Genomic DNA, 51,270 nt, shown 5'->3' with positions numbered 1-51,270 from the left:
AAAATTTCACAAATGGCGTTCCGTTACGACTGCAAACAATTATTAAAAAATAAAAGTTTGAGATAAAACTGTGAAATAATTCAGGAGTATTATTTACAGCTGGGACAATCGTATAAAAAATTATGATCGAAATGAAAAACGGTGAGGGGCAATAATTCGTCGAGTTGGCGTGGAATACTTCAAATGTATATATAGTAAAACTGTACGTACGTACATAAGATTATCAAAAACGCCAAAATCTATATTACAGTATTCCAAAGTATACAGGATGGTCAATGTTTATCCTTTTTTTGCACGATATTCTCCTTAACTCCGACTTCCCGTACTTTGAGATTCCATGAAACTGACATACGCGTCTTGAAAATTTCCATTCTCCGGCCTTAGTAGATTTTTTTGCGAACCTCCGTCGGCGAGGGGGGAGGGAGGACGTCGCGTGAACGAGTCCCATTGAGAATATTATCGCCTATGAAAAGACGGCGAAGAGGAGGATGCGAGATAAATGTAATAGGCACACGGCGTGCATCGAGGTCTTCTGCTCTCGGCGGCGGGTTGCGGAGAAGGGGGAATCCCGAGCCGGCTCGCCGAGTCGAGTCTCCCAAGTCGAATTCAGTTCCCAGAGAGACGCGAACCGAGTAGCTCGACGGAGCGTCGATCAGTCGCTGCAGTGTACACGCTTATAGGCAGCAGAGGGTGAGCGAGACGCGGTGACAAAAAGCGCTGGAATATATATCCGCAGGAATAAATTTTGAGCGAATATTGTCACTCGCCGGTGGTTAACGGTCGACGAGATAAGTGTCGTAGAATTTTTATCGCAAGGGCGGAACTATGGGAGAATACATCGTTGCGAGTGCGACGATTCGGACGATAATTGGAGAATATTTGTATCCGGGTAATTGAATAATAATCCGTTAGTCTCGTCTTCGGAGCGAGAAACTAAGCCCACTCTTAACGCAAGAGGGAAATAGAGACAGAAAAAGAGAGTTTAGTGATTCCGTGGCTGGCAGCGCCGTCGGTCCTCGAAAAGACAAGAGAGCATCGCCTTTCGTTCGTTGGTAGTTTCACAGGATACGCGGAGGCGCGCAATTATTACCATTTTAGGCGAAATGTCGGGTGTACTTGATTCGCCAGTTTCGATATAGTGGGTGCTTGATCGATCCACGCTGTGGTTCAGCGGTTCCTGGGAATACCTGTGACGGTGAGTTGAACAAACTGTATACAAACGTTTCTTTCTTTCAGCTAAGGCTTAGAGCTACCGTCGGCGATCGTATCTTGTTTCCGTGTTGCGCCTGCAAACGCGCAATCCGATCGACGACAGGGACTCGGCACAGCTGATCGCGATACACGGTAATACGGTACATTCGAACTTGCGACTGAAATTGATTTTCAAGTCACCGGAGCAACGTTGGCTCACTTTTTTTTTCTTCTTAACGACGATCGTTAACGTTGGTACTAATGATATCCACCTCGTTCAGCTTCACGACGGTTTTTTGTTTTTTACTGTTTACCGTTTGCCGGGTGCATCATGGGAATGAGGAAACAGGTACGCCCTGAAGTTGGGAACGGTACAAGTAAAAGAACCGCGGGCGCTAAGTGTCGCTCACTAATTGCCTTTTAGACTTGGGCGTGAACTGTGATTACATAGTACACGAGTATATATATATGCCTGGGAAATTTAGAGACCTGCGGGAGTCTGGTGCATGGGTGGCTTTATTCAACGCAAATAATACCGAGTGGTGTGTTTACTCGGAGGGAAAATATACACACTGTAATATACGAACGGTATATGCGTGTCTGCATAACAGAGCACCAATGGACGTATATTAATTGCATCTGCCGCGCGTGCCGTGGTGTAAAAACTTTTCGGAGAGAGTAGATGCAATTTATCCTGCTGCACGTGCATGATGATGCACGAGTAATTTTTATTTGTGTGTGTGATTTTGTAACAGAGAAGGAGGAGGAGGAGGAAGAACCCGGTTACACGCGTTAAATACGTTACACGAATATTTACATCTTCGGTACGTCGGTACAGTTGATAGAACACAGCATAACCAAAGCGACGAAGCGGCGCATCGTCGTAAATATTTTATTCTCTTCCTTCTCTTTATCTCGCTTTCCCTTCCATTACCGCTGCACATGCACGAGTTATTTCGACGACGGTAATTCAGCTCCTTCACGTTGCTGCCCCTGATCTATCCGTCAACGTTAACGCGGGTCCCTCCCACAGCGAGACGGACCTGCAGCTGGGGTTCAAAACTCCGGGATGCACGCCATCCGACGATCTTTCCGCTCCGAGTTGTTTCGAACCAAAACTCGTCGCATAGCTCATTGCCAGTCGCTATGTCATTACAAGAAAGAACCCCTGAAATTGAAGTTGTTAGGAAGCCCAATTTTCTTTTTCGAATCCTTGGGAGGGGATTTTCGATTAGGTTTAGGAAAATATCGATCGTAGTCAAAAAATTGTCACAATCAAAGTTGCAGAGTGTTAAATTTCCTACAAGTTTAGTAATTGCCGTTCTTAGTCAAATGTTGAAAATACCAGAGTTATTTGACAGAAACAAATTCTCCCATAAATTCAAGATGGCGGCCGAAGCTACTGCGGGATACTGGTTGAAATTCTAAATTTAAATTACCGATGACCCCCCTCCTGGATTACAAAAATTAAATAACTGTATCGAAAAATTGAAATTTCAAGTGTACATTTCGGCTGGACTAGGATAATCGCGTCTCATATTCATTCTTGTCTTGGCAGGTCTTTGCTATTTCGTAATATGTACGTACCTACATACGTATAACTTTCCTCGTCGCTCGACGGGCTAACTATGTTATACGGGGTTTACTTTCGGTTTGGGTTCTTGGCTAGGTTGATGAAATGGAAGCCTGGTGGGTGGAAATTTTTCAATAATTTCTCGTTGCGTTTCTTCCCTTCTCTTCTCTTCGCTTCTTTTCCTCGCTTCTCTTTCTTTTCGTTCTGTTTTTTCACTCCACTGGTGTTGGATGTAGGTACGTATTCTTTCCGTACATGCACGGGGATTGGGTGAAAGCAGCGGCGTTGCGTGCGTGTGCAGTAACGCTAAACCAAACGTGACACGAATAATTATCAATGATATAATATTATACCGTTGAATCGATATGGACATCCACTGTATACATGTAGCAGTTCATTGCGATTTACGAGACTTTTTTTTTTAGCGCGAAATATGCTGAAACAACCGCTGTTCTTTGTCAAATTTTAGAAAACCTAATCCAATACATCCCGAAAAACTGATGAGATTTATCGCTTTGGCACAATTTTTTTTTTGGGGAATAAAAGATTCTTTGAAGGAATTTGAAATTGTTATTCTTGATAACAATTATCGGTTTGAGGGTGGAAAAAACCCGTTACAGCAACTTGAGGAATTAGAAAATTCATTGTTAGTATAGTATCGTATATAGGTATAAAAGTATAGTATAAAAATATACCTTGATGGTGAGCAAAACAAAGGTGAAATAATCGCTCGATAAATGCATTGTTCTTTACGGTCGAGCGTGCTAAAAAATTCGCAGACATATTTATTATTAGCACTCGTAATCCGCGGCGACTAGGAGTTTGAGTTTGAGTGTTAACTTCGTGTCATCTAGACGATAAGACCGGAAAGCGAAGAAGCTGATTTTTATTACTCACGCTGGGTGCGTGCATCGTAAAAACGTGAAAATAGCGGCTATAATAATATCTTGCATTTTTTTATTTTTATTTTTTTAATCCTGTTTATAAGGTAAAATAATAACAATAATAACACACAATCTCGGGCAGATCCACGTAGATATTATCTGATACATAAATGTCTATTTTGTTCGTATCTAATAACTCCACTAGAAATATATCTCAGTTTTATATACTCGAATCTGCCTATTTGAATAACAAATATGTAGATAAGTGGTTGTAAAAAAACTTTTGGATTCGACAAGAAGAGAAGCAGCAGCAGCGGTAGCAGACATGAAGTAGACGAATGAATGAATGAATGAATGAATGATGAATGAGTGATCCACGCGGGCGCGAAGCGTTCGAATAAGCGCGCAATTCACTGTGAAAAAGATTGTTCGACGTCGTCTGCATGCCGCGCGAAATTGTGTCCAGACCGCTCGAAAATATTTACTTACGAACATTATTTACCTACCAAAACGTGCTTTATTTTTTTTTTTTGTTCTCTCATTTATAATTATTCTCTTTTTCGTCTCGTACACGTTATTTCGGCTCAATAGATTTTTTATTTTTTTTTTTTTGCAATCAAACGAACATGAATTATGCGGTAACGGTCGTTAACTCATTACAGATTACGCACACATCGTAGGGATAATATCAACATCTCTTCTCTTCTTCTCTACATGTACAAAAATCAACGTCCTTCTGCCCGTCTAGACGCGTCTGTCCGTAAGTTCGCTTATAAATCCAAAACTACCGAACCGATTTTTTTTTTTTTTTTTCTGTGAATACTCCAAGGTCTGGCCAGATCTTAGGTTATATTTCGTTACAACCAGATTAATGGATTTGGCGTCATACCGCACTTCTGCAAACAGATAGAGGAAAGTTACGTCGAAGACTTTTCAAGCTCTCGTCGAGTACTAAGAAAAAAGTTCTCTAATGCATACGGCTATGTCTAATACTCTTGCCAGAATCATATCATGCATATTGAGAAACGTGAAACAAATTCCCTTCAGCTGGATGAAAATGAAAAAGCACATGTCTAATTAATTAACGGTCTGGTTCGGCTTTGCGTAATTCAATTCCCGCCACTCATTAACTTAAATATTCTACAGACTACCCTGTGTAATATTACAATTTACAACAGCGAATGCCTTCTGCATACGCGACGAACCGTTTATTCCACTGATGTGAATTACGTAGAGAGAGCTACGCGGTTCGTAGCTATAACAATATAATATATACGGGTTAAGCGGAAAGTCAACTAACCCAGATTATAAACCACCATGGCGGTGATGCTGATGCTGCAGCATTACGTCCGTATAATAATAGGAGAGGGGCGTCTCTGGTCGTCGTTCCTGGCACATGCCCTGCGGTGACAGGAAAATTTCGTTTCCTCTATTCGAACGGCGCTCTTAATATCTATACCAGGAAAAAAAGATCTCTCCGGTTATCTCATCTTATCGCAAATATTGTTTTGAAGAGTTAATGATGTGTTGCGTACGTACGTTTTTAGTAATAAATATGGTTCTCGGCCGCGACTGTCACGAGCGCGTCAATTTCGTTGGATCATGTATCGCGCCACTCGTGCAGTCAATTTGTTTACTTTTTTGAATATACGTTATCATATGTTTTCGACAAAAGTGTTTTCATCGAATTATACCTATACTCATGTATGTACGCATGCCATGTACAAATGAAGTTATTTTATTCAAGTTTTTTGCATTGTATTTTTTTTTTGTCCGGGATATTTCGTGGATGTTAATAAGTGAGTGTATGTAAGTTTGAAATGATTTGTCTTAGCCCATTTTAACGCGTGGAAAAAATCACTCCTGTATAGTTTTGTACAGGCTACCGTCCGTTAAATTATTTATTGCCGCACGAGGCTCGAGTCGTGACACCGCGGTACAAGCGATGCTTTCTACACCTATGCAGACCAAGAGTGTGAAAAGATGGCTTCTATATTAGGCTCAGACAGGTCAAGTTTTCGCTCAAGAAGCTGATCCTCAGTCGCGTGGGTGGATATCGCGCGTAAAAAAAAACCGAAAAAAGTACGGAGGGAACAGAAACGAAGAGCAAGAAAACAAAAATAACCGGTTCAGAGATCTTGAGCTTGATAGTTTACGTAATTTCTTGGATGAAAATCAGGGTCAATGATTCGTGCGTATTTTTATCATACCTGCAAAGCTTAATATTGACCTGTGCACCTCATTGTCAATTACTTTATATATTTTACTCTACAGAGGTTTTTTTTTCTTCTTTTGGATCGAAAGGGTTTCTTTACTTTCCAATACACAAAATGCTTTTGTTCGGAATTCATTTTTAAGGGTGAAAGAATTTGTCGATAGTACCGCGTTATTATTACACTCAAGTATACGGATAATACGCGACATTAGTGCAAGACAAAGAATCAACGATGGCTCCCTTTTGCACCCTACTATCAATGTAATAAGAATATACGGTAACGTCTGCCAGGAATGGCGTATAGTCACATCCGGCATACCGAAAAGGGGTCATTTTGTTGACCCCTTGAACGTCGCGGCGCTCTCTGACAATGAACGCAGACACAGTTTTGAAATTCCACGCTCTAAATGTACAGTGTAAGTGCCTGCTCGAAGCGCCGCCGGCAGGAAACGAGATACCCATTCCTTTTAACGTGCGATGCGATAACGGTAAAGGGTATTTTACTCTGGATTTCAGTCTAACCTATCTGAAATATTTTTCTATTTTATCGGAATTGTGTTATGCCCACATGTACAACCTAGTGTTTTACAGGGGAAAGTAGTCGGAGTTGCAAAAAGCGTACAACATACGTTTGCTTGTAATCGAACGGTAAAATCGTGCAACTTGTATCTAGCAAGCAATTTTCAGTTATTCAATCAGGTACCTACGGTAGATTGTAAAAGTGCCGAAGTCGTCTATAATGAACGAGCTACGTATAATCGAAACTCGACTTAATTTTCAACGAATTATATTCTCCGAGAAATGAAACGAGTTTGAAGATGTTTTTCCACTTGACTTCCGCTTTGAAGAAATTCAGTTCCTAGATCGGAGAAACAAAGTGTGATCGACGCCAGAAAAAATATACACCAATTTGTAAAAATAATACGTTTACACACGGTAGAGATTTTGACGGTTCATTTATTCGTACCGGGATATAATGTCATTGCAAGTAGTTTTTAACCGTATTGCAAGTCATTTTCTTCCCGCTTCTTGCGGTTCGCATATCCTCGATTTCATCGGCATATTTTATCTCTACGACGTATACCTACGTACCACTGTAGTTGAAAGTGAAAGGAGTCGACTTATGAAATGTTTAGAAGTTATACCCGGTACGTATATTGTGGCGGCGTGTAATCGAGGTGGGGTAAATTAAATTGTCGTGTTTGTTTCAGCAAACAATTTTCCAGTAGTGACTACTTCTCGTTCATTTTCTCCGTGTAACTAATTACGAGTCAATTATGTCACATGTGTGAGTAGTTGAAAACAATCGTGAATCAGAAAGTATATCGTGTTGTTCGGAAATGTCCACGAACACCTCCGCGGATCGATTGTATCTGAAAATCTTTGTTACGCTTTGTGGATTTTCTTCCGAGTCATTCATAAAACGGAACGGTCAAACAACGAGATAGGAAAATGATCGAGGAACGTTGTTTATCGATGACGAGTTCTCGATTATACTTACCGTGTTTATTTATGCTTTAGAAGGCAAAGGTCGCGATGAATTTTCAACTCGAGTAAATTCCGTAGTCTCGATATCACGTGTGTTGCAGCTGTAGGTATCTAGTGATTTATAACCCCGAGATCGTGTCGATGATTCGAGTTTAGAGTTGAAATAATGATGATTTATTGCGTGGAATATTATCGACGCGTTATATTTGATATCACGCTTGCCTTTCTTACATGATACCGTGTACTTTTTCGTTCTATTAGAGTCGACGAAGTGTATATACGATATACATGCGTATAAAGTAGCTACGAAAAATTTGAATTATAATCGAGAAACTGCAGCGCCTACGAATTGTATTTATAAGTCGCTAATGTGTGCAGCATGCTCGATGCAAGTTGAGCTGAATCACGACACAACTTACTATTTATTGATATAATTATACACACGCAGGTAGAAACGGTATGCAAATATTACGCCACGCGCAGATAAGAATCTCGCACGAATTTGTCGCAAATTAAATGGGTAAACGTGCCGGTTTGAACGCGAATTGAAAATTTGTTGTTGTGATGTTTTATTTGTAATGTAAATGTTGCGGTGTTTGATGTTCGCCCGTGGGTTAATAATTCGTACAACAGATTTTTTTATGCCTATTTTAAGCCGAGCTTGTGTAATCCCGTATGTCTGGGGAAATTGTTACTCTCTGGTAAATTCCGTTATGTTAACAAGAGAATCGGAAATACAATATAAATATATCTATACACGTATCTTCCACACATGTTCGAGCTTGATGTACGGTTAAGATGACAGGAGTAAGTACGAGTGTGTGTCAGATATATCAGTTTTTTTTTATAACACAGTTAAGATAACGACGAGAATAGAAAATGGATTGCACATTCAAGGGGGGTCTTGATACGAGTTCAAATAAACAAAAAATTACGGCGATAAGTGGCACAGAGAGCTGGAGGAAGGGGAAGAAGAAGATGAAATAAAAATTTTCTCTCGCGCAACATTCGCTCGAATGCCATAATATTATTAACCTCTGACCCGCGGCTGACGGTCATGTTATATTTCTGCAATAATTTCTGCCAATTCTCTCTTATCCGTTGTTGTTTTTCCCACTATTTATTTATTCGTTTAAATGCATTTATTTGTTGATTCGTTTCGAAGCAACGAGATGATATTTGTCTTTTTCGCAGTCATAATTTTGTATAATAACATTTATTTACTTGTGCGTTTACCTTACAATACTTTTTTAAATATACTCGGCGTGTCACGCCTCTCACTTTATTACATGCTTATTAATTTATACAAAAGGCATGGTACGGTAAAACGCGGTCTGCATATAATGCAAATAACACATGAACGTATGTAAAATAAGTGAAATGTTATCAGAGAAGTGAACTTTTAAACTGGCGCCAGTGTATATTAGTGACTGGCGCGACTTGACATTAGATCTCGCATTATATCTGTCCATACAATACAACATCTGAGTACACAATTATATGATGATACTGTATTGTATTAAAAAAGAAATAAATTGGCCAGGTTAAATAATACAATTCTCGTTTTCGCACCGCTGCGGCGATTAAAGTATGTGTATTTGGCACAAATTCGTGCAGCATTTAAAACGTGACGACGATAAATTTTTATAACCCTAAGGAGGCCGCGACCGTGATGATGATGATGATGATGATGATCTTGCGTTTATTCTCAGTGTCATCGTTCCTCGATATTATACGAAATGTATCGATTCGCTCGAAAGCATGGCACAGCTAATTAATCACCCTTCACCCACCTTGCTATGATCGATCGCAAATTACAGGCATCAATTTATTATTACATTTAATTATCAACTGTCGATATATGCTGCTATAATCATCATCGCGGTAAACGAACGGTGTTGTAACTGCAGTTATCAATATTTATCGCGAATTATTCTTTATAATTGAACGGGCAGATCGAACGAGGTGAGTAAAAATCGTACCCCGAGAATCACGTATCTTTGTAAATTTTTACAAACCGTTGTTATTACGTAGATAAAAAAAATTGAATCCGATTTTGTCTTAATTCTTCCAGCAGAAAGGTCCAGCAGAAAGTAAATCACCGTGAATAAACTGAATGCTCAATCACTTCCTTCTAAATCCTAATTTTAAATTACTTTTGACGAAGTAGAGGAATTGTTGCAAAAAACAATGTGCAACAATCGTTGGGTAGCGATTAAAAAACCTTGTTCTACCGCACCCTGTTATCCAGTGGACATTGACATTGCACATTACACATGCGGTATTCTTCCGTCAAAGTTGCTAAATTTGCCAAGTTGACTTGTTTTCCACGTCGATCATCCGCAGGTCGCGTTCCGTGACGTGAATGTAAGTTGGCGCATTAAAAAACGTTGGAAAGTGTATTATAATACATAGTTGACGCATGTGTGTATAAATAAAGCGTATTATATAAACATTCATTCATGCGCATCGGGTTGAAAAACTTCCTGCACAAATTTTCGGCTGTAATATAAGCCTTGAAAACTGTTTGGTCGGAAAGTAGAGAGAAATTTATACTCGGGCGAAATTTTACAACCTCATTTCATATTACGGTAACAATTTATCACTGAATGAAACTCGGGAAAAATTCGTGTAACACGACGTTTATGCCCTCTGTGCATATTTATTTAAACATCAACGTTTGGCGCGCAGCGCGTGCATTTATTTGTAACACATTGCCCAATTTTAGAAGGAACGTAACGTCGTCTATTGGCTCACGTGAACTGAAAATATTTTGTCGTTTAAATCACGTTATTTTCTTTTTTCAATCTATGGAGGAGGAGGAGGAGGAGGAGGAGGAACGGGAGTCTAAATCCTGCAGTAGCTTCGGCCGGAATCCTGAATCTAAGTTGGAATTTATTTCGTCAAATAACTCGGCGATTTTCAAATTTTTACCAAAAATGGTCATACAAATAAACTCCTAGGAAATTCAATTCTCTACGACTTTGGTCACGACGATTTTCTTTTCTGCGATTCATATGTTCCAACGCAACAGTGGTATCGCAAAATCGCAATTTCAGTCGTGTTCTTTTTTGCACGCAACGACTGAGCCGAGCCGCATTGTCCGGATATCCCGCTTTGCAGCAGCTCGAAAAGCTGCAGGGATTAGACGTGCTTCTCCGGCACCATAGCGCGTTTTCACTCGCTCGTCGTTCGGCCCATTAACCGTCTATTTTTAACGACACCAGTTCTCCGCCCCTCCACCCCACACCGATAACCCCATCAACCAAGTTTACGCGCTTGTGGGGCCCATGGTTACAATTGTCCCCGCTTTTAATACGCTCGTGTTCGTTTCCCGAGGGCGAAATCGAGTCGACTTCACCGCGACGTCGTAAAGCCGCTGATTTTGAGTGTCTTGATCTCTGCACGCCTCGGGACTCGATTGATTCGGGCTGTCTACGGTAGCAGGCAGACCTCGGTTTTCCTCTGGACGTGGGTAATGATCTGAGGTCGCGCCCACTGAGAATAAGGTAAAAATAATCGATGCGTCCGAAAAAACTATCGAACACGACTCGATTGAATCGGTAAAAGTTAATCGGTTCTTCGATTATTTCGTATTTTTTTTTTATTTTAAAATTTCGTAAATTTCAGTATCTACTTTTAACGGCGGAAATTTTTTTTCATCATTGACAGTTTCAGTCAAGATATTTTTCAATTTCAGGTGAAAATATTCATTTATCTTTCAATTATTATATGAAATAGGTACTTAGCGAGTAAGATACTTTAATCACATAAATTGTTATTGCATTGCGTTGTTCATGGGATTGAAAAACAAATACCGATTACGGAGGAAAAATAATCGATTCAATCGAAAATCAATTTTTTCTTGGTCATTCTTAAACGTTAACGTAACATAATCAAAAAAAATAATTATTGCGCAATTTTCGAATGGACTTGAAGGAGTTGGCTTTTCCAAATAAGAGTATGTCTTGTTTAAATCATTGTTTACCAAACTTCAGACATCGCTAAAGGTGCGAAGTCACGACTTTTCCAAATCATGCATCGTTACAGTAACGAATTACCAACTTCATCCTCGTGCGCGATGTGCGTCGTCATATGTCGAGGAAAGTTTTCATCGACTTTATATTTTTACGCTTGTCGCTGAAAATACTGATGTAGCTGTACATGGTTGTACATGTTCGTATCGTAACCCCCCGCTGCTTATCTACATTCTCAACGGGCAATAAACCTGCGCGATCGTATTATCTTTTTTCAATTCCAGTCAAAAGTCCGAGAGATATGACGGTGGTGGTATATGTTACATATATTCAAGCTGTCGCGGAAAACATGTATAATGCCATCCACTTTAGTTTACGGATTACGATATATCTGCAGATTGGAAATTGACACTTCGATCCAGATAACGCGTTATTTTTTTTTACAAATTCTCTCTCGGTTCTTTCATATTTTTTACTTTTCTTCGTTTTTCCTGTTTTTTTTTTTTTTCAATTGGCGTTTTTACAGCCCGTTCGTCAGCGCAGGTTTTGTGCTGTTTTTTTCTTCTATCCTCCATGTCCATTTTTGGTACTATCATACGGAGCGTGAATTTATTACACCGGTTATTTTATAGTTCAAAGGTCGGAGAAGAAGAGACGTAAGTACTGCCGCTACATCTAAGTATATTACCTAACAATCGAAATGTTGATTCAATTACACAACGATCGTACTGTTCTTGGAATTTATCGGTCTATAAAGAATCCCACCAAAAGCGACTTTGTTTTGTGCCTTTCGATTAGTGAAAAAACACTGCGCATGTATTGTTTAAAAGTTTACTTTGCTCTGCGGGGGCCTTTTTTTATACACGTACGTTCGACGGCCGTCAGAAGTTTCCGTATTGCGTATCATACGTATAGGCTAATTATATACGTACACAAGTATATTGTACATGTATAAATGAAAAAATAGCTCACCAGAATAAGATATTTAAACGGTCATTAACAGACTAGGTGTAGTTTACCAAAAGAGTAATGCCTCGAGGTGGTGTTCACATTAAATTGAATGATCCCAAGTAATGGATGAACAATGGTTCTTTTCACCGTTATTTTTCCTTCAATTCCTTAAATTTCAAAATTTCAAAATCAGTAAAAAAAAAGCACTCATTCTCGTTGTTATTACAGAGTAAAATCGTTCGCATTCCCGGAAATTTGTAGTCTACGAATGATGGTCGAAAAGGATGTTAAAAACTGGATTTGATTCTTGCGGTTAATTAATTAACATCTTGGAGTTTGCATCCGGAATTATTTTCTTGCTCTTGAACGGCTCGATCAATTATTTCTATTATTTATGCAACATAAAGTTCCTCGTAAGAGACAAGGACGTTGCATAATAATGTATTCCAAATTCCAGATCGAGGATTTAATGGACTCAATCAAGACCGTGAGCTGCTCATTGATTTGTAACAAGAAATTTTCCAAATCACAAGTTCGTAACGATCTTAGTTATCTGTGTTACTAATGTGCGTAATATAGGTGAAAAGGATTTTTCCGATGCATTATTGTCTTTCTTTTTTATCATCGGTTCCGGGTATTCCTCGAACATCGATATTTTGTTACATGATCGAAGAATTACGCGTTTCTGCATTAGAGGAAAATCCGGTTCGGTCAAATTCTTGAAAACCATTTTCCTCGGCTCTCTTATTTAATATAAAAAAATTGATCCAAACGCATCACTCGATCATCGCGTGTCCGTTAAGCTAGTGATCAATTTTTAATTAATTACCTAACAGTGCGGTATTCAATCCTCGGTATGAATACTTGCTGGTCTAATTACAAGGAAATTACTGCATCAAATGCAGGGCACATCGACGAGTTGTACGTACTATACCGTATACAGCTGTATATATCGGCCCGAAAACGTTTTCAGATAAAATTTATAGCCGCGATCGCGTCGTTCGTATAAATTAAACCCAAATGTTTACAGTATTCATCAAACACCGGCGATGTACGAATATTATATAATATACGATGTACGAATACCGGCGAACCAGTCTCGACGAATTTTATGCACAAGTCGTACGTGGATTACGAAATTATACGACTGTTGACGGTACTAAAAATTATGTAATTAGAAATCTGCTGGACTTCCTCGTCTGACGTCTGTCCGCAGAATCGCGTGCTAGTAATCCAGATTCTCACTGTATCTCGAACCAAAAACCGGGATGTCTTCGACTCTGGATAGCGATCAGATAAGACAAGGCAAAGATTAGCCAGGACCCGGGATCAAGATAAAATCTCAATCCGCCTTTCGAAGGTATCGCTTGATCCTGGAGCAAGCAAGCAACCCCGGCAAACGGTCGTTGGTTTTTTCTCTCTCACGATCAGTGGAACGAAATCGCCGTTTCCCCGACGATTTTCCAGGCCTGAAAGGCAGTGTGACTAGTCAGTCAAGGCCACGTGGTCCTGCAAGGGACACTGTATCGATTTTCCCGCTGCACCAGCCCGGATTCCCACAGGACGCAGGGTGCATTCAACAACGCTTGCGTACAGTATGGTTAAAAATCTGCGAAACGGGCTCTGAAAATTAAGTCCGTCTCCGCACCGTCGCACCGTTAACGGCTCTGCAGCGAGTTCTGTCTTCTAAATTTCCAACCATCTTGGATTATACCTGAGCCGTAACGCGTCTACCTGAGATCTTGGGGCTCGAAGATCTTTTCACGAGTCGAGATGCAGTTGCTATCAGGACGAGGTTGAGATCTTACAAGTTATTGTAACTATCCAGTTTTGAAAAGAAAAAAAAAAAAAAAACTTCTCATTTCGCAACTTTGAAATTGTACCAAACTTATGAACTGATAAAATTATCTTGTAGAAATTGAATTCGGTAATAATTACATCGAAGCTTAACGATGCATCGTGTGTGATCAACTTTATAAAATATACCGTGGATCTGTTAATCCGACTTTTAAATCTTCTAAATTAACTCGATTCGCGAATAAAATTCGACGCTGAGCGAGTATCGCAGGCTGGCAGTTTTCTGTACTTGTTACGCACTTTATCGCTCGAAAAGTAGTCTTCGCACAGGTCAAAGCACCTTTGCACTTACCACTTGTGGCCTTAACCTCAGATTACTGGCAACGAATACGATCCGCACAACTCGTACGTACATTTACACGTGTGCTAAGTTGATGAGAACCGATAAATCTGTCCCACAGTGCAATTTTTGTATCAACTCTTCGACACGACTGAACGCCGCAACTTCGCTTCAATGCCCTGACGGTGATCTTTCAGCTTGAATTCGTGCAACGGGTATCGGGAGTTCCCGTATATTGCATCAGGTATACGTAGAGAGCATGCGCCTTTCGGAGCGTGTTTCCAAAGTCCGAGGACATCGCGGAGTGATCCGAATTTGAGAATTGATATCGATCGAGTCGGCAGGTGGCAGGCGAAAATGTACGACGATACAGGCGGTGGATATTTCTGGGCTTCTCTCTGTTCAGGTCGTTGCCTCTCCGTATACTTAATCCCGGCGCTGCTGCAACGGAGAGCCAGACTCAGACTGCATTCCTAACCCGGCACAACAACCTGCTGCACGATCATCATTCGCGCACGCGGACGATCTTTGGAAATCTCTCCGCGGCTATTCGGGGATATTTTGCGACTTTCGGAGGGCGATGTCTGGATGGATGGAAGGAAGGATCAAGCGGACTATCCCCGATTTATCGGATACACATCTCGACGTTCCCTCGGGATTTACGAGCGATGAGAATGGGACTCGTTTTCGAACCCCTGAGGTCTCGCCTTCCTGCAATCGATAACGCTATCTGACCTCCCCGCCCCAAGTATCCATTGTCCGGTTACGATTTGAGGGGGTCAAAGACACGGTCGATAATGCAGGGAATTACATTTCAATATATCTTCTTTTTTCACGCGTACAAGCCGGATCTTCCTCCCACGTTGTTCAACGGTGAGTCACTCGAGGTGCATCGCTGTTTCTACCTATGTGCATGAGACGTGTTGTTTCTTTGTATTCAAAATATCACACAGTGGCGGTCTGCACATCCTGTTGATGGAAAAATATTTGACGATAGTCCCAGACCAGATACCCGTGACTCACTCTATCTTTGTGGCCTAGGTCTCCGATTTTTTTTTTTTTTTCTTCTCTTTTTCATCGTCATTTTATATCTCAAGTCGAGAAGCGTGCAATCCTCATTTTTATATGATTACTGCGGTATGTTTTCCGTTATATTATTCCTTACGCGGCAATCAATCTTCAGAAAACGATGTATTGGGTATGCTTCGATCTTGTGCGCCTATTTACATTCTACGGTATATACCGTATAGGTTTGTTCAGTGCTTTTATTTTTACACCGTACTGTACGCGATTGTAACGGTGATATTCACTCGGGAGATTTAGCGAAATATTTTCACGACGATAGAAATTTCGACGAATTATTATTTCAAAGTATAACTTGAAGCTGCACAGTTGTAATTTCAGTAATTTTGCGGCATTGAATACTCTGCAAAATCGATATGTATAACTGTGTGTTATACATGTTCTTTTACATGTTTTCAAACCACATTTCAGTGGCCAGAAATCTCTCGTGTGTATCTTACCATTGAAATTGATTTGTTTTTACCATTTCAAATAACTTCCAAGATATTGACGAACTATTTTCTTTCCTCTTCATTTCTTATTTTCAAATCATCACGTTGCAAATCGTCGTTTTCTTCTGGAATCAAGGTTTTGAGATGTTTTGTAACAGCCCGAACGAAGCGGCGACGGATGAAGGGTGCGATGCGAAATGAAAAGATAATCAAGACCGATTTCTATATTCAGAACATCCGAGACGAACATACGTATGAATTCTAATATCGATGTATTCCCTGAATAGCAAGGCGCTGACAGAAGCCCGTTACTTTGTACGCCGCAACATACGTAATATAGCAACTTCGGAAGACTTGAGAAGGTTATGATCTCTGGAATCTAGAGAAATAAACTGTGAGAATCGGAATATCAAACTATCGAAGAGAATAGCACGAAGGTTGTTTGGCAAAATCTGTAACAGGGTCGAATGGGGCGAGAGGTCGCGATGAGTCACGATACGAATTTCGGCGAGGCTTCGTTAGAATCGTAACAATCGTAACAATCGTAAGAATCGTAAGACGTAGTACCAACAACTACGAGTAAATGGATCTGATAAATGACGATGATTTTTTTCATCTCTCGAAACATTCGCAAGTGTCTCGTATAATAATGTAATCTGGTCTATGGACCGTTCGCAGCTGCACAAAAGTGTGATCGAGAAGTGCTCGAGTACCGAAGTATTATTTTACGCCACTCGTTCTTCGATGTAACGCGAGACGGAGTGCGAGCACGTGGTCAGGATCTTCGAAGACTTTGGTACCTGCCTATACCGGAAGTGGAAATCTCTGCCTCGAACGGTTGTGTAGTGTTACAGGCTCTTGTAATGCGGCCGTTAGAAGGCGCTGCGGTATATCTTTGACCGTGAACACTTTACGTGTCGACTTCTCCGGTTTCACGATAAGCGTCATGCACCTGCCTTTTGGCTCTGGCTGTTCAAGAGAACGATACAAAAAATAATAATATTAGATTAAAAACAACGGAGAATAAATGGAGAATGGCCGATTGATAGAAGGACCCAAATATCGAAATCTCGAAGACGATAAAATCTAATTCGTATAATTATTAAAATGTAGAAAGTTCAAGTATAGAAAGTCGAAATACTGAACGTAGAACGTCAAAATTCGAGGCAAAATCTAAAATCTGTACACGACTTCGTGTTATCGAAACGGATTCTGACGATTTCAAATTTTGAAATGCTGTATTCTGAACTTACTGTTTTTCTACTTCTCCATACTTCGACTTTTCCCATTTTTAAATTCAATAAGTTAAGTTTTAAAAATTCTTTAAAAATTCGATATTGTGGCCCTTCTGTTTTTTGATTACTCTACACTTTGATCCTCATTCGAATAAATCAAGTTTATCGGAATGTGTGAAGGAAACTTTGTCAACTGATTTTTATCGTTGATTACAACGTAGGATAGTATTTTAGGTCGAGCTTTGTTATCAAAACAACTAGAAAAAACCGTAAAGAACAATAAGAAAGGAATTGGGTACGCGATACATCGTCACGACAACAATCTATTACTGGTCAATATTTACCCAAGAGTTACGATGATATCCCCATGGAAATAACCAGCCTGGAAAGCAACTTGTACGGGTTTCGATTTTGTTTATTTTATCGTCGTTCATTCTTTCGTTTCTCTCTTTTTCGGAGTGTTTCCAGTACGAAGCATAAAGAGACGTTTGAGTCGAAGAGCCGCTCTCGATACCTAATCTGGTCGGGAATGAGACATCGTTTCAATAAGTTACGAGTACAACGCGTTGGGATACAAACAAAGGTGTTGAATGAAACCAGAATTAGACATCTTGACCGATTAATTTCATGCGATAAAAAAAACCTGTTAATCAGCCGAACTTCAGGCGCACATGAATATATATCTTTGAAGATATTGAAGATATTAAAGATACGGAAAACAATGCGAGCGTGAAACGCCGCCCACTCTGTATAACATCAGCGGGAATGTTGCACCGCACGGCTGCGTGTTAAAAAGGCGTAGGCTTGAATTTTGAAACTTAGCTGCCTACGGGAGTCCTTGAGTTTAAATTCGGTATCCCGCTATAAATAAACGTGGTTTTACAGGCAGGCTCATTAGTATACCGTGATGAAAAATAAATCAGACTCGCGATAAATTTACCATCATTATTAATCTTCGGACCATACTTATTACCGATAATATAATCCAGTTTATAATGCTACATATACGTGCCGAATAGATATAGACTGCAAACCGGAAATCGAACAGGGTATGGAATCGGCTTGATCGCGTGTCGAAGTAACGTAACTCGGAGAGTACCTGCCTAATTAAAATTTAAAAACACTGTACGGGTTGGAATGTTAAACAAGAAATGGACGCTACCGCGACTCTCGAGATTGTCAATCTAATCAATTCTCTGCGTTCCACTCTCACGATAAAAAAAATTTTAATTCAATTAAATTATTGCGGAGAATATCTTTGATTAAATCTGTTCCTCGGTACTGGTATTGTTTTATCCTTATATTGGTAAAACTAGGTGAAACTTTATCAGCAACGGTGACTAACAATAAGAGTTCGTTTGATTTCCTTTTCTTTTTTCTTTCCTCTCTCTCTCTCTGTTACTTTCGTCTTCGTTTGCATTATACATAAAGCAAATTATCGCGAGGGCGTTCCGAGCCACCAAGGCTAATCTCACGGCTGAGGTCTATTCCATTCGTACTCTGTATACAGGTATACCTGTGTCAAAATGCGATCTAAGTATGTAGTATTGTACGTACAGCGGCTTTGCCTCGCGCAGAAAATTTATAATCGTATTCCGTATAAAATTTGCGCCGCGCTGAACGACGATAGATTCGAAAATGTGATTAGATTTTCTAAACTCGACCGAGCGGTCGCTTCAAGCAGCGACGCATAGGCTAAGTATCTATCTAGTTTTATATTGTCATTATTTTGGCTCGCACGTCTCGCGAATTCGTTTCGTTTGCCAAAAATAATTTCATAGTTTCTTTTCTGTTATTTTATTTTATTATTTTTTTCTTTTCATGCTTTTTTCAAGTAAGCTGCTCGGATTTTCGTAGACGGTTGTGGATATCGTTACGTATTTGCACGCGCTATTAATGGAAACTAGAATAAAGCCTTAGCGAAGCTTTAAATACATGATAAACATACAGATATTCGGTTTGAAATAGGTATATTAGTTGTTCGGTATTTAACCGTATGAAAATTGACACAGGTGTCAAGTGTGAATTTTTCTTCATTTTCGATAATTTACATATACACGTTTTTTGCGAGCGAAAGATCGGGCGTAACATGCCTGTGTGTGTGTGTGTGTAAACACCAAAACACCTTGTGGAAGAGAGGCTAACAATAAGCTGCTAAGTTTGGAAAGCCTGAATTTCTAATTCTCACGAAAAGGTGATCCCGCAACGATTGTCTAAAGAAACAAATTAATAAAAAAAATGAATAAATAAAAAACAGAGAAGAGCGAACTCGCGTTCTTCGCTGATGCGTCTTTCACTCCTCTTCGTTCTGTTCATTCTTATCCGGGATGAGGATTTTTTTGCACCTGGTACGTATAACTGTGATGAAGAAGAGGAGTGTTTTATGCTCCGATTGATCGATCTTAGATTCGACGCGTAGAATAGAAGGTATAATATCGTTTCTGCTGCAGGCTTTACGACCGGCAGGAATATATACATACATTAAGCAAACATTATAGGTGGACGAATGGCTCTCACTTGAAGGGTATAACGATTGGTATAGATATGTATTGTAAAGTAAAATTTTCCAAGGTGTTCCCCACGATCAACGAATGGAAAATTTATAACCCCAAGTTCGCACAGTCAGATCGCAATCAGTTCAAACGATAAATTTACCTCGCGTTTTTATATTCTTCTTACGTGAAAGATTATTTTTATTTTTAACAACACTACTTGTCTACGGTTCGAATTGTGTGTGTAGCGCAGAGCAATTCCAAATATAACTATGAGATATCTGGCGGTGATTTTGGTATCAAGGAAAACAAAGTGGCGGTGAAATTGAACAGGAATAAGCAAATAAGCATTATTTGGGGCTGATTGTTTATGCATTATATATTGTGCGGAATATTTTTAGGCAAAGTTGGGAATCTAACGCCAGATGAAACTTCTCACATGATGTTCAGAGAGAATAAACGAACAAATAAATTCTATAAAACGTCACATTTTCATAATCATTTTATTTTTAGCGTAAATGTAACTTTTTTTTTGAAGTTACGACATTAATTACTTATATTATATTTTTGTATAATTCGTACGGTATAAATTATGAATGTATGAGCTGATTTATCTGCGTTACGATTGTGAAAAAAATTTATCAAACAAATTGTTAATTATTTATCGATCGCATAAGGAGGAAAAATTTTTTACTTTTGGCCGGGTTCGTATGTAAGTAGGTTTGAAATAAATACTGAAAGACTCGGGATTTCTTGGTAAATAATACACGTGCATTGAACGTGTTCGATGCGATGCGCAAAACCATTAGAGAAACCACACCTGTTATATTATAAGTGTATAATCAAGGCGACTTCGTATTTTTGCGTCGTTTTTAAAGCCCTTTTCGTGCGCCAAGCTTTAATCGTGCAGTTCTTGTTTACACGAATTACCTAATTCGTAAAAAAAAAAAAAAAAAAAACGGCGAAAATTTCCTTAGTGTTATTCCGTCTCATTCGGTTTAGTGTTTTGAACGGCTGCAATTATGGAGGAACTTTATTATACCCATTGCAGTAGGGTTTTCAGACATTTAGATCACAGGCGGCAGATTGTTTTCGTCAAATGTCCATATGCTACACGATATTTTTAACGACATGTTTTCAAGCAATCCGGATTTTCCTTTTCCTACTTAAATATGTATAATTATACGTATAATATTATCATAGTTATAGCTATGTATGTATGCATGGGTGTATATATATATATATAAATATATATATATATATATATATATATATATATATATATATATATATATATATATATACCTACGACTTTGACTCGTAGCTTCTCATATATATGCCAAGCGTGGCGGTAACCTTATTGTGTCAGTCTTTCGTTTTCTTCCTCTTTCTCTTTTTAAGATTGTTTTTCGAATGCCTTATACATGGATTATACGTGTGTCTGTTTTTATCGAATATATTTACCATTCTTTTACGGTATAATATTGCTTTCGCTACAGTCGGTTTATCCTCGATATGCCCGCTTGTAAAAGGTTTCATACGGAGAAAGACGTTCCGAGCACATTTTATCGTAACGCAATTGTCTGATTGATGACTAATTCGTGTTTTTATTCGCATACCTTGCAGCCAACCTTCATCCAGGTATGAAATATGCGGCTTGAATCATACAGTCTGATAAAAAAATTTATTCATTCATTTTTTTTTCTATCTTTTTATTGAAATTTTGTATTGAAATTTGTTATAATTACAACAATGGCTAGACTCCCCTTGTTGCAGAGGTGAAATAGTTCGACGAACGAAACGCTTGTTTCAACGACAATTTAATATTCATACACACACCATCTATTCGACTTTTTTTTCTTTCTCATAATTAATTTTATCAATTTGTTAGTTAGAACTTCGATACCTAGTATACGTATATACTCGAGCAAATTTCATTGAGACAGTATTGTGTTGCAATTCGTAACGCGTGATATTGTTCGTTTTAAAAAATTATTTTTGAACAGAGATTGAGAAACTTGAACCCTATCGGAATGTGACAGTGTTCAAGTTTAAAAGACAAAATTCAAGTACAATGTATCGTGTATCATACAGAGATTTATTCAGATTTATTGGCACAAGGAAACGTTACACTTTAAACCGAAAAATACACGAATATTGCTGTCGCATTTTTTTTTTTTTATTCTCCATTTTCGTCTAAACGAATTTCGAGGCCCACCGAGGAAGGAGGAGGTCTTGGGATATGTGGTCATGGCATTTTGCCACCAATGCCACCTATTAGAGGTAAATTACGTCCCGACGATATGGCAAAAGCATATTCATTTTTGTTATTTCGAAGCCAAAGTTGCGCGGAATATAACCTACGATTGCTTCTTTGCCCTGATGTAATTAACCGACCATACCTACCCGTTGGAGTTTCGATCTCTTATACTTTTTGTTTTCTCCCTGTCTTTTGTTTCATCTTTTCGCAATAAAAATACGACACCGAAGCCAAAATTGCTTCGGAATTACGTGATCACGTATTCTGAATATACATTATTTGTATTTTTTTTTTGTACCGTTTTGTATTTACATTCCCATGTTCTGAGGATTAACAACGCGATTTTGCGCATGTTGCTTTTGAGCGTTGAATCAATCTCGATGGGAAAAAGGGAGAAAATAAAAAAAAAAAAAAAAAAAAAGGATAAAAAACTGTCCCCCAATTATTATCGTCCAGCGAAGTGTGTTGGCTTCGTCAATGCTTTTGTATAACATGTCGGCACATTGTACACGTGTGTGCGGGGGAGAGAAAATTGTTCAATCAAGTGTATATTGTTATACCTGTATAACGTATACCGGAAAGGGTTGTAAAGCCGTTGCTTTTCTCATGCATTGTAAACAATACAGCATAAACGTGATAATCGAAGGTCAAATATTTCGTTCATCCTTTTGATAAACCATGCGTTAAAAAAGAAAGAAAAAAAAATGGATATAAAATTCCTTTTGAGGAGTCACACTTTTTCCATGGGAGGGGGGGTTTGTTTGCCAATTTTTTTTTTTAGAGAAATCCGGTTCGTATTATAATACTTTTCGTAACGTAGATTTTGTTGTTTATTTTTTTCCACCCACTGGATGACACGCTGAGTTTCCCCGTGACAAATATTATAACCGGTTGTTTCACAATCAATGTTTCGGGGCGTTGGGTATAATCGATGAGCTATAAAAAACGCGAATAAATTTGAAAGATAACTAAATACAGCTGAACGTTATGTCGTGTGTCATTTGTTTCGAATTATTTATAATATACGTACATAGTAGCGTAATTTTACCGTATATAAGTTTTAAATATATACAACTGTGAAGAAATTTCTATAAAAGTACAGAAAAAAAGTTGCAGAGTTCAATTACGAACTTTCGTTAATGCTTCTGAAATACAATTAACACCGATGAGAAGTTTACCGATTTCCTTAAGGTCGAGCGAAGAATAATCCATTTTGTACAACGAACGGGGCTCGATCATGATCCATTAACTCGGTATAAGATCTACTTTATTTATACGCTTACGTTAAAATTCGCCTCGCCAAAGTCATGATCAAGCTCTGAAAGTTCAGCTTATATCTTCCGACGTGTGCGTATAATATAGGCGAGTGGAAAATTTTCTAGTCTACCTATACGATCAGACGGTAATGACCATTTTTACGCCCTATCGATCAGGAAAATTGGACCATTTCTCCACGGCAATTAGCCGTGTAGTTATAAGCTCGCATGCCTTGGAGTGAATCATTGTTTTATGTATACCGTGTACACTTACCTTGCGTGTGTGTAATATCAAGGTGCGTAGTGTGCCAGGAATCCAACTGCGTGCAGGAATATTGCATACTTGCCAATGGACAGAAACAACTGTTAGAATATCTCCCATTTTCTTCACTTACAATCTCAGACAAAGCTTTTTCTTATATATGTATACTTATTGGGTATGCTTTTACAAAAATCATCCATCTTATGCAATTATTATGATATTAGATTTATGCAACGAACAGAAAATAGGCGTGCGTATAATTAATCGGTTCATTTTTCGATTTGTATAAAAACTGTTTATGGCTGTATAATAAGCGCGATGAAATTGAAGATTTTATCATTGTATATTTTGTCATGTTGATTTGTTTAGCAATTGCTTCAATTTGGTGTTTTGTTCGATCCTTCGCCCCGAAAAATTACTTGACTGTTTTTAGAAAATTTCAATGTAGAAGATTAAAAAGTTGACGCTACGGGACGGAATATATCGTTTACTGTGTCGGAGTCGTTTCGCGGTTCCGCATCATTCGATATCTGGCTCGTTTACAACCCGACTAGTCGGTCATTATATATTATACTTCTAGCTGTAACTACCGGGTCTGCGATAAAATTTATATACGACCTTTACAAAAAAAATTGACACAAAATATTTCACCGTGAAATGTGGATAATCAGGCGAGTTGCCGGTGTACAATCAAGGATTTATCCGGAATGAAAAACTGATTATACATAACGTGTTAAACGAACTAAGACATGTAATTATATAACGAATCAAGGAATTCCCGCATCTTAATTATGCGTAATTTTTTGATTGAGCAGCTATTCGCTCGGAATATCGTCGTGTTTACGAAATTATTGTAGGTACTACATACGATACGTAGGTAATTTTGTTGTTTAGTTTTTAAGCTTAATTAGCTCGATGTAGGATTTTACTTGCTGTACTTCCTACATTTATAAATTATCCGATATCAACGAATTTCAAATTTCAAACAAAAATCATCCCTAAATTTGAGTGGTCGATTGGAACAAGCGAAATATTACGCATTTGCCAGACCCTCTTAATCGATACCCGGAAGTTGACTCTGCGGAGTGAGTGCCTTTCGTTTAGGGTTCTGTGTACTTACCTAAGCCTCGAGGCCACCGAGATAACTATTATTGGAATAATATATGGATTTTACGATAATCCGTAATTCGAACGGATCGCGCTCGTTGCGAAAGATTTTTTTGCTGCTAAATTTACGGATTTCTTTTTTTGTCGATTCAGGAGAGAGGAAAAATGTAATTGAACGATCGGACGTTAAATTTCTATGGACACATGGAAATAAAAAATGATAAAGTGTCGATCGAAGTTGTCACCGAAAATTATTCTAACCGTACAAATGTGTAAGCAGGTGCGCGGATTCTTTGATCAATATTTTGTTAATAATTAATTCGTTTCATCGTTGATTCGTAGCCACGATCACCGTCGCGCAACTGCAGCGATTTTTTCGCTTCGACTTTGCGATTCGTCACCGATCGTTATATGCATGTGTTGTATTATACGCAGAGTCAAAATTGTGAAAACATGTCGAATAACGAGCGCAGAAAAAATAACAAACAGTTCAAAGTGTGATTTTCAAATACACGTCAATCGACCGTTTCTCAAATAAATTCTGCAGGCTGTTTAAAGAACTGAGACAACGAAACGCCTGTTGGCATACCTAATATATATATATATATATATCTGTATATATTTATGTGACTGAATCTTAAAATCGCGTGGTTGTTACAGTAAAACTAGAAACCTGCACAGATGTATTCGATTTGAGAAAGAGGGTTAAGTGAACTATTTTAAAATTGGAAAAGTGATTGACTCGTGACAACGAAATTGAGAAGCTCTAAATTTTGAAATTTATCAAGTCGTTTTTTTTCTCTCATTCTACGCACGTTGTATGTACCGATATATCGAGTTCGTTTCATAATTTCAATCGCGATTTTTCTTCTATACGATTGTTTTGACTTTCGAACGCGCTCGGGTTTTTTTTTTATTTGTTTTTCGAAAATAGAGCGAAAAATACAAGACAGAAACGTCGATCCACCAAGGCTCAAATTTTGAAAATTTTTATACGTGACGTAGGATTTTTCAGAATTATTTCAGACTTTTCAGTTGCGTCGATCAATATGTTCGTTTTCAGAAATTTTACGTAATTCACATCGATTCAAAAAATTTCGTTAAAAAAAAGTCCGAGTGCCTTCGAGAGTGAAAACAATCATATGAAAAATCGCGTGCCAAATCGAAGAGGTCAAGGGTCGGACCCAGGTTGAGTTGGCACGTAATGCCCCATATAAATATGTAAATTATGCACGATAAATTGGCGGCACGCGTGGGTGCAATCCGCACGTGTCGCTAGGTATAAGTATCAATTTGAATGAATTTCGCTCCTATCTCGCATTGCGAGATATTCACGGATTTGCGAGTATTACTCTGTAATAATTTGCTCCTCGCTCCTGGGAGTGAACAAATTCCACCTTTCTTTTCTCACAATTAGCCACCATTACATTATATTACATGTTGTGTGTAAGACGTTTATTTTATGTATCTACGGGGCGGGCTTGAAGTTTCGAATTTAAAGTGTTCAGAATTTTTCGGTGGCGTAACTTAAAGAAATCAAACTTTGACGAAACATTAAAGTTTCGAAAGTGCGAAAATGGGCAACTTTAAAAATCTGAAATATCGAAATTCCGAATGATCGAAGATCTCGAGTTCCGTGAATTTCTGGCTTGGTGAAATTTCACCACCTTGATCTTTCTTTGTTTTGGATTTTCAATATTCTTACGTTCGGCATTCTGGTCATTCTGATTTTCGGTTTTTTCCTGATTTTTCACGCTACGCTGTGTGAGTATATTTTAATTTTCGGAATTTTACTCTATCGAAACTTGATTTTTCGGAACTTTGCTCCATCGCAACTTGAATTTTCCTAATCTTGGATTTCGGCACTTCGAGTCGTCGGGCTTTCGACCGTTCGAAACTTTATCGTTTCGTAAGAGTTTGATTTCTTTGCCTCAATTTCTTCGCCGACAATAGTTCGTAATTTGGCGTTTTCGAACTTGTCAAGTTCGGAACTTCAACCCCGCCTCGTACTTACGTACCTACGCCACCTTCGAACGACTCGGTTTACAACGGCGTACCTAATCCTTCTCGACGTTATTGTGCAGCGCTCACCGCAGCCGATCGTAACGTTATCGTACCGACCGGAAATTCTTGGTGATTAAGGTACCAAGGAATGGAGATCAGCCACCCCGCGATCTCTGCAGTTAAGTTATAAACGATTTTGACCTCGTTCAGTGTGCCAATTTCATAATTTTTATTTCTATTTCTATCCATTTTTATAGCGCGGTTCTCGATATGCGCCGTGCTTTTTTCACACGACTGCAGAGAATGCAATCGTCACTGTAAACTTTTTTTTTCTATTATTTTCACCGAAAGGTTTTTCCTAAACCACCAAACGATGTTGAAATCATAACGATCTTGTGCATAATATCGTTCAAATTGGGATGTACTTGTGGATTCACATTTTCTGAAGTACAAAGTACGTAAAGACTTTTCTTAATATAATTCATCCTATCATTCGCAATTCGAAGTTGAATAATTAATTTTATTGTTTTGCGATGCCCATTGTGCGAATCGACGGAAAATAAACGTAGCGATTATCTTTTTCATTTTGTTATAACATACCTACACACTTCCTTCTTTCACGCGTGACTTACAAGTGGAAACTTTCCTTCGACATTTGGAACATACATCTTGGAGCGACTCTATAAAACGAAATTTAGTAGCATGTGTAACGAACAGGTTTCTATACACAGCGATGTAAATTATGCACGTGATGTGGATCAGCTGTTGCTTATTAAATGTAAACAATTTACTTACACAAGTTGCGGACAATGATCAGTGAGACGTGTTTAACACCGTATCTGTGGAAAATCTGCAGGTGTTATTTATTCGACAATTGTATGGTACGTAGAATATATGAATAATCAATGAGAGCCGAGAATACGGAACAGAAAAGGAAATACGAAAAAGAAAAAAAAAAAAAAAAACAATAGGAGACGAATACAGAACAAATCGTCGCAGTCTGCAGATTCAGATCAAAGTATTTTCTTTTACACGTTTCCGCGAAAACTTATATTATATACATGTACGTACGTAGTTTGACCTGAAAAAATAAAAGACTTCGGAATCGCGAAGAGACTTATTATGTAAATGTCTGCGAGGGTCTTATAAAAGAAGAAGGAAAAGAAAAAACCGAAGAAAGAAACAAAACAAAACATTAAGCATCAGAAATGAAAGGAAAATTATTTTTGCGCACAAGGAGCGAGTGTTATTTTCTGATTACGTATTGCAAGCACATGCTTCGTGAGTTGGAAATATTTAACTTTCTATAATCAGTCCCTGGCACAAATTCTTCGGTTGTGAATGGCCATTGAAGGATCTCGTATCTTCATCGATTTTAACCATCGCTATGCGTTGTATAAGAATTTAAATTTGGCGCCCATCTGCTCGTCAATGGAATACAGAGGTAGGCTGTTTACACTTGAAGAAATCAAAGCCAATGCCTTTTTACAGTTTCATCTCTCACGCATAGAGCAGTATTTAATCGAAGCGTTTTATTATAGCAATACTTGTATAAAAGTGTTCAGTCTTTTATTTCTGTTTCTCGTTTTATAGACATTATACTATTTGTTTGATCATTTTTGCACAAAGTATATCTTGCATTATACGATCTCTATGCAAACATGTATCGGGTGGTCTGCTATTTTTGGTAAACAAATTGAGAAACCAATATTTATTGAACTAAACTCGGAACAGTTTCACTTATTGAATGTATAATATTATGCGTAACGTAATTTTCACCCACTTCCACTCTCGCCGCATTGCGTCGAAGCTTTTCAGGTCATGTTGTTAAAAATTGTGACGTAGGTATATGTATATATAAATATTTTTTTTTAATGTGCGAATATCCAAAATTTGCGAAAGTGTGACAAGACACGTAGAAGATTTTTATACTGATTTTTGGACAATGTAATCATTTTTCGGCTACAGTCGGGGATTCTACAGATAAGAAAAGCGATTTCAGTGATTCGACTTTTTTTCCCCCTCATTATATAGCTGACAGATGAACGAGGTTTCTGGCATTCTGCCAATCGCAGGATCGTCCTTTCCGTCTTAAAGAATTTTCTTCAATGCTTACTGACGAGCATTATGCATACGAAGCATATTTAGACGGACGCATTATCTGGACGATACGCGTAACGGGAAACTCAATGTGAATTTTTTATTTTTTTTTTTCGAGAAAACATTAGAACGCGATAGCAAACAAAGCGATACGTTAGGCGAGGAATGTGAATTAACGATCGTTAGTATAAGCCAGATTGCGACTAATAATCCAAGGTTTTGAACACTGGTTATTCAGATTCGAAGAAGGTTCGATATGGAAACAAAACTACGACATATGCCTGTTAACGATCTTATTCGCGAACCACGCGTCTTAACGAACCGAACCTTGAGTTTTTACTACAGTTAGCACGTTAATTCTAGAATCAGGTTGATTTGTTACAAAACTGGATTCGGTTTCGGAACGGTTACAGTAGATTCTAACCGCGGAGCCCGAATCGTCAGAGTTGAATCGGAGAGATTGGAGGTGTATCATCACACCTACTACGTTTAGTTTGCGTTTCTTTCTAAGTCGTTGCCTTTTTCTTTTTCTCATTCTTGTCCTTCTCGTCTTTCCGCATTTTTCCGATTTCTCGCACCGTTAACGCAAGTATGAGATTCATTTTTGAAAGAATTGTTTCCGTTTTTTTTTAAAAATACTCGTTTATTTTTTCACAAATACCGAATCGTGTCGATTACCGATTCTTCGTTACTTTTCATATTTATTTCCCGTATAATTTTTCAAACCCTTTGGCAATATTCCAGCACTAGAATATATATAGCCTGCGTTAAAGTATTGTCTAGTGTATATGTTAAGTAAGGAGAAAGGCTTTTCAAACGGCGTTTATACTTCAATCGATTTTACGATCTGACCTTCTCTCGCTTCACTTCCAGCCTATGCCTTACACTGTATAATATCACGTATAATATATTAGGCATCGCATGCAAGATTGTCCATTCCGCAAGTGTAATAGACCCGGTAGTAAAATTTTGCCTCTGCAATAAAACGCCGAGTTTAGCAATTTTTTTTCTCTCCTCCACATACACGTGTCTCTGTACGGATCGGATTATTCTACACACATTTACAGGTGTGGCAAAGGTATATTGAAATGTAACGGATAGATTTTATCGGGATTGCGGAAGACGTTACGTTGACGAAGAAAACAGCAACTACTTAATTTATACGCGGAAAGAGTCAGCTTATCGCTAAAGTAACTTGGATTAAATTTTGATAATACAGAGCCCGGTAAAAATAGGTAAGAAAATTTCGTTTCATTGTTACCTTACATTTTTCCTGGGATAAATCTTCACCCATTTCACCAAACAATATAATTTCTTCATACCGTGCAGCGTTTTGTGGGGAAGAAGCGTCATAAACTCGTGACGTGTTACGATGGGAAAATGGGAAAATGCGAAAATGAATAAGAAGAAGAAGAAGAAGAAGAAGAAGAAGCTGCAGTTGCATAAATCTAACGCGATTAGCACGTGAGAAAGGAAGGAGTGAAGGGGGAGAGGAAGTAAATGGGTCGAGAAGATTTAGGCCAGCGGTATAATTTTCGCGGTCATGCGACTCTCATCCCATATTTTCCACTAAATTTAGCTGCAATTACTTCCTTTGGTCTTCTCGCCTTCGCGTATGTATGTATGTACCTATAAATATAATTTCTTAGACATACATGCGCGGAGATAAAGAGACGACGATGATGATGATTCTGCCCACCTTTTATGCGCCGCTGGATATTTTCCACGCGATCCATCGAGACACGTGGACGTCTCTAAATCATGCCTAGCTATATATCCGTACATAACGTATATATATACATAGATAATATATATCTATTATACATGTATTCACATACTTATGCCACGTGGAAGAATTTCAACGCAGTTTCAATGGATATGCAGGCGTAATTCTTGTTGTCATCGTCTCAGTTGAATTCATTTTGAGACTAACTTGCTGTATATACCTATATGTATAATATACTACGTGTATATTTATACAGATACGTCTGTTGCACTTATGGACCGAACAACTTCTGAAAAAAATATGATATTATAAATAATAGTTTTCATAGATTTTTTTTTAACCGAGATCACTATCTGTTAATAACGTAGCTGTAACATTCGGATTTTTTAATCTCGTTTCTTTTTTTATTTTTTTTGTTTTTTATTTTCATTACGAATGAGTTTGGCATTGCCAAAACGAGGCCTTGGTGTTAATTTTTGTCGAGAAACTAGATCTAGGGAACGAATTGTCAATTGAAATCATAACGGAGTTCAAAATAATGCAGCTTATAGAATTTAGGCAACATTTAGAGTTTTATTCGAATTTTTTTAGCATATTCCGTCATTAAACACGATAGTTATGATTTAGTGCCTTGGAAAATCCAGAAACTCGTCTTTCTCCCTGATTAAAAAAGCGAACGAAAAAACGCCTGGCGTGATCAAATTGAATTAAATGAGATTGTGTTAAGGACAATTTTTTTTCTACACGTACACTTTCAGAGCGCGATTTTAGTGATTTTATTCCAACTTTGATATTCACGATGATCTGTCATTTGGCTATTGGTACCTGGGCGTAACACGTACCGGAATAATTTTTGTTGAAAATAACTTGTTTAAATTCTTCAATTGCCATACTGCACACCGTGCATATAATCAGATTATGCCTACATTGTAATACCGGTGCAGAAATTTAACCTCGGGGCTCGAACCAGAAGCGTGTTAAAAATACTGAGTCACGAAATTTGACACACAATGCGGCATTTACACACAGACACCTGGGCTATTGTCGATTTATAATATTCTTGTGCCCAATAGAATGCACGGTAATACTTGATCAACAATATCCATTGATTTCCGCTAATTGCACGGAATATTTTTGTGCCTACGTCATTTCCCAGTTTTATTAATCGTGCCTTTAGATCTTATTTTTCCACTTATTTTCTTGCATTCTTATATATGATCATATTCCACTATGATTATACGTATATTCGAGCCCAAAAAAATTGGACAAAACCCAGCGAAAGAAATCTCGCATTTGATTTTTCAATCTTGAGACGCGGTTTGCGGTCGCAATGGATAATAAACAAATTGGTTTCTTTAGCATTAAAAATGAGCGTTGCGTCAGTTGATTTACAGTGAGTAGGATAATAAAATTGTAAAACTGAGAAGAAGAAGAAGAAGAAGAAGGAGAGAAAGAAAAAAGAAACCTACAGAAAGTTTAAAAGTATTTTATAATTATTGCCAAAGTTGTTGTTTGCAAGAAAGTGTGAATCGCGCGACTGCGGCAGGCTGACACCCGTTTTGCGCGGTATAAAAATCGTTTAAAAGGTTTTTGACAGACTCATTTTGAATAGAAAAATTTATTTTCCAAAACATGTTTTCCATGCCGAGCGTTCCTGCGTATTGAATATATCATTGTCGAGCTATTTCGTCACATCGTTTGACGGATGATGCAGATCTGCGAAATAATTTCGAACACGTGATGCATCTGCCCAACATCTTGCGCATAGCGTGAGAATCATCGAAGCGTTTCGAATCAATGCCGGTCACTGACACATCGCGACCTTTATATGATCGTAATAGAACGCAATGCATATGTCGATGTGTATTATTGCATGTTAAACTCAGCAAATAGTTAGGTATTGTCGATTGACAAAGGAAATAATAATAACAATATTAATAATTACAATGATAATAACAATAATAATAGTTTATCGTTGCGTGCATAATGGTTTTATATTTTAATCCAAAAATCTTGCAATTGCCGTAAAAAATATGTTTTTCACAAAATTTCGTATTGCTACGAAAGTTAAAGTTCATTCGCGTTCTTTACAACGCTCCTCTTCTTTACGCTCTCTCTACAGCAATAATAATGGACGTCTGCTATAATTGTACATATATCTTTACATATATTCCGTGTCCCTTGTTCGACTCGAGTGGCTTCTTATTCTTATTCTTAACCAATTTTTAACGCTATGACGTAAATCATTCGCCTGTTTTTTGCGATACTCGTTCGTTATGGTTGTTGCAGGTACTCGGATTTTGTATTCAGCTGATATTATAACAAACGAACGTTAAACTTTTTGGCTTTGTTGTGTTAGCGGTTAGCTATCCAAGCGACCCAATTTTTCACCTGTGACCGGATTTACGTGCGCGAAGTGTAGGTATCATAACACGACCTTCTTGTCGAACGAGTGAAGTTGTTACAGTAATTTCAACGTCTCTTAAACTCCCGCGAATAATCGAACCGCAATTTTCATGATTAACCGGCATGGAAAACAGCCGCGGAAATTTTTCTTGCCTGCCATCGTAGGGAAAAAATTGTTCTTACTTTCGAGTTGCATCGTAGGTACCTAATTATATCGCAGACGCAGCTTATCCACATAAGTATTTAGTACCGTGCAGATAATAATTCGATATACTCCGACTTACATAAGACACTAATTATAATCGATCCTTGGCTCTCTATTTCTTTGTGCAACTAAAGCGGAGCCGCTGCACAATTTAAAGACACGGTTGCGGTGTAATAAACTTTATAGTCGTCGTTCCAGTGTGTAATTTTCCCGGAACTATCGATCGGTTTTTCTCACAGTATCCTCTCTGTTTTCTAATTCTCTCTAATTATTGTTTCCTTCGCAATTGATTCACCGCTGGCATGCAGTGATCCGAATAAGGTCGAAGCTCGGTGTTACGTGACAGAAACGGAATTGGCTCGAGTTGTTATACCTTGACAAAATAGAGAAGAGAAAAAAAAAAAAAAAATCCTAACGTACGGCAATTTTCACCGTGCCGGTCTGTTGGCCAGCCGATGAAAGAATAAACGAACAGGTAACAAGAAATCAAATAAACTGTTGAAGCTCACGCTTTGCAGTATAATCGTTTACGTATCTCGTTATACTATATTTAAATTTTACAACTGTCCGTCAATTTTCCCGTGTTTTTATCACCTTGAACCGTACACACGGGTTCGATATGTGACTCTTGTAAAAAAGGTTCGCCATTTCATTCCAATGAGACATTTTAGTCTCATAGTTCGCAAAAAAATCATCCATACATTTCGAATCATTGCGCACTAATGTCGGTCAGATGTAACAAAAGGTTTTTCCTTAATGCGGTGAACAAAAACAGTGCAGCCGATTGTTTTCAGGCAGAACAGTCAAGGCTTGTCCCCGCGTGACGACATCCGACTATAGATATTTGTTCTGACCTTCCGGTTGGCTGTACGGTGTGACGGAAGTGAATAGCTCTTGAAATAACTCCGTAGTACCAAAAATACCACGAAAACCTACGATAACAATAACGGTGACTAATAGATCGACTATTTTTTATGAATCGAAACTTTGGTCTTCGCGTGCAGCATTGATAGTATGGTTTTACAGACTTTGGTAGATACGGTGTTTATGGCGCAACTTCACAATCAGCAGCCTACGTTCGAACGGTTTGGGAAATCATTCGATTTTTGATGCCAAACAAGGAAATGGACGTAAATTGAAATAATAATCGGTATGTTCGTCGATTAGGATACCAATATAACTTCGTCGTTCTTATTTTTCTCCACTCTTATAGACTGTATTTGGAATTATATACTTTTACTTGATTGCGGTTGCTGATACTTAAAATACACCGATTACTGTCTAAAAATATTTGTTTTCTCAGAAATTTCAAAATATATTATAATGGAATGAGGCGATGATTCGTAGGTGGAAAAATACCGCCAACCGGTTCATAAATCGTCACGACGAATTGCCTCTTTAAACCGACATATTCAATATGACAGTATAAAGTTTCCACCTAGTTCTGTTTTTTGCTTCAACTTGTTATTTCTTCGTGGCAAACGAAAAAAAAAAAAGAAAAAATGGTCGGTGAATTCTCAAATCCCAAGTTGTCCTGCGATATATTTTGGGTGCATGGTATAGGAGATGATTTAAGTTAATTTTTTCAGCAAATTCTATGCGTATAATAGTATCGCTTTAAATTCGTTAGAACACAGAGTACGTGGAATATTTCCGCTGCTGTCTCAGCCTTTCGTCTAAATATTCCATAACGCTGCATCGAGTTAGTTTTATTTAAAAGAAAAAAAAAAAAACTGTTGAACTTCGATCAGTGCGAAATGACGGAGCGGTTACGATATTCTACAATTTCTCCCATTATGCGGCGGAGTTTGAAGTAACAATTAAAATATCGTATGATCGATTAATCTTATCAATCATTATTCCACCGAGTTCGTTATTTATCGTTTTACAGGATTAGATTAACCGGCGCGTTATTGCAAAATGGATTCCTATCCGTGCGTGGTGAATAAAAGTTTAACGTACAACTTTCGCGGCGAGTAGTACACATGTTATATAATATTACAGCTTTGAATACCCGTGTAAACAATAAAAATTTCACCCGTGGAAATTTACCCATTAAGTAATATTATTTGGCCAGTGACCTGCGGCCGCGTTTCACAATTCGTCATATTTGTTGCTATACAAATGTCGTATTCCGCAACAACATTTATACATCTATTATACTTATATTCACGTGAACCATACGTATACTTATATATCCACCACGCATCATCGTACAGCCAACAGCCGCCAACCCGCAGCAGTTGTTTTTATAACCTTGTTCTCCGCTCTTCCGTTGGGTTAAAAATTACCTTTACCACCACGTACTTACGTTGTACGTAAAGTCGTGTATGTGAAATATTACACACAGCCCAACTATAACCGATGCCGAACACGTAAAGAGCACGTGAAATGCGAGTGGCTCTTTACAATGGCCCCAAAATATCGGAACCATAAACCCGTTCACTTTTTGAACGTTGAGAAAAAAAGTGCTCTTTCCGATTGCGCGACGGTGCAGAGCGGTAAGATGCGAATGATTCCCGTACACCGCATTAGGTATGCGTCGGTCATTCGTAACGCGACGATTGTGTAAGAAGAAAAAAAAAAATTCTCACACCTACGAGTGAAATATTGGCTGAGGTCGGGTGAACGGCACCGTTGATTTGCTTCGGCGAGTGGGACGACGAGACCATTGGAAGACACTTGAAGTCGTTGGAGGTATTGATGAGAGAGAGATTGCAGACAATCTGGAGCCGCCGGCTGCCGTCGCAGGGATTTAATGAACAACCGGCACACGTACAAGTCGCGACGTCGATCATGGAAAAGGCTTCACCGGATGCGTAGGCGCGCTTTGAATGGTACCCTACCTTGGTGCCTGGGACCATCATTTGCATCATCGTTTCCACTCGAATCGATTTCAACTTGTTTTGAATAACGGATATATGCCTGTATTTCTCTAAATGTCGGAGCTTCCGCAGTGATTTTTTCTCAACCGCATACTCAAGTTGGAAGTTATCCTGCAATGACGAGAGGCTGATTTATTATACAGCTGCATTAACCATTCGATTCAATTATTGTTGCAACGGCGGTGATGAGGAGAATCGTGGTTCATTGAATAAGAAATTCCATTAGGTCCGTGGGATAAAAGGTGGAAAAATAAATGATGCGTATCTTTTCTTTTTTCCAATTTAAAGTTTTGTTAACAAAGACTAGATATAGTTATACTACGATACGAACGTTATGACGTCACGCAAATTCAACTCGCTATATCTTTGTTAACAAACATTGAATTGAGAAGATAAAAAATACGGGTCAATTAACTTTCTTTATTCTATCTGACTGATCTAATGAAATTTTTCAGAACATTTCACTCTACGATCTGACGGCCGTCATTGTCAGTACATCGGTTATATTTATTAACTTGCGCGTGCCTAGTTTTGTGTAAAACCGTGAATTTGCAAATTTTTCGAATATTTTCATGTTAATTCTTGTGAACAGTCAAGTTTATTCGAGGAACTTCAACTTTCTGAAACTTGAATAGAAACGCAGGATTCTGACCCACCGGAGCGATTTGTTTAATTAACCGAAATTCTAAGTACTAAAATCCGCTTGCAAAATTTGCCGCAGTGTCGTCTTGGAAATGGTTGAAATCTAGTTTGTCTTCTCGTTCAACTCCACTCTTACGAAACGAGCCGGCGATTTAATGAATGAGGCAGAATTCGATTAGGGCACCGGTTTGTTATTACAAATAGGCGAAGAGCGAACCGCTCGAGACATTTCCACTCGTCATCCGGTTCGAAGGAGCGATGGTGATGTGTTACAACACGGAAACCGGACTGACTTGGGTACGGCTCATTCGTAAAAATAAATTGGATGGGAAAATAAGTATTCCGCTAGATGGTCCAGGACTCGTTACGCCTCCAACGGATCAGCGAATAACGAGACGGCGTAGCGACGCCGGGTAAAGACGACTATACCTACATCGTTATTATACTTGGCTCATTGACAGACGTTTGTTCAACCCGGTGTTCCTCGAACAACCGAAACTGATCAGAAGGCTTCCGCGTGGGCCAGACTTTCGAGCTTTTTCGCGCGTGTAACAACGCCGAGAGCCTTACGGCGCTCCTACGAGCAGATTTATTTATTGTTAGATCAACTCCTTGCTGTGACAACGTTTAAAAATACGATCCACTGGTCTCTCTGGTATCGCGGTTATTCGGATTTATTAAACTCCCACCGATCCAAAGGACGACTTTACTCCGTAGCGAGGCCTTCTTTGGTGGATTTAAATCGTTTATTTATTTATATTTATTTCTTGGTATAATGTCCGCTGCTGCCCACTGTGGTGTACAATTCGCGTCCCCAGATTTCCTGAACGTAACGGAACCGATATTTGAATATAAAATATCCACTTAGGCGGCAGTTGTAACGCTGGCATGTTTCTTATTTGTTGATGGGATTGAAAATTTGAAGAAAAATTGTTATTTTATTCAAACGAGGACGCACCTTTTTCTCTCTTACTTACAGGCTGTATTCTAAATATAATAATTAGGTAAGGTACTCTCGGTTTAACTCAAATCTCTGTTTTCTTTCATACTTCCACTCTAACAGCCGTGAAAAAAAATCGTCGCGAATGACTTTATTTTCAGGATCCCGCCAAACAAAATTTCCCTTCTGTCCCACTGTCGCCCAATCGATGTCTCGACCTCTGAAATCGTCCGAGTCGAAACTTCCGCCTTGCAGCATGTCAGCGGTTCGATAATGCGACAAGTATAAATCGTGACGAGCTAACAGATTTGATTTATTTGCGATTTCAAATTAGGTCGTTTCTATTTTTCGGCTGAAATTCGAGTGTATTCCAACAAGAGTTACTCCAAACTTTATAATTTTTCATTTTTTTTTCTGCACTCACGGGTGTAAACATGTCATTGATATTTTCATCAATTGGAAACGAACGAGATTAGTGTATTCATCTATCGAGTGAATTCGTCTAGTCATAGACAAAAAAAAAAAAGTGCGTTTTTTTTCAACCTGGCTTCATGTGTGCAACACTTATCGTCTCTCGTGAAGAATCTAGTTTACGCAAACTAGTAAAATTAGTCTCCCAGGTCTAATAACTGCGACCAGCGACCGGTAATAATTTTTAGAACCGAAATGTGACATCGTGCGGAAATATGAATTATAATGAAAAATATCATTGGACAGGTGTCAGAAGCGATAAATCGAATCCACCATGGCTGCGAGTTCGTAAAATTAAAATCTCATTCGCTCGATACATTTTCATTTCTGGAATCGAAGACTACATCCAGTATCGAGTTTATGTTTCGCAGCGACAGTTTGCCAACGTGAACTGTGGTTTTTTGTTTCTCATCACGTGATAGTCACGAAAATGGAAAGTCATTTTTCGTTTGGTTTATCTCACAGAATAGAAAAAAAAGAAAATTTTCAAGTTGGACATTTGCCAGACTTTTGCGTAGGTGCAGAAGTCGCATAAGTAGTATAAGAAATTTTCTTCGTCAATTAGTCGTAGAGGATTAATCACTCGGTTCATAAATCAATGATCTATTATCCCATATTTAATTGTTTGATTCTTTGTCGCGGTTGCTATTAGATGCTTTACATTTTTCATAAATTTGTCTTACCACATATTTGACTTTTCCTTGGATGTTTTAATCGATGGAAAAACACCCTCATCGATTTCGTCTTACAAATATTGTTGAAAAACGAAGTCTCGCGTTGTTTCGATTCCAATTGTAACCGTTGAATCTTGACCTGCGTTGCGTTTAATTGTCAAATTCATTCAAGAATTACTAATTCAGATTTACATTTATCAAATTCGAGGAAACGTCAAACTGACGCGTACGCGTAATCGTGCATGGGTTTCCATATATGCGAAGGCGTGCCAATCGGCACCGGAAATTCGCTGGAATTTGTGCAAAATATTGACGATTGCCACGGCTATATACCGGATGTACCGGAAATTGGTCGGTTATATATATTCGACCTACCGATTCCATCCCGCGATGTTGAAAATGAGACCGGATTCCGAAATCATATCCCTATAAATTTTGCACCGCCGTTGTAGCACTCGTGCAAATCGAAATTAACCGGGTTCCAACGTAAATTGCGACATGGTTTCCGGTGACGCATAACCAAATCACATTCCAGCCTTTTCTTTTTTCTACTAAAATAAATGCTTTGAAAGAAAAAGCACACGAAATACACTTTTTTATTTTTGCTCCCAGATTGATGTGTTCCTTCCATTTGTCGTAACATCCTTATACATAGTTTCTCTGGCACATCGACTGTAACTACAATCAATGTTATCTTTTTCCAATTTCAGGCTTGGACAATTATTTATGAATGGATGGAGGTGCGCCGGAGAGTTCCGAAGGTGGAGGATGGTGGATCACGATGGTGCTTTGGACGATAGTCCTCTTCGGGTCTTTCCTCCTCAACGGGACCCTCCTCTTCGCCTTCCTCAAGCGACCCGGCCTACGCACGATATCGAACAGGTGAGACCCGCTGGTCGTCTACTTAATCATACGAAGAAGCACTTTATCTTTTTCAATTTTTATGCTTTTGTATTATTATTATTATTATTATTTCCGCCGAGAGGATAAAATGCGCTGGATCGTAAAATCGAAGGTCACGTAATCCCCTCTCCCCCTCCTGCCACCCTCTCGCATATTATATGTCGTAATAAATTCAAGCGATACTATACCTGCTGCACGTTGAAAGGAAACGTATATGCGTGCAAATATTTGCTTATATTCTAATTTTACGAATTACTTCTAGACTCATTTTTTTTCTACCTATAGCTTATTCACATCTTTCTGTTTTTCCGTTTCTCGAGACAACAAATCTTGTGAAGCGGTTTCATCCACCCGTGTGGCAATTCATATCTCAAAAGTAAATTGAGGTGCACTCTGAACATTGTGTCACAATTTGTTCAACTCCCACGTTGCTTTTCCTTTAATTTTTTTTTTTTTCTCCGTATCATTATTTTTCGTCAGGATTTATTTTCTTTCCATTCAATTCATTCGTTTCTGTCGTAAATTTACGTTGTTGTATCTCATCTGTCGTTGGAGAATAATATCGTATAGTAAGCTGGACAGTGCGTTGTGCACGGGAAAATTCGTGATATTTTCGGATAGGAGAGAAGTTTTGCTTTCGCAGCCAACCACTTCCGGAAAGTTTGTAAGATTGGCGAAGTGTTGCAATTCTTGGCGCGCGGCTGAGGCGGTAAAATTTGTGCTCTCACATTGTCACGCCTATATAATACACTTTTCTCAGTAAGCTCACCGTTCAGCGGTTTAAAATTATTACAAACCAAGTGGCCGGCCACTTTGCTACTTACGATTCGTCGGATAATCAAACGACTTAATAGCTAATTAGGAGAACAGATACTTACGTTTTAATAGCCAATCAGGAGCAGATTATGAGAAGCTTCTATTGCTACTTGGGAAATTAAAAATTTTCAAAATTAAATTTTCGCCAAATTAAATTGCAGTTACTCTTGCCGTTATTTTACTTGGCGTGAAATACTGCTTGGTACCTATATACAGAGTGACGCAAATGACTCAGGGCAAAAGAAAATGACAAGTGTCTCAAATCTAGCCATGTTGATTTTGCGCCAGGTTTTAAATTCTTATACGTCAAATATCTAATTTTTCCTCACTTTCATCTCTAGTCGGAAATTTCCCAGCAATATTTAAGGTTAAATATTTTAAATATCAGGGTTAATTCTTATAATAAAAATTCTAAATATATCCAATAATCATTGATTGAAAATTGAGGAGGAAATTTCCATGCGATTAAAATTATTAAAATGTATGAAATAAAATTTCAGGAATCTCGTGTTTGTTTTCACGCGGGAATTTAAAAAAAACATTAGGCACATGCAGCTCGGTCATCTTGACACTTGCAAACTTTTTCTTCCGTCTTTCCTCTCCGAAATTTTACCGAATGACGAACGTTATAAGTTTTTCTAACTTTCGTACCGTTTATTTTCACCACCTGTTTTTTTTTTTTTTTTTTCTACCAGTACTGCTTTTCAAACGACGCGGTTACAGGCGTGTATTTTCGAAAATCGATATTTCTCTTCGACTCTCTCGTTATATCATCTAGATAAATGGCCGTTTAAAAATACCACGAACATTGATCTGGGTAGGTAAATTCTCTCAATATTTCCATTCCAATTCCAATGAAAACTACGCAGAAGCGAACGAATTAAATGGAAAGAAAGTAAAAATATTTGAGATTGGAATCCATAATTTAAACAAATAATTATGCATAACATTGTTAAAAACGCAAATATATACACATGCAGGTCAAGTTATAATAAAGTGCACCGAAGAATTTATCAGAGGTTCTCTGCCGTTGGAAAAATATATTAAGATGTATCGCGTTTTCGTTAAGATTATAGTTGTTGATACTCGTCAGGAGGAATAAAGACAGCATGGCGTTGAAAAATGTGAATGACGTCAGAGACAAGAATAATTTATTCGATTTCTATGTATCGCCCACGTTAACGAAAAACTAAGAATATGCCTACGTACGTTCGTCAAGTGGTCAAATTCAAGACTGCATGTTTAACTCGACGACTCGGTCGATTATACGCCTGCCACTCCTCCAAAGACCGACACAATGTAAAAGCATGTTTTTCACCCGTCATCGCGTCTTAGGCTCAACAATCGATAAACGTGTCTCGTTGAAATGTTTCACAAAGTTAAAAACTTCCATTCGCTGCTATTATTCACTGTCGGAACAATGTATAACTTGGGTATCCATGTGTAATGTAATATTTTTCTTTCTCATTTCCCCGCGTACTTTCAGTAGATGGTAATAGCGAAACAAATTGTAGTTTTCAACTAGTCAAAATCACTAATTTCTACCACGGGGGTCGTTACAGTTTGTTATTGATGTTACCATTAGTCGACACGTGAATATAAACTTGTATCGTGAAAGAGCTGTGGGAATGCACGACAGGTACAAGTAGTTGCATTAATATTCTAGTCCGAAATAAGCAATATGTTACATACTCATGCCGCCTCATCGATTCATTCGTACAAAATGTAAAAAAACCTCGGTGTTCATTAACGCACATGAAACAACTCGATAATCATTCGACCTACAAACCTTACCGCATCATCATAATACAAACTGGTTAATGGACTGCGGAGAATGAATTGAAATTCGCACATAGTGCAAATCCAAGAGTACAATTAGAAATTTCTTTTGTACATGAAATTGTGGATTCTTACCGATGAATCCATCTAACCAATCGATCGTCCGCAAGACTTTTCAGTAATCCCATCACATTTTGGGTCAGACTAAGCGTTAGGAATTAAGGTTGAGGTCGTTCGCTTTTACGCAGATTTTGTAGTATACGAAAAAGCAGAAGTCGAGGTGACGAAAATATGGACACATGTTTATTGTAGGGAACGAGTTCGCACCCCTGGCTTACTAAACTCGTTAGCACAGCTGGAATCGGTCAAGAGACTGCCGGCCGGATATTGCGTCGATCCACCATAAATACGCTAGTCGTCCTCGACTGCAAGTAGATGCAGGTACCGCTCAGCGTTCGATGTGAGCTTTCGGTTACTCGTCCTCGTACAATATTTCATTATATCGAGTTATACTCGCGTCTCTAGAGTCAGGGTGTACGTAAAATAATAAACTCGACCACCGACTATCTTACGTTATTATCGGGAGAATTAAGCGCAAGCTCATCTCCCGCGCATTGCCAAGCTCAACATTCAATCCTGTCAGAGAGATGCAGGTCACGTGTTACATTCGCTGACATCTCTCGGTACTTTATAACCGATCGTTTTGATCCCTTGGTTAAATACAATTAGATCAGTGTTTATACACAAACTAAGATCGGTATGCCGTTTCAAACATATCGGCCATAACTCTTTCTCCTGGGCAGTTTTATCCCGGGGTTTAATTTTGCAACCGTCGTAAACGCGGCCGTGCAGGTTATACATCTACCATTGCTGTTGTTCCTGCAATGCATTTAAACGGATCTGCAGAAAGGTTGCTATTTATATCTTCATGGAAGAATGGCAGTGTTTATTTGAGTACCGGATTGGGCTAGGTCAGATGAAACCATAAAAAGATTTCGGCTCATAAAACTTGCGGTAGCGATGAGCATAATCTATAAACTCGCATAAAAATCGAGGAACGAGGCCAAACACACCGTAACAAATCTTCTTTCATCCGTTCTGTTCGAATACAATTATACGACGAAAAACGAAAAGGAAAACTCGCCTCACCTTAATAACGTTGAATATATCGCTCACACTGAAATAGCAGTGGCAGCCAGACACCATTTTTTTGACCGTATTCTTTTCTTTTTCCCCAGATTCGTGATGAACTTGATCGCGTCGAATCTGTTGACGTGCGTGATCCTGACCCCTCTTCTGATGTTGGACACCCCGCCGACAGACTCGTTTGGATCCAGCCTCTGCTCCGTCTCGGAAGGTGCCGGGGCTTTTGTGACGGCATCGTCGATACTCTCGGTTCTTCTGATCGCGATTGATCAGTACTTTGCGGTCGTCGATCCCCTTCGATATCGTACGCGAATCGACAAGCTGAAGTGCGGCGTGCTCATCGTTTCTGTATGGCTGGTTTCCGTGCTCCTGGCCCTTCTCGCAGCTTTCAATCCCCATCCTCACAGCCTCTGGTTGGCCTGTTTAAGCGATCATCGACTCGTCGTGGAACCCGGACTGGGCATGAGTCTTGCTTCGACAATTTCCATCGGCAATGGGACGGAGAAATATGACTTCAAGAGTGAGGTGAAGGTCACGGAAAGTAACGGCAGCTCCGTCATTGAGGAGAACGTGCGGCTCACTGAGAACTCTACAATGTTTTTTGATGAAACGTTTCGAGAGAGTTTCGAGGACACTAATAACACGATGCTGGGAAACGAAACGCTCGATTATGTTACCTACGGCTTGGCTTACGCCACTTTTTACACCCTCTTCGTTTACCTAATGCCGTTCGTTGGTGTTTGTTGGATGTACGTAAGCATCTATTCGGCAGCTCATAAAAATTCGGAACGTGCCAGACGCACCGGATCCGGACCGATGTTGTCCTCGCCAAGTTTCTGCGAGGAATACGGGAACGTCAGGCATGACTTTTCCACCGATGATTTTCGTAGGATCCCAAAGATATCGAGTCTGTCGTCGATCGACGAAAGCATCGAAACGAGCCCTAGTCATATACCGCGGGGAAGATCCGAGATGATGCTTTGCTCGTCGGCAATTGAAGAAGAACCATCGAGTGGCGTTGTCTTCACCGTTGGTTTGCAGAAAGTTGACGTGTCGCCGAAAAAGCCGGCGAAGACAATCGACGCTACCAAAGAAATCTCCAAAGTTCCTATATCCGCGCTAAGGGCGGAATTCCTTACTAAAAAAGAAGACAATCGTCTTACGGACGACAACATTGTACGGAGCAAGTTCCGCGATCGTCCCGATAACAGACGTAAATCTTCTCACGATATCCTCTGTCAGGAAATTCTGAGAAAGAACCTCGATCGGTTGAAAATACCGGAGGACTCGAGCGGCGAAAGCAGCGCCAATGAGGAGGAGGACCAGGACGAAGAGGAGATGCTGAAGTTTTCGAAAAACCGACGACTCGAGGACATAGAAGTTGCCGAGTGCCACAACACTTTTGAGGATCGATCGGAATCCAATCGAATACCTCTCATCTTGGACACAGAACTCTCAACGGCCAGCAGTCGACCAAACAAATTCAAAGAATTTGGCGATTCCGATCGTGTTGAGCCGGACATTTCGGTGTCAACGAGTCAGCAGCAACAGCAGCTGCAGCTATCCGAGGTCCTGGCCAGTCCGGATATTCACTCCAACGTAAATGCTGCATCATCAAAAATGATGGACACAGTACAAAGTAGTAGTAGTAGTGATAGTAAAATGACATGTAGTGGTATCTTGTCGCGTGCAGCCCTCGAAATTCACAACGCCAAGTCAAGATTGCAGAATAGTCTTCACACCAACGGCAAATCGGCAATAAACGCTCGCTACTTAAACGGCGGGTATCATCGGCCGGACGGCGCAATGGACCAGCCGGAAGATATTCTCCATAAAAGCTTGTCTGGTCACAATTTCCTCGAAGCTGAGTCTTCTCTATTGGGCAGTTCAGCTAATGGGGGCCCAGCGCCAACGGTGACGATTACGCCGCCTCATAAAATACCTCTTCATCGTGTTTCCAGCGTGAAAAGTACCTCGAGTTACATAAACTCGTTGAAGTACAGAATCAGCAATGCTTCGGTGTTTAGATATCGGGAAGAAACGCGGGCGGCTAGAATTAGTGCGCTCGTTATAGTGATGGGTCTGATATGCTGGACGCCGTACGTAGTTCTATTAATTGTCAGGAACATCGAGCCGCTGCGTCTTACCGGGGCTGACCAACTTCCGCACAATTACGACGTGATGGCGCTCAGCTTTTTGATACTGGCGGCATACGTTAGCCCTCTGCTTTTCGGGTACAGATCACGCCGCGTCAAGAGGGAGCTGAGAAAAGTTTTCTGCCCCAAACGGGAACTCTCGTACAAGAACAACAGAAGTTTGATGGCAAAAAAGGTACTGAAACGAAGGCCCAGCAGCAATCTTAGCCATGTGGAAATGGACACGAAATATAATATTTTTAGCTGCGTTTACGGAAGGAATCGATGGCCGAAAGACAAAGTGCAGTTCATGCAAGTGCCAGAAACCGCGTTTGCCGTTGAAACTTGCAGAAGCAGCTTTTCCAGTGGTGCTAGTACTCAAATCTCAACAACATCCACCGAAGAATCCTGAGTGTGCTGTTCTTCTCGGTTCAAAGATGAGAAAGGACAATTTTCGCGTCCAGTACTTGATCTTTATCGGAGATAAATAGTTGGGAGGAGGTATACGATAGTCTGAATTCTCGAAATAAAAGCGCCGATTTTCCTGGGGCAACTAAATTACCAGACCTTACAGCTGTAAGGAATTGTAAGATGAACCGTGAGTTCAGTTTATCGGTGTAAGATAACTAATAGAGCGTATGTCCAAGTACTACATTTTTATTGATTAAGCGATTACTTCGTGTATAATTGAACAAAAAAGAAAGAAAAAATAAACTACCCGAGTCATTGAATGTATAGGAGTAAGTAAACCTTGGTACTGATTATTGACGTGATATACGAACACGTTTCTATTTCACGAGTAGCTGAATGTGAGTTGAAATGTAAAATTACTGCTGTGTGTGTGTATATATATAATATATATGTAATTTGTGCGAGTATGAATGTGCTGTCTGTATAAAGTGAAAGAAAAGTAGTATAAATATGAAAATAAAAGTCATTTCCTACTCTGTCTGAGCATATCTACTTCCTAGCAGAGTAATTACAATACAATTAATTAATATCAAATAGGTATACGTACATTACATTGTATATATTGTACAGCATTTCATGACACGTTGTGACCTAAGTAAAAAAAAAAATACCTTGTATAATTTTCTGATTATTTTGTACATTACAAATGGTTCCGTTTATTTATATTAAATAATTTGTACATAAACTTGACAACTAATACTTATTAAGTAGATCTTCACAGATTTAGGGTATATAGCATCATAAAACATTGAATATTATATTTTGTACTCATAGCCTTTATGTATGTGCAGCGCGAGGAGGAGTCTTTAACTTGTGATAACTGAAAATCAACCAACCATCAGTCCTAATCTTAATAAATATTTAACTTATGAAAATTCAATAATAAAAATCACTTTGAACACCAGATAATCGTGTCCTTCCTTTCTGGAACTTTTCAATCCTTTTTTGTTCACATATGTAGACACAAACTGATGCTGTGATCAGAACCTGCAATATACGCAAGATTCGTTTGCCGTTTTTTTTTTCTTGGGGCTTCGATAACTATATCGTAGATTCGCATTCACACCAGTCACTTCATTCATCGTAAACATGAGCTTTTTGTAATTTGAAATAAACACTCACTTTCGGCGATGATAAGTTTATTCCAACACTGATAAAATTTGTTTTTTAAATAGGTGAACTTATGTAAGTGACAGGAGCAGTACCTTTCTGGTTCCTGGCGACTACAATTTTCCCTCGAAGTGGTTCTACATTTTACTGAACATTTCATTCATTACTGAATGAAAATTATAATTCCAATATTTCTGTTGTGTACCGTATACATCCACCTCAAGGGTGGGCGTATCTACCAGTTCTACAACTTGAGCCTCACCGTATCACAGGGCGTAGCAAATCAATCATCTTGATTTGATTCACACGAAGACATTGGAATTGAGCAGCGTAATATGACGGAATGCTTTCATTTTTCTACGAAGGCTTGAAAATACTCTAATATTTAGAAATTGCGTAGTCATGGACCTGAGAATCATGAGTAGTATACGTATGGGCATTGTCAGGTTGGTAGAAAAGTTTCTCGTCTTCTGCGTACTTGAGCGTGGTAACCTCTGATGCAACCGTAAAAATTATCATTAGGTAAGTAGGTAAAATAGCAGTAAACCATGCAACTTATCGTACTACTGAAAAACGGAGAATAGTAATTGTAAGTAACTCTTTGATTTTACTGGAATATTGATCGAACCTTGACGTCTTACGATCTCAATCAGCACAACGATCAGTTGGCCGGAAATTGTACATGAAATTATCGAACGCGATTTCTTGAATTTTCATAGGCATAGAATCGAAACGTTGTTTTAGCTGGTCGCAAGTGAAGTATCTGCGTTGGGTGGAGGAGCAGAATTGTTTTTCGAAAAGTATTCGGATGGAAAAAAATTCAGAGTAACTGTAACACATCACGGATGCGCTAATTTTGATCGAGATGAAACGGATGCTTCGTATATGAGACAGTATTTAACGCTGCGTAGTGATTCAAAGACCTAGAAAGGTGATAGGGAGAGAAAGAACGACGCTTCTTAACACTTCGAGTGTATTTTAACACACATTTGAAAGATACGAGCGAAATTTTTCGTCATCCAACTGTCGCAGAACGGCAGCGTTATTAGCCGACCCGTTCACTGAAGAATATATCTTCAGTCAACGGCTGACCATCGAAGGGCCTGGCCGCTTGAGTCTGGAATCGGCAGGAGAGATGAGGTGTGTATTTCTTGTATGAAATGTGAAACCTAAAATCATTGTACATCATATCATATCATCATACATCATACATCATACATCATACATCGTACATCACACATCGTCATACATAGTATTAAAGGTCGAAACCAAAGTTTGGATTTCGGATGTTCAGAAAGTGACGTCACCAATTCAAAATCAGCTAGCCGAATTCCTCAGTCTGGAAACAACCGCGCAGTAGAGCGGACGGATGAGAGTCGCGCTCCGCAAATTTCGAGTACCGGGTTCTCAACCTCCCGGATCCCGCGCTTCGGGTCCGCTACGTATTTCGAGTACCGGGTTCTCAACCTCCCCGATCCCGCGCTTCGGGTCCGCTACGCGGTGAAACTCGACTTCCAGGATAAGCGCTCCGTGGTTCCTGGTTCATGTTTACAATAAATTATTTCAATTCGTTTTTCGCGCAACCCCAAATTCCGTAGCTGTCAGTCCGCTAATAAAATTTCTCGACTTCCAGGATAAGCGCTCCGTGGTTTCTGGTTCATGTTTACAATAAATTATCTCAATTCGTTTTTCGCGCAAGCCCAAATTCGGTAGCTGTCAGTCCGCTAATAAAATTTCTCGACTTCCAGGATAAGCGCTCCGTGGTTTCTGGTTCATGTTTACGATAAATTATTTCAATTCGTTTTTCGCGCAACCCCAAATTCCGTAGCTGTCAGTCCGCTAATAAAATTTCTCGACTTCCAGGATAAGCGCTCCGTGGTTTCTGGTTCATGTTTACAATAAATTATTTCAATTCGTTTTTCGCGCAACCCCAAATTCCGTAGCTGTCAGTCCGCTAGTAAAATTTCTCGACTTCCAGGATAAGCGCTCCGTGGTTCCCGGTTCATGTTTACAATAAATTATTTCAATTCGTTTTTCGCGCAACCCCAAATTCAGTAGCTGTCAGTACGCTAATAAAATTTCTATAACTTTACAATCTTCTCATAATCTTTTTGGTAAAATATGTCGATAAAAAAATTATATTAAACCTTACACATTATTTTTGATTTGTTCTCATGCTGAAAATATTTATTAGTATTCGAGGTATAACTCGAGGTGGTTGGCGGTGATCGTTGGGGGTGGTTAGGGGTGGTTGCGGGTAATCTCGGTGATTCAGGAGGAGGGGGACGAGAATTTGTGCTCGGTGAGTAAAACACTTTTATAATATTTGATGGCAATTATAATTATATTTCATCTAAAATATTTCAAACTAGTCATGTTTACATTAAATTATTTCAATTCATTTTTCGCGCAAGCACACATTCAGTAGCTATGAATAAGCTTATACAATTTATTATATTATTAATTAATTAATGAATATTCTTATAATATTTAATGGCAATTGTAATTATGTTGTATTCAAAATTTTTCAAACTTGTCATGCTTGCAATAAATTATTTCAATTCGTTTTTCGCGCAAGCACAAATTCAGTAGCTATGAATAAGCTTATACAATTTATTATATTATTAATTAATTAATTACTCAATTACTCAATTATATTGATCGTTACACAATATTTTCGATGTGTTCTTATACTGAAAATATTTATTACTATTCAAGGTATAACCTGAGGTGGTTGAAGGTGGTCGGAGGTGGACGAGGAGGAGGACGAGGAGGACGAGGATTTGTGCTGGGTGAGTAAAACACTTTTATAATATTTGATGGCAATTGTACTTATATTTCATCTGAAATATTACAAACTTGTCACGTTTACAATAAATTATTTCAATTCATTTTTCGTGCTAGCACATATTCAGTAGCTATGAATAATCTCATACAATTTATTATATTATTAATTAATCAATTAATATTCTTATAATATTTAATGGCAATTGTAATTATATTTCATCTGAAATATTACAAACTTGTCACGTTTACAATAAATTATTTCAATTCATTTTTCGTGCTAGCACATATTCAGTAGCTATGAATAATCTTATACAATTTATTACATTATTAATTAATTGATTAATTTCATTAATCCTTACACAATATTTTTGATGTGTTCCTATACTAAAAATATTCATTACTATTCCAGGTATTACCCGAGGTGGTCGGAGGTGGGCGAGGAGGAGGACGAGCTGGACGAGGAGGAGGACCAGGTGGACGAGGAGGACGACGAGGTGGACGAGGAGCAGGCGGGGTGGGTCGTGGGAGAGGACCTCTCCTCTCCTCAGAGGAGGGGAGGGGGAGGGGCAGGGAAAGGGGAGAGGTGGGCGGGGAGGGGGAAGGGAAGGGAAGGGAAGGGGCGGGGGAGGGGGAGGGGCGGGGCGGGGGAGGTGGGGAGGGTGGGCGGGAGGGCGGGAGGGCGCGGGGGAGGGAGGGTCGGCGGGCGGGGGGGGTGTACTACTCTATTAACTCTAACGGGCTCGCATCGACATCCGTCCTCCACTCTGTGCCTCCCTCCCTCCCGCCCTCCCTCCCTCCCACCCTCCCACCCTCCCTCCCTCCCCCGCCCCTCCCCTCCCCCTCCCCGCCCCCACCCCTTCCCGTCCCGACCCTTCCCCCTCCACGCCCACCCCTCCCCCTTCCCGGCCCCTCCCCCTCTCCTCCTCTGAGGAGAGGAGAGGTCCTCTCCCACGACCCACCCCGCCTCCTCCTCGTCCACCTCGTCCTCCTCCTCGTCCACCTGGTCCTCCGCCTCGTCCAGCTCGTCCACCTCCGACCACCTCGGGTGATACCTGGAATATTAATGAATATTTTTAGTATAGGAACACATCAAAAATATTGTGTAAGGATTATTGTAATTATTCAATTAATTAATAATGTAATAAATTGTACAAGATTATTCATAGCTACTGAATATGTGCTTGCACGAAAAATGAATTGAAATAATTTATTGTAAACGTGACAAGTTTGTAATATTTCAGATGAAATATAATTACAATTGCCATTAAATATTATAAGAATATTAATTGATTAATTAATAATATAATAAATTGTATGAGATTATTCATAGCTACTGAATATGTGCTAGCACGAAAAATGAATTGAAATAATTTATTGTAAACGTGACAAGTTTGTAATATTTCAGATGAAATATAAGTACAATTGCCATCAAATATTATAAAAGTGTTTTACTCACCCAGCACAAATCCTCGTCCTCCTCGTCCTCCTCCTCGTCCACCTCCGACCACCTTCAACCACCTCAGGTTAT

At 39.1% G+C, this 51,270-nt stretch overlaps 1 protein-coding gene across 1 annotated transcript; it reads left to right on the top strand.

The window, feature by feature from the left end:
* The first annotated feature begins 571 nt into the window (after positions 1-571).
* On the top strand, positions 572-46,749 carry LOC124300228 (uncharacterized). Its single transcript, XM_046754058.1, has 3 exons — positions 572-1,195; positions 39,306-39,477; positions 43,332-46,749. The coding sequence occupies exons 2-3, from the start codon at positions 39,326-39,328 to the stop codon at positions 45,784-45,786; spliced, it is 2,607 nt and encodes an 868-aa protein (XP_046610014.1). The 5' UTR covers positions 572-1,195; positions 39,306-39,325; the 3' UTR covers positions 45,787-46,749.
* The last annotated feature ends 4,521 nt before the right edge of the window (positions 46,750-51,270 follow it).

This window comes from Neodiprion virginianus, chromosome 3 (genome assembly GCF_021901495.1).
Source record: "Neodiprion virginianus isolate iyNeoVirg1 chromosome 3, iyNeoVirg1.1, whole genome shotgun sequence".
NCBI classification, from domain to species: Eukaryota; Metazoa; Arthropoda; class Insecta; order Hymenoptera; family Diprionidae; genus Neodiprion; species Neodiprion virginianus.
The sequence above is the reverse complement of the archived record's forward strand: the minus strand, read 5'-3'. Positions and strand labels throughout refer to the sequence as shown.

Bases quoted from the DNA above. Each gene is read 5' to 3' on its own strand.
- LOC124300228 (XM_046754058.1), top strand. From the start codon at position 39,326: ATGGATGGAGGTGCGCCGGAGAGTTCCGAAGGTGGAGGATGGTGGATC. The intron at 39,478-43,331 runs GTGAGACCCGCT...CTTTTTCCCCAG, and splicing joins CTACGCACGATATCGAACAG to ATTCGTGATGAACTTGATCG.